Source organism: Henckelia pumila, chromosome 2, assembly GCF_033568475.1.
Source record: "Henckelia pumila isolate YLH828 chromosome 2, ASM3356847v2, whole genome shotgun sequence".
In the NCBI taxonomy this organism is placed as follows: Eukaryota; Viridiplantae; Streptophyta; class Magnoliopsida; order Lamiales; family Gesneriaceae; genus Henckelia; species Henckelia pumila.
In genome coordinates, this window is record NC_133121.1 from 176,834,822 (window position 1) to 176,906,910 (window position 72,089).

At 34.6% G+C, this 72,089-nt stretch overlaps 6 protein-coding genes, 1 long non-coding RNA gene and 1 pseudogene across 8 annotated transcripts; 2 read left to right on the top strand and 6 right to left on the bottom strand.

The window, feature by feature from the left end:
• The first annotated feature begins 8,154 nt into the window (after positions 1-8,154).
• Positions 8,155-13,538, top strand: LOC140879016 (CBL-interacting protein kinase 23-like; annotated as a pseudogene).
• Positions 13,539-17,416: 3,878 nt separating this feature from the next.
• LOC140885434 (kunitz trypsin inhibitor 4-like) lies at positions 17,417-18,290 on the bottom strand. Its single transcript, XM_073292390.1, has one exon. It carries the CDS (start codon positions 18,252-18,254, stop codon positions 17,571-17,573), a length of 684 nt encoding a protein of 227 aa, XP_073148491.1. The 5' UTR covers positions 18,255-18,290; the 3' UTR covers positions 17,417-17,570.
• A 5,685-nt stretch (positions 18,291-23,975) lies between these two features.
• Positions 23,976-27,047, bottom strand: LOC140885113 (uncharacterized). Of its 2 annotated transcripts, none has more exons than XR_012150811.1 (5): positions 26,855-27,047; positions 26,258-26,319; positions 26,053-26,121; positions 25,083-25,900; positions 23,976-24,101 (listed from the first exon to the last, which is right to left on the bottom strand). It is a non-coding gene; the product is annotated as an uncharacterized lncRNA (long non-coding RNA). The 2 variants fall into 2 exon arrangements; XR_012150810.1 differs by having other exon boundaries at positions 26,258-26,353.
• Positions 27,048-35,596: 8,549 nt separating this feature from the next.
• LOC140879017 (uncharacterized) lies at positions 35,597-36,082 on the bottom strand. Its single transcript, XM_073282647.1, has one exon. The coding sequence runs from the start codon at positions 36,080-36,082 to the stop codon at positions 35,597-35,599; it is 486 nt and encodes a 161-aa protein (XP_073138748.1).
• Positions 36,083-47,936: 11,854 nt separating this feature from the next.
• On the bottom strand, positions 47,937-53,390 carry LOC140879018 (kunitz trypsin inhibitor 5-like). Its single transcript, XM_073282649.1, has 2 exons — positions 53,251-53,390; positions 47,937-48,477 (listed from the first exon to the last, which is right to left on the bottom strand). Exons 1-2 carry the CDS (start codon positions 53,388-53,390, stop codon positions 47,937-47,939), a joined length of 681 nt encoding a protein of 226 aa, XP_073138750.1.
• Positions 53,391-57,641: 4,251 nt separating this feature from the next.
• LOC140879019 (glutathione S-transferase T3-like) lies at positions 57,642-58,388 on the bottom strand. Its single transcript, XM_073282650.1, has one exon. The coding sequence runs from the start codon at positions 58,386-58,388 to the stop codon at positions 57,642-57,644; it is 747 nt and encodes a 248-aa protein (XP_073138751.1).
• A 5,400-nt stretch (positions 58,389-63,788) lies between these two features.
• Positions 63,789-64,749, bottom strand: LOC140884397 (kunitz trypsin inhibitor 5-like). Its single transcript, XM_073291136.1, has one exon. The coding sequence runs from the start codon at positions 64,662-64,664 to the stop codon at positions 64,038-64,040; it is 627 nt and encodes a 208-aa protein (XP_073147237.1). The 5' UTR covers positions 64,665-64,749; the 3' UTR covers positions 63,789-64,037.
• Positions 64,750-67,482: 2,733 nt separating this feature from the next.
• LOC140881799 (RAP domain-containing protein, chloroplastic) lies at positions 67,483-70,265 on the top strand. Its single transcript, XM_073287388.1, has 3 exons — positions 67,483-69,507; positions 69,597-69,679; positions 69,969-70,265. The coding sequence occupies exons 1-3, from the start codon at positions 67,665-67,667 to the stop codon at positions 70,062-70,064; spliced, it is 2,022 nt and encodes a 673-aa protein (XP_073143489.1). The 5' UTR covers positions 67,483-67,664; the 3' UTR covers positions 70,065-70,265.
• Positions 70,266-72,089: the final 1,824 nt, after the last annotated feature.

A 72,089-nucleotide genomic window follows, 5' to 3' on the forward strand; every position in this document is an offset into this window, starting at 1 on the left:
TTTGATATACTATTTTTTGGCTATTCGTGATATTATTTGAAGCATGTTAGAGTTATTTGGAAATATTTGAGATGCACTGTTAAGAGCCGATTTAAAAATGGTTAAGGAATTCCGATAATTTGATTTGATTTGATATGGCCCTAATGCGGTGGGTTATAATAACCGTTCCTTTGGTCTCGCCCCTTAGAGGAGTAACATATAGGGGACTGATCAGTAAACCACAGAAAATGAGATAATTATCAGTGCAATGTTTGCTTCGTATTCGTATAAGATTTAGCATGCTTAAATTATTCCGAGATTATAATTTAGACCTTGGGTTTTCGAATTACGGTGTTGGCGAGCGGTTCACGACGGTGGTGGATGGCTGGAGATGCAAATCGGCGGCCTCTTGGTTGAAGGAGAAAGGGGATTGCGAGCAGATAGGTGATGGATTTCTTTTTTTTTTTTTTACCAAGTGTTAAAAGTGAAAGAAAGGTACATATAAAATCCCGGTTCAGGAAAGGGATCCGATTCATCTTTTTACTTCAGCACTTATAATTAAAAATTTTATTTTTTTACTTTTTACTTCGGCAAAACTAAAATGCCGAAGTAAAATGCTACAAAAAATTATTAGTGAAGCCCGAGTTTTTAAAGTACCGAAGTAAAATGTGAACTTTTACTTCGCTCGTGTTATTACCGAAGTTGATTGTTACATTTTACTTCGTAATTACTAATTGCCGAAGTAAAAGATAGAAATTCTACTAGTCAAATTTGTATATTTTGGTGTTTATCATGTCCGATCGGCCCCCATTTGCTGAGTGTTTCCCAAAACACCCACCCCCTTACTTTCCTTCCCAGATACCGAAGAACAGTTAGAAGAAGATGAGCAACATGCATTCTAGGTTTGGTGATCAAGTTGTTAAAATCTTATTAGTAGTTATTTTCTATTGTCGTATTTTCTAATTTGTAAAGACATATTTGATTATGTAAAAAACTTGTTGAAGGCTTTTTTCTATACTAGATGGCTTGTTGTTTTACGATTTGAAATGTTAAACAACGTCGATGACACGTCTCGATCGCGGGACGTGATAGTTGTGGGTTAGGCGGGCCGATCCACGGATTTTTTCATTACAAATATAAATAAATAAATAAAAATAAAAAATCATTATAAATTTTTATTTATAAAAATAATTATAATTAATTCTCCTCAACCCCGCGTGTCTTTTTAGCTTTTATGAAGTACTGCCCGGTAAGCGGGATTTTCTATTATCAACCGGGTAAAATTCACCTGGTGGATCTGGACCGTTCATGGGGCCCGAGCCCCATTAACGGTGGATGTACCGGGTGGCTTCGTCGTAGATTATTTATGAAGTGATTATAATAATTACTTTTCACTACCCTAAATCGGGCCCCATGAACGGTGGATGTACCGGGTGGCTTCGTCATAGATTATTTATGAAGTGATTATAATAATTACTTTTCACTACCCTAAATATATATGACATGACCAAATTGATCAATCTCAATAGTAATCATGATCATGACAACGAGGATGACAAATATACGTAAATACAAATAAAATAGCACAAAGAATTTTTATTTAAGAGATTGATCAATTAGCTGGTATGATGGTATTATTTATTTTTTATATATTATTATTGGTAACGGGGGAGTCCGCATATATATTTACTTGTAGGTTTATATTGGATTAATTTTCGGGCTAAATGCAATTACCTGCAATGCACATCAATTATGTAAACAATGCTAAGCAAATTCTCTGCTACATGTTTGTCCATTAATTAGGTGTTGGTAGGAAATTGAGTCTTTGACCAATTGGTTACAAGTACACATATTCCACCAACTTAGACACTACTTCTTGAAAACTAATTTGACATTTTTTTTTACATGGATTTTTTGTTGTCATATATATATATATATATATATATATATATATCTCAAAACGACGTGAGAAATATACATGTGATTCATATTCTAAATTATTGATTTCTACTCAATTATTTTTTCTGGAGCTGAAGTGGACCAGACAATAATGCTCACTTATAAGTGAAGATAGGGGAGCTGAATTGGACCATACAATTCACCGGTTTTAGTTTTTTTATTAATATAATATAATTATGTATTCAAGTCTCTATTTTCTGAACAATAGTTTGAATTTCTCACAAACTTCCAATTTCTCCTACAACAACGTTAACATATTAGTATCGATTCAGCAAACAAGGCATTGCGAATTCAAATCAATAGATAAAAATTAAAAATTTTATATGACAATTTAGTATAATAATAATAATAATAATAATAATAATAATAATAATAATTTAATAATACTTTTTATGACGTAAATATTATAATACTTTTCAATCCAAATTAAATTTAAGAAAAATTATTACTGAAATTTACATGCATGCATAAGGGAAAAAAATTAATTATATAAAAAAATTATGGATTATTTAAAATAATTTCAAAAGTCGTCCAACCATTATATATTAGTGTCACTCACTTGCCATAGCCACTATTTCCTCGCAGCGTTGATAAACACTGGCCTCATACGTACTAGTTATTTTTAAAATAATATATACAAATTTTTTTTTCCTATTTCTAAAATGTAATAAAATTTTTATCATTCATAATATTTCGAATTTTAATTACAAAACCTTACGATATTTAAAATCATATTTATTACTTTTTTTAATAAAAACTTATTATACTACACAACAAAAAAATTATAATATTTTATTTATTATATATTTAAAATAAAAATAATTATTTTTTATGAGTAATTAAATATTTATTATATAAAATTGAATGTTTTAATTTTTTTTATATATTTTTTAAATCTGTAACTTAATTTTTATTATAACTGAAAATTTACGATAGTGATTTATGTTAATGTATTTTTCTTATTAACACGAATGTGTGTGTATATATGTATATACATATATATATATATATATTATATAAATAAGGATACTATATAAAATTAAATAAATTCAAATTTTTTAGAATTATATTAATTTATTAATAACAATAAATTTAATACTACTTATCGATTTTTGTAAATCAAATTGATACGTAATTATTTACATTGATAGATAAAAATATTTTTAAAAAATATAATTATTTTAAATAAATATAAATAGAAGTTATTAACACTCGATTAATAATTTTATGAAATAAATAAAAATCACAATCATGTTACAAAATTCATAGGGTTCTAGAATTGATTTACAAATGTCAATAAAAGTTATGAAATACAATCTGCAAGTGAGAAATCGGTTATAAGTACACACTCTTTAAAAACTAGTTGGACATTATTTCTTTTTGACATGGATTTGTTGTTGTCACAAATGTAGACAAATTATAAAAAAAATAAAAAAAATTATCAAAACGACGTGAAAAATATATACATGTGATTCATATTCGAAATTAATGATTTTGACCCAAATCCAAAAAATATATGATCAATTTTTTCTGGAGCTGAATTGGACCAGACAATAATGCACACTTAAGTGAAGACAGGGGAGCTGATCAATGGCACCACACTGTTGTGACAACGGAATCCGGATATCTCCACAATGGTATGATATTGTCCACTTTGGGTTTAACCCTCATGGTTTTGTTTTTGGGAACCCACCCAAAAGGCCTCATACCAATGGAGATATCATTCCATTTATTAACCCATGATTATTTTCTTGATCAACCAATGTGGGACTTAGGTTGATATCCCAACAATCCTCCCCTCAAACGAAGTCACACCATTATTCACATGGTCCGGGCCTCCCCTCAATCCTTCTCTTATCGAGGCTACTCCACTACACTACATTGAGGCACACGTCTTACATGAATTCCCGGGAGCATAACCCCTCGAGAGCTTAACACGGATCTTACCGGAAGCCTCACCTCCTTCGTTTTTAATTCCGAGGATTCCACCCATATTGGTTCGATCAGACCATGGCTCTGATACTACTTGTTGTGACAACGGAATCCGGATATCTCCACAATGGTATGATATTGTCCACTTTGGGTTTAACCCTCATGGTTTTGTTTTTGGAAACCCACCCAAAAAGCCTCATACCAATGGAGATATCATTCCATTTATTAACTCATGATTATTTTCTTGATCTACCAATGTGGGACTTAGATTGATATCCCAACACACACAATAATGCCTCTATTTTCTGAACAATAGTTTGAATTGCTCACAAACATCCAATTTCTCCTACAACGTTGACATGTTAGTATCGACTCAGCATACACGGCATTGCGAATTCAAATCAATGGATAAAACTAAAAAAATTATATGATAATTTAGTATAATAATAATTTTTTGAAAATAAAATTATAATACTTTTTTTAATATAATTTTATAATACTTTTTTTGAAGCAAATATTATAATTCTTTTCAATCCAAATTAAATTGAAGAAAAATTATTACTGAAATGTATATGCATCCAAAAGGAAAAAAATTAAATATATAAAAAATGATGGATTATTTAAAATAATTTCAAAACTCTCCCAACCATTATATATTATTAGTTTCACTCACTTGCCGTAGCCACTATATTCTCGCAGTTTTGATAAACACTAGTCTCATACATATTAGTTATATTAAAAATAATATATATACAAAATATTTTTCTATTTCTAAAATAAAATAAAATTAAATTTAGCATTCATAATCTTTCGAATTTTAATTACAAAACCTCACGAGATTTAAAATAGTATTTATTATTTTTTTGTAATAAAAACTTATTATACTACACAACAAAAAAATTATAATATTTTAATGATCATAAATTGAAAATAACAATAATTATTTTTTATGAGTAAGTCATTATTTATTATATAAAATTTAATTTTTTAATTATTTTCTATAATTTTTTTTAATCTGTAGCTTAATTTTTATTATAATTCAAAATTTACGATAGTGATTTATATTGATGTATTTTTTATTAACATGAATGTGTGTGTATATATATATATATATTATATAAATAAGGGTACTATATAAAATTAAATATGTTCAAATTTTTTAGATTTTTTAGAGTTATATTAATTTCTAAATTGCAATAAATTTAATACTAGTTATCGATTTTTGTAAATCAAATCGATAAGTAAAAATTAGTTTCATTGATAGATAAAAATATTTTTAAAAAATATAATTATTTTAAATAAATATAAATAGAAATTATTGACATTCGATTAATAATTCTATGAAATAAATAAAAGCCACAATCATGTTACAAAACTCATAGGGTTCTAGAAAAAGTTTACAAATGTCAATAAAAGTCATGAAAAAAAAATTTGCAAGAGTCTGTGAAAATCTTTAAAAGTTTGTGAGATTCTAATAAAATCTGTAAAAATCTATCAACTCCACAAAATTCTTTCATTTAAAAAAAGTCAATAAAACTTTGCAACGAATACACTCCCCTGATTTTGAATGATATTATAGATTTATTTCTTTGAGTAACATGCAAATTCAACATTATGTTTTGCATTTATATGCTTAAAGTTTTGAAATGCAAATTCTATTGGAAAATATTTGGTCATTGCAATATTCACAGTGTGTTCATATTAAATTATAATTAAGTTATGTATAATTTTATATGAACAATTTATGTTAAAAATGTGAATAATAAAGTAATTGATGACAGTTTTGGCTTACAAAGATACACATTGTGAATATTAGAGTTGAATAATTACGAAGTGACATTAGAAAACATGATCTGAGTTCTTCACAGATCGATTTAATACAAATATTCTTATGTAATTAAAACTTTATCTCACATGCAATTTTTATGTCGCTAGATTTTTTATGACATGCTTTACATTTGTAAACATGATATTTTCCTCAAAAAGTTTTATAAGCATATATACTTTTATGCAGTTATGCAACCTACAAGTTTTTTATGATATGAAATGTGGCATTCCTGAACTAAAGGGCGATAAATATAAAATATAGATGGAGATAATTCTTCTTCAATTTGGGTCGATGAATAATGATTATGCTATTCGAAAAGATGAACAATCTGCTATTACTGAAAACAACATTACGGACGACGTTGATCTTTATATAAAAATGGGAGTGATCTAATCGACTCTAGGTAATGTTCATAAATATCGTGATCCGCTGGTATGAGTAGTTAGGTTTGGAAAAATTCTTGAAATTTGACCATTCCTGAATCTCATCTCATTCCCGTCCCGAAAAAATCTCAACCCGACGTTTTCTCGACCCGAATTTTAGGGATTTTTCCTGCCGCGATTAATATTGAAAGAGGGATTGTGATTAAAATCTTATCATGACGGGATTCTCAACCACTCTCGAAATAATATTATAATATATTTTATTAATATATTGTGCCAAATGTTATTGGTTTCAACCCATATATCAATTAATTATGTATTTAATTCCATAATTATTTATTATTGGAGCGATCGAATCGTAGAATCACGAATGAAATTTTATTCTCGTGTATATTTTAAAATTTTAATTAATTGATTTTTAAAATTATTTAATTAAAATAAATATGTAGAATAAGTGATGCAATTTGACCATCTATTTAACAAAATTTATCTAGTAATTTGTATCCGAACATTTTATTAATAATTATCCGATACATAATTTGATGTTTTTCTCTCAACAAAACCTTGAAGCATTATTCAGAATATTTTAATATTATACGTTTTAAGTTGAATATTTATTTTTTCTTTAGAAATATAATTAGTTTCTAAATAGTATTTTTTAAAAAATAAAAACACATTTTTTTATCTTTTAACGAAACCTTGAACATGAAAAAAAATTATCAGGATATCCTCTCTCTACCTGATAGATCCCGTGTCATGCCCCAAAACTAGGCCTAGTTCATCGGCGTTATTTAACGATTTCACATTAAACAACAAGCCTCAAATTTTCAAAATTTCCAGAAACCAGTTTACATATTCATAAAACTGAAATACATTGTCTTACACAAACTCAAAATTTAATTGTCTTTACAATCCTTAACTGGAAACAACTGAATTTAATACTCAGCGGCTTAAGACAATTAAATGAAAACAGAAACTAAGCATCATCAGTTTATTGGTTTTCTTCACCATTCCCAGAACTGTTTTTTCTCATCTTCTTCTAGCTCATCTTCGTTTTTATCTGAGATAGGTGGTTCGGGTGAGTGAGTATATGAGTGTCACTATTAAATGCGGGTAATATTCCAATTTTTTAAAAAAAATTCAGTTATGAGTCACAAAGTAACTTTGTTCTCGTAAATGCGTCGGCTAGTTTAGCAACAACTAGAAAACTTCAGACATATTGTAGATGCCAAATGTTTCAATTTTGTGATTATCAAGAATAGTGGTGAGCAGACACAATTTTTGGCCTATCTCTATTCCCGTGCTTTCTTGGGTCTTGAAAGTTAAAGAATGTGAATCAGGAGTTCAATCATAAACTACTAAAACAATAATAAAAATCTATAATGATATATACAAACCCCAAACATTACTGTGCTATTGGTTTTTCTTCGCTTTGTGATTGTTCTTCCATTTGATGTTTCAATTTTTCATATTCATGGTGAGTCACCGACAATATTAATCATTGAAAGACATGTGATAATAATATCAGGATCAAACGTGTATGAGACAAACATAAGCACACACCACAGGAAACACAGAGAGGTCTGTATGCATGAGAATTCATGCACAACCACTACAACAAAAATGCTCAAACACAACACTTAAAAGACAACGCTTTTGGTAAAAAAATGTTGTCTTTTTTTAAATTACAACGCTTTTAATGAAAAGCGTTGTTGTTATTTTTTAAAAATTCATAAAAGACAACGCTTTTTTTAAAAAGTGTTGTCTATAACCGTTTTTTTAGGTCTAAGACAATGCTCTAAAAAGCGTTATCTTTGAGCGTGTTTTTTTATATGTACTACAACACTTTTTAAAAAGTGTTGTAGATAAACCATTTTTTTAAATTTTAAATAATAAATAAAACTTGAAATACATATGTTTTTTTGACTTAACGTAAAAAACCCAAAAATCCCCAAACCCTTCATCGCGTCCCTTTTCTCTTTAAACTTCTGAAAAATTAACCCTAAATCCCCAAGCCCTTCCATTGCGATTCCCTTTTTTTCTCTCTTTCAATTCCAATTTGACAAATCGTTAATGGCGATTTCTCCCTCTTCTTTTGCTTTTCCATCATCATCGATTGTTTCTGTTCTTGTAGTTGACGAGCTTGCGAAGACTTTGGATCTACCTTGCTCTGTTTAAACTTGGGCGACGAGGGGGAGAAAGTGTCGGCTTGCTCGATCTGTCTAAACTCATGAGGAGCTGTAGGGGCTGGATTTACGCCTTGCAAATCATGGGGAGTTGACACGGCTCAATGTATGTATTTTTATTCTAAGCAATATGGACCCATTAGTTTATGCTAATCTTCTATTGTCATCATTCACCTGAAAACGAGTGCTCGAATTAGTTGAGCATGTGGTAGATATATGTTTCCAGTTCTAACGTTCAGCTGCATCTTTGTTTTTCCTGTCAAATTCCAAGCATCCTTCACGCATTTACTCTGTTTCTGTAAAATATTTGTGTGCTCTAAGCATTCTCGTCAAAGTTAGTTGAAAATTATTCACTGTATTATTTATTTAGTTGTGTATCAGTGTACCCTCATTAGGTTTAGCCTTAGTTCATTGGAGATTTCGTTAAAAGAAGATGGCAGGTGTTCTTTCTCATTTCCACTAGTTAATTTAAAAAGTGTCATTCGAAGTATTTGTTTACATTTTATTTCATTATTTGGAGTTGACTTTACTTTCAACCTTGTTTTGCCATTGCACTGGTCATTTTCTCTCATGGTGCTGATGGATAACCCTCTGGGCTTTTTCTAGTTTTTTTTTTATGCTTCGCTTCTTTTTTACTTCTATTTCTTTTTTATTTTTTCTTGTTTTGCCTGTTCTCGATCTTGATATATTTGTCTTTGTTTTATGGGTGTATGATCTTTTGCAGATTCTATTGCAATTATCCATTTGCAATAGGAGTTGGTTTGATTTTTTAAACTTATGTTAGAATCATGATTTCTCAAATTTTACTGGAATAGCTTTTGGGTCTTTCAACATCTCTGGACGTTAAAATTCTAAAACTACTTCAATGATGCATGCCAAATGGTTATGGATCAACATGCAGCAGTCTGAATATATAAAGCTAGACATGGCATGAATAAAGATGTAATGAATGTGAGAATTAGTAAATATATCTCTTTGTTATGTTTGCGTGTGGGAGGGAGCCGGTGTTGTTACTTTCTTTACAACAATTTGAACTGCATGCTTTTTCTTTATGGTCTTTGGCGTGCTTCATTGTCTTGTTGCCAGTAATTAAGTTTTGTTTCTATTTGTTTTGTTAAAATCTAATGCTCCTGCAGATTAAGCGCGAAATTTCAACCATGAAGTTAATAAGGCATCCAAATGTCATTCAAATGCATGAGGTAGCTATTTAACTTGTCATGCCAACTTTTTCCAAACCTGTTAATTTGATTCGATTTATTTGCCCTCCCTGCAGGTCATGGCTAGCAAGTCAAAGGTATTCATCGTGATGGAATTTTTCAGTGGTGGTGAACTCTTTGAAAAAATTGTAAGCTACGAGTATTATTCGATGTCAATGTGTAATCATGACAGATTGATTATGAGGATAGTAGCTGATGACAATACTTGTGACGACCCGAGTTCTAATCTCTCATTAATCACATCTTCATAAATAATAGACAAAGAATCAAAGTCTAAATAACGTAAATTTTTTTTTTTTTTAAATTAGTACCTCGCTCGATCGATGAAAACCCACCGATCGAGCGAGCACTTAAGCCCAACTCTCGGGTGGAACAATGTTGGCCTCGCTCGATCGGGTACTTTCTACCAATCGAGCGAGCACAAAATGCTCAAGGTTATGTTTCCAAATCAAGGGCCTCGCTCGATCGGTGATAATCACCCGATCGAGCGGGCTAAGTTTCCAGCAATTCCACAGAATTCTTTTGCTGTCAACACATGTTCATTTACTCATTTTTCATCTATCATCAACTCATACATAGCCTATACAAAATCATAAGCTAGCATGCATACTAACATGATATAAATTGATAGAAATAGATCATAACAAAGCCTTAAAATCAACTCAAGATAGGCTCACATATCAAACAAGAATCATTGTTATACCAAAAAGGATTAAACTACAACATGCTGTCTTAAGGATTTACAACATCAACTCAAATCCTAAATACATCAACAACACAATCACTTTATAACCAACAAGTCTTGGTACAAGTAGCTATAACATGATCATGTTTTGAGACTCCACACAAACATTGACAGCTCAAACCATCTAAATTCGGATCATCACTCTATTCTCTCATCTCTTTCATCCCTTGTTCTTCAAGATCGCTTTTGCCCTGTTCCACTCCCGCCTATCGCCATGACACATACAACACAACAATAGCCGGATAACTCCGGTGAGAAATATATTTCCCAGTAAAAGCAACTAAACATGCATAGCAAAGAACAAGTCTTACAAGATGAATGCATCATATATGTAAATCAGACGCTAGGCTAAGTCAACCACTCAGGCCATACATATATAATCCCTCAAATCGTCTAATCGAACGTTTCCGTTCATTTCAAAATCAAAGAACAAGTCTTACAAGATGAATGCATCATATATCAACAAAATAGCATTCATTAACATCAAGACTCATTCAACCATTCATAGAAAAGCATATAAAATCAAATAAGCAAATAAGTATGTGATTTAGGGAACTCGATACAAACCATCTCGAGTTATAATCCCATTCAAAATAGTAGTCCACTTTTACCTTTCAAATGTGAAGTTTAAGATGATTCCAAGGTGAGTTCAAGCTCTCCAAATCTGAACAACACAATCACAAGACTTGTATCAAAATCTGCACTTAGAACCATTCAAACTCCATTGGAGACTAACTTCAAACCTTACTTCAACACTCTATTGGTTCGAAGATGACGTTCTCAAGCTCAATGGTCTTTAACACAATCTGAAACAAAGTTGAGAAAGCTTACAACCATCAGCTAGGACTCACTATCCTCACAACTCAATACAAGATTGCAAAACAGTCTTGAATCATAACGTCGGCAGCATAACGGTTAAAGTCGGCAACCGAAACTCAACTACAACAATTCCAACATTCATATCAGTTGTATATGATTCAAAACCAGCATAATTCCTCAACATATCAACAAGTATACTATCGAATAATCAGCTGGAAATTCATAAGAACATAATCGATAGCCATCCTTCAACCCGAACTCGATAGAACAAAGAATACAAGCTCAACAACAACAATTCATAACCACATCTGATCTCTGTCATTTTCGACTTCATAATCCATAATGAACTAAGAGAAAACTTACATCAAATCAAAGGTCTTCTTGCAAGGATTCCAGAACATCTTTCGGAATCGAAATCGGATAACCGGATTAAAAGATACGGCGATTTGAAAATTACAATTCCAAAGAAATGAGAAGGAATCGATTTGCTCTGTTCTAAATCCTTTCAATTGTCTAAAATGTTAAGCATAACACACGTATACATGCTGATCAATCACTTAAAATTCTGAAAATTGCACTTTAGCCCTCCAAGTCTTGCCTAGTTGCAATTCAGTCCTCAATTTTTCATTTCATTCAATTTCAATCCTAAATAATTTAAGAATATTAGAATTTAAATCAAAACTCTAAATATTCCCAAATTAAATATTTTTGGATTAAAATTAAATAGTTCCGGGCGTTACAATACTCCTTGTGGTTTCTTGAGGCCAGGCTACTAAAGGTAGGCTTGGAAAAGATGAAGCTAGAAAATATTTTCAGCAGCTAGTTAATGCTGTAGATTACTGCCACAGTAGAGGCGTTTACCATAGAGACCTTAAGGTAAGATTCTAATTTTCTTTTTAATATTAGAAAATATCAAAAAAGTGTTGTGCGCAACAGTCTTGATAGTTGATGGTTGGAACTCAAATTCTATTTCATTTTTATTAATGTATAGCCGGATAACCTGTTGCTTACCACCAGTGGCGTCCTTAAAGTCTCGGACTTTGGATTAAGTGCACTATCTCAGCAAGCTTGGGTAAGAAATATTTTACTTTTACCTTTGCTGCATTTCTGAGACACCTTGTTGAGATCTTAATCTAGCCTAACTCAAGATGTTATATTGTGCTTGAAGTTCAATTTTTTTTAATCTTGCTTTCAGGAAGATGGGTTACTTCATACAGCATGTGGAACACCCAACTATGTTGCTCCAGAGGTATGCAATTAGATTTTCGTGCATTTTGTTTTCCAGTTCTTTTCTTTCTAAGATTTTTAATCATCTAACAAAATTATGCAGGTGATTAAAAGTAAGGGTTATGATGGAGCCAAAGAAGATATTTGGTCATGTGGTGTCGTACTTTTTGTTCTTATGGCTGGTTTTTCCCTTTTGAAGATCCAAATATTATGGCATTGTACAAAAAGGTAACAAAATCACATTTATCAATTCTATCGTGTTGTGTTGTGGAGTTATCCTCACAAATGTACGTCTCTCGAAATCACTGAACCTACCTGAATGGAATTTAAGGTATTAAAATACTAGAGATATCAGGTTAAAAGCGGTGCAAGTATCACATTACCCTGGATAAAATTTGTAATATATGCATGTTAATGCTCAAACAGCATTAATCTCCGTTTCAGATATTTGTAGCGCAGTTCATATGCCCTCCTTGGTTTTCTACCAGCACCAAGAATTTGATTACAAGATTATTGGATCCCAATCCATTGACAGTATGTTCACTTCTTTCATGCTATTTACATATGACCCTTCCAGCAGTGCCAGAGGAAGAGAACAACAAAACCAGAAGTGTTTTAGCTTTTTCAGTTAGAAAATTTGGTTTTTATTTAAGCTCTTTTACTAAATTCGCTGATCTATTTTTCATGCCGATTGTAACTTCTTCACATGATTTTGCCATGTGGAGCAGAGGATCACAATTTCTGAGGTTCTCGAAAATGGGTGGTTCAAGAAATGATACAAGAAACCTGTATTTGAATGTGAGGAAGTTGCTCTTGACGATGTTGATGCTCTTTTTAATGAATCAGCGGTGGGTGTTCTGATGCAGCTTATATTCTTTAAATGTTTAAGGATAGATGTACTAAACTATTCTTTCTTGAATTCAGGACTCACCGAACTTTGTTGTGGAAATGCAAGAGGAACAGCAACCTACCCCACCACTGATCATGACTGCCTTTGAGCTTATCTCCTTCTCGCAGGGTCTCAATCTCAATTATCTTTTTGAAAAGCAAGCAGCATGTACATGTATACACTAGAAATTATAGTTGTGATGGAGTGGTAGAATCACTCTATTTTAAGTAGCCGTGGAAAATGCCCAACCCTTTAGATGGCTATCGGGTTTTGTTAAGCGAGAAACGAGGTTTGCATCCAAATGTTTTGCGAATGAGATTGCTTCAAAAATTGATCAAGCAGCTGGTTCCTTAGGTTTCGGTATGCATGATTAATGCGTGGGATATCACACTATAACAAATATGATCAAGCACAACATTTAAAAACAACGCTTTTGTAAAAAAACATTGTATTTTATTAAATCTCATCTGAGTTTGCTGCAGCCATTGGAGCCAGCGATGGAGAATCAAGATTTCTTGCTTCTTGAGGGTTATCAGACAACATTTTTGCAGAGAAATTAATCTGCTCTATTCTCTTTTAAGCGCACGATCGAAGACACTTCAGCGCGGGATTCATCGATAGAAACTGTTGCAAGTAACTCTTGGCCTTGCATTGGATTTACTAGATTCAATTGTGTTATACGGTTATGCATTAGCAGATCATGAGATCCATTTTGCAACAACTTTCTTGCCTTGGTCTCGTAGAATTCACATCACCAAGGGATTTCATGAATTTCTTTAATTAGTGTCAAAAAATAATTTAGTTGAATTTCTGCTAATATACAAATCTTTTTGTGTGTTTTATTTTGTTCCCCATTGTTGAAAATTATAATGAGACGGTAGATAATTGATTTAGCACTGTCAAGTGTTTTCTCAAATATATGTGGAGTATGTGCTGGATCAATAAAAGCTGGTGGCTACAATCACGAAGCTTGAATAAGCATCAAAACTACAAGTTTCAAGAGATTTTAAGCTATGATTGGTATTAACGTGCTCTGCATATTTTTAAACTAAAGGTCACTCAAGATATAAATCAGTAGCAACCATGAAGATCCAATGTTTTTAGTCTAACTAGCGAGATACATTGTGATATTCTTATGCTGATATCTAGAGGACGCCAGGTTCTAGTCTTGTGATATTTATGTCAACTTTTTGTAGTTTCTACGTTGCCATGCTGGAGATCTAATTCCATGTTGGTTGTATTTTGGATTTATTTTTGTAGATTTGATAATTTCAATACATTAGTCTCTGATATGGAGTAAGGGAATTGAATGATGAAGATTATTGTTTGGTTTACTTTTGTTGGATATACATTAATAAGGCTGCCCTGTTGTAGCACCTTGAGTTGGGGCAGATGGTTGTCTCTGTGAATTACATCTTTTGATTTAGGGGCTTCTGGATTTGTTGCGTTTCTGGGCTGTTGGAGGCAGTGTTGTGCAGTGGATTTGGGATGTTTGGAGTGAATTTGGCACTGTTTTAGGCGCCACTGTTCTTTTGGACGTGATTCAAGTTTCTGCACACCAAGTATTTGAGATTTTGATTCTCTTAAATTACAACTTTCTTGCACGAGGTACTTGGCTGTTCATTTGCTATTTTATTACGCTCTGGTATTGATTTATTATTAGAAGATTCATGTTGTTTTTTATTGATAATTCTGATTTTTGGAGATTTTTGATGGTGTATTGTAATATGATCTTTAGCATTTTCTGTCTTGATGTTTGGGATGTTAGCTACTGTCATGAATGCAATATTTTTGCAATCAACGATGGAGAGCATTGGCATTTCAACATGAGTTCAGACTGCATTTCGCATGTCAAAATTGCTAAACCATACATAAGAAGAAGAGCCGTTCGGCATTTAGAGAAAGGAAGAGTTGTAATTTTTGCAGCTGGTACTGGGAAATCGCTTTTTCACAACTGATACTGCTGCAGAACTTCGTTGTACAGAGAGTGAGTCCATTTCTATGACTTAAATGCTTATATATATTAATATGATATTTGTTGAATGTTATTAAACCATAAATCCCACTTGCTTTTCCTTTGTATTGTATAAATATATTAAGTGCCATCCATTTTCTTTCTAGAGTCATGAATTATTTTGTTCCTTATATTGTATCATTTTATTGGAATGGTGCATGAGAAACTGATGTTGCATTTTGTGTAGTTAATGCGGAAGTGGTGCTGATCAAAGCTACAAATGTGGATGAAGTTTTTTATGAAGATCATAGGAATAATAAAAATGCAGGTCTACTAGTTTATTGAGTTAGAATTAGATTATTTTTTTATATTTGAATGACTTGTAATATTGAAATATTGTATATTAAATTTTATTTTACAAATTTTTGAATTTTGAGTGATTTATAATATTAAAAATTGTGAATTAATTTTTTTTTGTTTTTTATTTGATAAAAGACAACGCTTTTTAAATATTGTCTATAGGATTTAAAGCGTTGTTAAAGTCAGTGTTGTAAAAAAGTCAGCTCAACGACAACGCTTTTTATGTGTTGTCGTTGAAAAAAAAGCGTTGTCTTTTTGAAAAAAGACAACGCGGAAAAAGCGTTGTCGTTGAGAGGTTTTTTTTACAACACTGGCTTCAACAACGCTTTTTTAGCCACATAGACAACGCGAAAAAAGCGTTGTCTATGAAATTTTTTCTTGTAGTGAACAGCAAGTGAAGTACTATGCTTAGAAAGACTCATTACACTTCCAGGGTTCACCTTTTATACCCTTTTCAACAAATTTGACACTGGTGTTTGAGCATCTTTCTGGTAGGGGGAATCTTGCAAAAAAACAATTGAAAATTCAGTCTAATCATAATACCATTTTGTGAATCTTAACAATTTTCCTTCAAGTTCACCTTTTCATCATTTTTTGTTTTGTCCAGATCATGCTCAATTCAGCAATATCTTGTGTAAGCTCAGCAAAATAGGGCAAGCCATAGAAAAGGAGGATCTTACTATAGCAAGTCTGGTTCTTGGTCCCGGAATAGAGATGAATTGTGTCCAGAAATTCAATTTTTCGCTCAACCAGGTGCATTCATGATCGATGGATTTTGCAGAGAACTCTTTGTGTTTGTGGCTTTATATTATATTTCGCAGGTAATTTCTGAAATATCTTTTGGCCACATGGCAGTTGATCTGGTGAAGAGATCGTAGAGATGGATAATTTCAACTTTTTCGAGTCTTCTCTCCATCCTACCAAGATGAATGATGTTTATTATGTCACTTTTGAGTTTTCTCTTGATTTGAGATTGAATTAAGGAATTTTCTTGTTCTAATGTTTGTGACTTTAATTTATTTGCTAATGAATAGCAATATTTTTCTCTTTCATAAACACAACTTCTTTATGAATCTAGTAGGGACAACAAGCAAGCTCCTTGATTGTTATTTCCATTTTGATTCATGCCTGAAAAATTCATAGAAGCCATACGCCGAATCGAGGGCGAAAAATTTGAAGAAATATGGGATGTTCTATATCCAAGTTGGATGATGAAGAGGCTGTCAAGCTCTAAAGATAGGAAGAAGTTCATCAAACAAGCAGTTGAGCAAATTAAAGGTTGAAATTGACACGTTGGATGGTGGCATCTTGCAATAGAATAATCGTCGAATTACTATAGCGAATGAAATGTAGAATACATCGATATCAAGTCGTTAAAAATTTTATTATCATTAATTATATTTTTTTGCTTTCAACATTTTAAATGAGAATTTGTACGTTTTAATTTTATTATATAATTAATGCACTTATTATGTTTTTTTGGATTACTACATTTTAAATGAGAATTTGTATTTAAATTTTATATATTTAATTGTGAATTAAATGAAAGGAAAAATAAAATCAATCACAAAAATATAAAAAAAAAATTAAAAGAAAAATAAAAAAGGAGAACAAATTAATATTAAAAAAATTATAAAATAATGGTCCAAACACTTTTTTAATTATTTTTAACTTTTAAAATGTTTTTCTAAAATAGTTACCCAAACATATTTTTAAGTATAAAAACAGTTTTACAAAATAGTTGTCAAAAGACATATTTATTTTTTAAACAACACATGCAAGTTGTTTCTCAAATAATTTTAGAAAAAAATTTTAAAAATAATATATAATAACAACTATTACATATATTAACTATGCGTGTGCAAGTCTCTTTAGTAGTAATAATAATAAAGAGAGAACCAATTAAAAAAGAAACACATACAAATTCTGTCACACGACCAAATGGCGCATACCAACAGTTCGTACATAAAGTTGGGCTCACAGATTTTATTATGACAACCAGCAAATTAAACACCACAGTTATATTTATATTATAACACAACGGAATATTCTATGAACCAAGGAAGGCATGCTACACACCACGACGCCAACTTCAGTCCATCGCGTGTTCGGGCAGGTACTTGCGGAACGAAAAGGGGAAAAAGGCTTCACCAGTAGTACTCACAACCAAACGCCTCACTCCGCCTTGAACGACAATCCCGACCGCATGGCACTTACGGACACAAGAAAAACATGTCTGAGGGCAGAAGACAAACTCATAAGTACCGGGTATCCCAACCTTTCGAATCTGAAAAGCTTCGCCAATGATTCCAGGCGGATTCTTACGAGGTTCTGCACCTATCATAACGAAGTACTGCTCCGTGGCATTGTCGTAGTCGCTTTTCCACCTGTCCGACGGACCGCAACCGACTGAAGTAGAAAACGAGATGTCTAAATCGACGTTTTCAGGGACTGCGAACTCCGTAGGTGCAGTTTTCTTTCGACTAAGCAGATGATTATAAGGAGTGACGATCAAACTGAAATTCATTGAGACGCCCACTCCAGATAGTGTTTGAGAAACACCGTATCTGCAGTTTTCTTTCGACACGACGAATGGGAGGAGGCCGCTGGCTCGGACGTTTATAATCGGAACTATCGGCACCACGTAGTAACTCTCGCCTAACAGGAGCGCGTTCCCGTCCCAGTCGAGCACCGCGTCAGGCTCCTCCTGGGCTTGTGTGGCGGTGTGCAAGAAGATGAGGAGAGTGATGAAGGAGAAGATAAGATCATTCTTCATGGTGATCAATACTATAAATATAGTTTTATATATATGTGTGTATTTTTTCTTTCTGTGAGGAAAAATGGTTCGGGGATGGTGTGAATTTATAGCTCTCAATTTCATATGTTAAACCCTAACAATAATGATATAACAATACAAGTTGGCCAAGGTGAGAAAAAGCATGTTTAAAATTAGGCGAAACTATTGTTATCGGAATGTGTATAATTAACAAAAAAACAGCAAACTCATGCGTCAAGGAACTCTTGGTTAAATGCCAGGTATTCAATTTCTTCTGTGAACATTTTTTTGGACTAGACTGACACACATGATTTGAAGGTATAGTTTATCTGACATGAGAGTTACACATTGGATTACAAAATTTATTTAAAATTACAAATTAGTGCATAGTTTTATTCGATGATTTTTGCTGTTCTTCGATTCAAACTTACGCGAGTTGCATCTATTTATTTTGTACTCTGATTCTATAGGATGCAAGTGTGATTTTTCAACTTCTTGTGAAATTTAGGATTTAATGATTTTCATAAAATCACTAGTATTGGTTTGTAAGACAGACATTATCTTTTCTAGTGATATTTAGTCGTAAGGCACCTGCACGAGTATTCTTTACTCGTGCATAATTATTTGTTTGCGTTATTTATTTCACGCTTTTATTTTTCTTGCACTGTGTTGTCTCTGGTGTTGTAACACCAAATACAACACTAATTATTTTATTTACAAACTGCATATACCGTCTCTTTCACGTAGTATCAGAGCTACCACTTGACTTTACTAAGTGAGTTCCTGGTTACTGTTGCAGGTTTGTTATGGATACTCCGTACTCCAATGTTAAAGTAATTCATCCAACAATTTTGGGTGGAACAAATTACGGCCCATGGAAACTGAACAGATTATGAGAAATATTGAGGATGAAAATTAGGAGAGTGAGCAAGGAGATTAGATTCTTCATGATATATATGTGTAGTTATTTCGTAATGTTAATGTTGTGTGGTGTGAAGAAAATGGATTGGTGATGGTGTCAATTTATAGATTCCAACAATTTCATATCATAATAATAATAATAATAATAATAATAATAATAATAATAATAATAATAATAATAATAATATTCTTCAATATTTTTTTCAGGTTTCACATATTTAAACTGTAATAAATAACAAAATATGTGTAATTATATATATATATATATATATATATATATATATATATATATATATATATATATATATATTAATATTTTATATACACGTTGTGTGTTTGTATAGTTTTTTTTAACGAAAACAAAAAAAAGGTAAAATTTAAAAATTTAAAATTTTTTAGCATTTTCGCTAACAAATATATAGTCACCAAAGACAAATAGATGTACATCAATTTTACAAGGGTGTGTGGAGTATTGTAAAAAATATAATAAAATAAATAAGGGAAAAAATCTAAGTGTTAATTTGTTATAAGAAAACATTGGAGTGAACCGTACAAAATGACTAATTTATCTACGATTATATTAAAAACAACTTAACATGTAATCGTAAATTCATCTTAAAATTCACTAACTAGTTAAAAAATTCAATTAAAGGAACAATTTCTTTTATCGTAATTAAAGGAAATCTATTATATTGTTCTATATGTCCTTATTGTTGGTAACAATAATACAAACTAGTACTTGATCACATGATTGAAACATGGTGCAAAAAGCATCGAAAGACAAAGAAAAAACGTGTTATGGAATTCATTCATATATATCATGTGTACGTAGCTGATAATTATTGAATCGATAAGCATCGAAAGAAAAAAAAAAACCATCGGGGACGATATAATTAAATGCATGAACTGATATATTGTTAATGAAAAATAGGAGCATATATAAACGAATGAAAGACACTTAAAAATAGAGTGATCAAAACAGATGTATATAATAATTTCAAAATAGTTGAAATAATTACTTGGCATAAAAATTAGAGAATTAGGCGAAGATATGTCAATTCAAAACTAGTTAATAAACTTTAAGAAAAATTTCTTTCTGCAAGCGATAGATCTAGAAATTTTTATGAGGGGAGGCTAAAATATTTTCAAATAATTCATCATCAAAAAAGTTCGGAAATTTTTTTTATATGAAATTATGTAACTTTGTAATTTTGGTCCTCAATGTTAGAAAATTTCATTGTTAGTTTTGTAACATTTGAATTTTGAAAATATAATTTTTTTTCATTGGGTACACATCAACACTGTATTGGCTCTAGCTATGTAGCATCAATTCTGAAAAAGGATTAAAATGTAAAAAAACAATGAAGATAGCAGATTACAACTGAAATTTGATAACATAGATGACAAAATCGCAAGAAGAGAAAGACATAAAGATAAAAAAAAAAAACATTTTTTTTCCCAAAATACAATTAACCACGAAACGTAAAACCAAGATGAAATAAAATTTGCATACACTAAGGTAGTGTTTGCAACCTCTAAAAAAAGTGATTATGGAGATTCTCTTCATAAATTTGTGAAAAAAATTTCCATAATCACTTATTTTTAGATGTTGCAAATACTATCTAACTATCCTACTGCACTAGTGTAGAGAATTACCAAAATTACTTTAGAAAGGTGCCGGATAAGACAACTACCCATAAATCCAAAAAACTTGTGAAGAAACACCTGTACATATAAACTCATAGATCAAACTCAGAATTATTATTATTATTATTATTATTATTATTATTATTATTATTATTATTATATTTATATCGGATAACGATAAAGAAAGATTTGGATAAACATCAAAATAAACTGGACCATGAGCCAAACTAGATTGAATAATTCCCATAAGGTATTGTTTCCAATTCAAATTTCTACCATCACGTAAAGCTGCTAAGAAGCTTTCTGATAGTCCTTCTAAATAAGAGGTTTAAAAACAATTTGCACTAAACCAATATATAAAAACTTATGAGTTTTTTGAAAAGGTAAAATATCCTTTTTGTTTAACAAACCAATTACCATCTCATTTCTATGGAGAGAAATAGACTTTTCAGTAGTTTTTACTACTTGTTTTAAACCTAATCTTTCAAAAGTTCCTAATTTATAACCCAATTTAGGTTCTACTTTAGGAATAGTCAATTTATTCAATAAATCCAAATTATTTGGAATATCATATTATTTAATCATACTATTTTGAACAGTATCATTATTGATCATAGAAATATTCATTTCTATGAAACTTTTGTACTAAATCAATCACTAACAACACATTATCTAACCACCATGGCTCTGATACCATACTGGAACCAGGAAAACATAGAGATCGCATTATTATAGGATATTACAAATCAGTGTAGGATATTACAAAATCATACATATGATATTACCAAATATTTTGATTATCAGTTCTCAAAAAATCGCTCAAAAATGCCTAAACGCCTTCACACGGCTAAAACGGCTAAAGAGCTGAAAGAGAACTTTTAATCAAATATTTGAACCTGTGATTTAACCTAATGATTTAACTCCTAATAACTTGATATATGTTTTATGAATCCATAAACAACATAAGAACCAAGTTATAAATAATTATATTATCAGCTCATGATTTAGTATAAAATAGTTTAGCCTGCCATTCAGGTTAAATACACAAGTATTAAAAATTTAAATAACAAAACAAAAATTTAAAATCGAAACATGCCGGACTAAAAATGAAATATGAAAATATAAAGGACCGGAATCGTAAAGTGACAAACATAAAAAACTAAAATTGCAATTTTCCCATACGACTATTGTACCATTTAAAATATTTGGGTTCCACACCTACCATCTGTTAGGTAGCTATAAGGGTACTCGCATTGGTCCCAATTAATACATATTTATTTGATGCACCTTCCACATCTTCAAAAATAAAAAATTCAGTGGTCTACATGCTACATATTCATCGTATTAACAATTTCTCATTATTAATACATACTCACATCCATTTAATATCAATACTCATTATTTATGCGTCCCACAATCTGCTACATATTATTTTATATTAAAAAATACATTTTTAATTCCAAACAAAAGACTATAATTTCTTTGTTGTTTAATTTTTTATAATTAAAAAATTGATGGCACGTGCTTTCACGCCGTATGTTCCTCCATTTTTTTAAATTTATTATGTATAAGAACATCCACATTGGTGCATTATTTGATGTTATTAACACCAAATAATGTTAATATCAATTAATGCACCTATATAGATATACAAATTATTTCCCAACCAATTAATATGTTCATTCCTATTAACACGTTACTACACGTTTTTCTAAGAAAACGAAAAAAATCATTTATTTATTTGAATTAAAAGTAAAGATGAAAATGGGATATTGGGGTCCATAAATAATGAGACTTGATATTAAATGAATGTGAGTGTGTGTTAATAATTGAAAGATATTAATATAATAAGTGTGTATCATGTGAACCCCACGTTTTTTGAAGAGGTGGAAGGTGGATTAACGCGGAAGAACACGAACCAATGTGTATGCTAGGCACCGTTTGGCACGAAGGATAACACATTGATTGATTAATCATTCTTGCTATGTCCAATGCTTGGCTCAAGTTTTTTCAAGGATTGGTGTCATGCACCATTGTCTAATCCAAGTATATTGATTTAAAATCCTTAGATTATTTATCCATCATCGTCCAATCCATGAACCAAACGGTGCCAATTATGATAAATATGTATGAGTTTTTGGACTGACACATTAATAATTTATGCACCCACATTAGTGCATGGACATTAATTGGTGTTATTAATCACCATGCACCAATGTGGGTGCTCTATTATAACCTCACACCTACCATCTGTTAGCTATAAGTTATAACTTGGAAGACATCGGTACATCGGTTTCATAACTGGCATCATATATAGTCGGTTGAGATCACAAGTGTCCAATTTATATAGATTGCAACAAGTGAAATTATTGACTGCAACAATAACTCTCCATTAATTAATCTATGAAAATTATGAGTTTGACACGCTTGAAAAGTAGGATTTAAAATAATTGAAGTTACACCGCTATCACTAGTTGTAATTTGATAAGGAGACATTATACAGAATCCATGATCAAGTTAGAGAGTATTAGAGATCTGGCATTGTTTGGTTTGATGTATTATTAATCTATGTATAACCACTACAAGAAAAACGGGAAACGACAACGGATTATATCCGTTGTCGTAGGGGTCAAAAAACCGTTGTACTTTAAGGTGTTGTCGAAAGTATAACATACAACAACGGTTTATATCCGTTGTGGATTCTAACATACGACAACGGATATGCAACAGTAAATATCTGTTGTCGTACATAGTATTTGACCACGATTTATAACCGTTGTCTTAAGTTGCCTTTAACGACAGTTATAAACCGTTGTCTATGTTGATATACCAGAACAGATTTGCAACAGTTTATATCCCTTGTCGTAGACATTATTCAACCACATTTTAAAACCGATGTCTTATGTAGGTGTTTGCTTATTATTCAACCACGTTTTAAAACCGTTGTCGTATGTTGGTTTTTACAACAATTTTAAACCGTTGTCTTAATTTGATTTTCACAACAGTTATTATTCGTTGTCCTCAACATTACCAATGAACAAAAATTTAAATTTCTAAAATAAAATTTAATATACAATTTTTCAATATTACAAATCAATATTCTTATTCTAAATTCTAAATCAATCTACACTAGAAAATATACAGATCGAGTTATGAACTAATCTATATAAATTAACTCGGATCTTTCCAATAGATCGAGTTATGAACTAATCTATATAAATTAACTTGAAACACTCCTTCCAGAATAATATCCACTATTATCCTCTGCATCACGACTATCTGCACAAGTTGAATTCAAAGTAGCAGAAAAGATGTCAAAATTCTGGAATTCATATCCATAAAACAAATATGCTGGGAAGATCGACTTGATTGTAAATTTTCAATACAGTTATCCAAACAATCCGCATATGACTGAACCATCTTAGAAGATAAACAAAGAATCGAACTAAGCAACAAAGACTGCGTGACATCTCCCTGACAAAATAGTACTTAAAGAACACCAGCGTATAAATAAATTATAGACAACTATGTTTACCATTTAAATTGTAATGTTTCGAAGAGTATCAACAACAATATAATATCAACATTTTCTTTCACATCATTCTTATTTTCTTCTACAAAAACACAAGAAGTAAATTAAGTCGGTGCAGATCGATCATTAAAATTTCTAAAAGTTCCCATCAAGCTAATTTTATGGTCTGCCATTTGGAATGCCAATTGACGCATATATAGTAACATTGAGTATACATGTTTCCACATCTAAGCAGATTTCAAGAACACAAAACCCAGCAGTTTCTATCATCATCAATCCTGAACATAAGATATTCCAAGTGAAGTTTTATCTGTAATTTGTATCAACCACGTAAGTTTCACCTCCCATACCCTAAATGGTCGCAACATCAATGTCATTTCCAAACTGTTGCATTTCTTGACGCTCATCATGTAAGTAAACTCACTAGTACTTCAAAATTAATTAAAATGAAATCTGAAAACTAATATCCAATCCTGTGTTTTTCTTAGGTTCAGATACCTTAATTAAACAAGAAAAGTTAATATACTGAAACAAAATTTAAAAAAATTAATGTATAAAAAAAAAGACAGATTATTGAAGAAAAACAATTCCCATTAAGGAGAAGCAAACGGACGAGTGACCATAGAAAACCAAACTGGGAAATTGACCTGTGACATCCCTAGTCTACCCTATTATTACAAACTGCCTCTAAAAATTAATCATTAGTAAAATACAGCGGGATAATGTACCATTTTATCGCGATGATCATGGACGACGTGATAATGGTGGTGATATGGGCTGAGCCATCGCTCTTGGTGGCCGGAGATGGTTGAGCCTTCTTCTGTGGTTGCTGCATATGCCTCAGAGTCACTGGCTTGGCACTCTAAATTCACTCCAAGAGCCTCAGTTTCTTCAATTCACAATTGTGGTTTGCTCGAATAAAAGTATTTGTCACGTTGCTATTCATGAAAGAATCGAGCCATGTTCAAAAATTTATCCAAAAATACTTAGATGACTGATAACTACCCATCGTTCTTGATCAGTTTACTAAATAAAGCACCATTTCCCACAAGAAAAGGCCAAATTTACTATCATTATACAAGCACATTACCTTTAGGCCATACCTTAGAGACATAAATTTTCACCATTCCCAGCCTAACACCTAAATCTGAGGTGGACTCTGAATTTAATGGAGCAAAATGGATGGGACTTGGTGGATGGGATGGAATTAGATGAGAGATGAGCAGGCATCTTGCACTTGTACAAAACATGGAATTTCAACTTTTCCATATAATTTCAACTCAAGATTAGCTAAAAATAGATACTAGTTGTGCATCGAACAATTGACAAGAAAGATCCAAATATATTCCTTGTCGATAGTAATAAAAAAATAAAACTCACAGATCTCGGGATTCCCTTATGCTTGATGAAATATTTCTGGGGTATAATTGGAGTATCCTCATCTTCTGAAAAGATGAGTCATGCTCAAGGCCCACGGCAGAAGGGCCATTCCTTGAATCCTAGTCTGTGAAGATAGAATAGACCTGGCTTCAAATGATCTCTCACGCTGGAAATCAAAATCGTACAACTTAATAATAATAAAATCAAGCAATCCTTCACGATTTCAACATCATAATTTTTAAAAATTAAGATATAATTAAAAGCTCAAAGTCAATGTTTAAAAACAAGCTGAAATTCCATTAAAATATCTGTCTGGACCTTTTTGTTCTCTCAGTTTCTTTCACTAGGTCGGGCGAGCTTAGATTCATGATCGGCTGGACGCACGAGCTTAAATTCCATCCCAATTACAGCATAAGCCAGCCCAAAATTTATGGAAAATTTTAGCATTTAAACAAGAAAAAAAAATTGCCCACAGAATATGAAATATATATAAATCCAGCTATCAAATAAATTGCTATTTTACCTCGGCTTTCTCTATGGGATCAGCATGTTTTGGAATATATTTAAGAGCTTCAGCTATCTCACCTACATTAGTACATGCGGATAAATGGCCGGTAACCTAAAGATGACAATATAATAAAAGGTAAAAACATGGAAAAAGGAAAAAACAATGAAATCTCTCCGTGAACTATCAAAAGTATCTTATACTCCTGTTTAGTGGATTATCGCCGGTCCTTTCAAAACATTGAAGAAAAAAATATAAGAAGTAAAATAACCATAAACTGCCAAATTATACGATGAACAAACAAATGGAACTTCAGAGGGCATCTATCATGGTTTCACGGTAAGGTGCGCAAACAGTTCGCTGAACAGAGACATGGTTTACATGGTAACCCAAGTAAAAAGGTAAAAATCAAAGTCAAGGAAATATAGTGGATTATGTGCTCGTTGATATGTATACATCTCACTCGAATTCTTGGATCAGAAAAGGAAGTTTAAACAAATAAAAGTTTCATGTATTCCTGATTTCCTATGTCCATGTGGGCAACTGAAACATGTTACTGGAAACAACCTAGCAAGTACACAGAGAAACTTGTTCGCAAATATTGAATAGACTCACCAATAGGAGGCTTTTTTCTTTTGAAAATTTTTCAAGCGCCTCCCAATCATGGATTGTTTCCAGAGCAAAGACATTAAGCCAATACCATCTCTTCTCCAAAATCTACTCACTTTCACAATAATTTAAAATTGATCACGGAAAATGAAAATAGCATAAATCATTGAATAATAATAATAATAATTTAAAGACTAGTTCAGAGAGACGTCATTCTACATCTGTGAATATCTATCAAATAAAAGCATTACTGAAATTTTATGTACCTTACATTGCAAAAAAAAAAAAGTGAGTAGGGGCCGGGGGGAACCTTCTATTGCAAAAAAAATGGTGTGCCCCAAATGTAGGTAATTTAATTTTCAAAAAACAAAATTTAGGTAATTTAACTCCAGTATATTCCTATAAGTTGAGTTTCTGTTTGACTACTACTAGATTACAATTACTGAATCCCAATGAAAAATTAATTATTCTGCAATTTTCATCACATAAATAAACTGTGATTCAGGTAACAGATTACTAAATTTGGAGTAGATGGACTTTTTTGGGTTGAAAGGTTTGTTGAGTTTGTTTTTAAAATTGAGATGTATATAGTGTAATGTCCGTAATTTTTATAAAACAAATGCAGAATTTTTTTTCCTTGCACTCGTGTTGCATGGTTTTGGCCACGCACTGCATCCTTTTTTTTAAAAAAAAAATTACTGCATTTTCACTTAAAAGTTACGGGATTCATATATTGGGTAAGTGCTTTGCAGAAATTATATTTTGTATGAGTTATTTTTCTGTATTTTTTCGTAATTTGAAGACGTTAAATTATTAAACAAACTATATATAAAATTAAACTAGATGAAGAGTCTATTATTTTATTATTATTTTTGAATAAAGAGTCTATTATTTTGACAATGACAACCATCGGATGATTTCAGTAATAAATATATTATTTTATTTAGATTCTCAAAAAAATATATTGTTTTGTATATTTTTAACTTGATTATTATGTTTATTAATATATCTTAAATGTCTTTGCAAAATCAGAATCAAACATGATATTTGTCCAAGAGTATAATAAAAAATTTCATTTACATCATACTTATCATATGTATATCATGTGAACGGAGATGAATGTCTAATGCAACTTAGATATAATTTCTTCACGAACAATTGATCAAATTGAGATGACTAAACTCACATTATTAGAAAAAGTTGGGAAAGTGACAAAATTAATATATACTTTTCAAGTTTACCAAATCAAGAACCCAAAAAAGAGTAAAACATAAAGTCAAAAAATGAAACAAAACCACACACCTTCAAAACATTTGGTAGTGATCTTACAAGGTGCAAGCTTCCATGGTGTTCACAAGAATCTCCTCATTTAATGAACGACCTACACATGAGCATTAATCCATGTTTAAAATCTGCAAAATTTCCCCGATGTAAGGTCCCATTAAATATTTTGATGAAGAGATTTTTTAGGACTTGTTATATTTGTAAATCGAATTTGAAATATTTTTTTTAATTTGATATCTTACAGGTAATTAATCCTTTTTAGCATTACACTCGTCGGTGAAAAGATGTCATTTTATGTAAATTTATATATTTTTATTAATTATTAAAATTCTACCTAGTTTTAGCAGAAATTTCTTTGAACCTACATTTCGACTGAAATCAATACTTGCATAATCTGTAATCTGTTGGCATTGAGATTAGTTAGCTGAAAGGTTGCCTTACCCAAGAATGATACATTTAAATTTATAGATGAAATTCCTATTAACCAAAGAAACAGATAAAAAGTATTTCAAAAAATTGGGAATCCAATTAGAAAATGAAACAGGTAAGAACTGAAATACAGATACGAATACATAGAAAAACGACAGCCAGAAAGTAGAAAGAACTGTTGAAAAATGTGTTGGAAAGTGGTGAATGAGATAAATGCTCATTGTCCCACATTGGTAAAATAAGGGAAAGGATGACAATATATAATGCCCAAGTTTGAACAATGGGTTGGGGTCCCAAGGGATACCCATGTTTGTTAAAGGGAGCGGACCTAGTCTAGGCTAGGTTCGAACCATTAGCCACACGCGCCGCCGGCCGGCCGGCCGGCTCGGCTCGGCACGGGCTTGGGCTTGGCTTGGCACATGTTTAAATTTTTTAGACAAATAAATTAAATATTTATTTTGCATGTCAGAAACAGTGTGCATCTCTTCAGACCGAACCATTGCAACTTCTCGGCCATGCATGCATCGAAGGGATGCAACCATCCAATATCTATAAATAGATGACTCCTACATTCATTCCAACTCGCTCATTCAGTTCTTCTCTTCTCTCTTGCATACTCATATATCGAGTCTGAGTTTTCTTAAAGCACTTCTGTTCGAAGTTCTTTGAGTCTGCAGTGCTGCTACTCAAAGTTGGAAAGCGTTCTATCTTGGGAGACTTTTTGCACAATCCCGTTAGCACCTAGGCGGGGCAAAATTTGTCTTAAAGAAAAAAGAGTTCAACTCTTGGCTCGCTTTTAATTGTGTGGTGGAAATTGTGCTTACAAGTTTAAGACAAATTTTTGATCATGGCTGATGTTCCAACTCCTCCTGTTACGCCGCCCCCACCGCCACCCCCTGTTACGCCGCCACCGGCTGTTGTCACGGCCCCTGCTGCTTCCAATGCACATGCCGAGAGACCTGAGAAGTTCTCCGGTTCTGACTTCAAAACATGGCAGCAGAAGATGTTGTTTTACCTCACAACACTTCATCTTGCAAGATTTTTGAAGGAAACTGTTGCTGTTTCGGCACCGGATGCTGACACACAAACAAGGTCTGCCTTTGATGCATGGTGTCACAGCGACTTCTTGCGCCGAAATTACATACTGAATGGGTTGGACAATACGCTGTATAGTGTATATTCTACAACCAAGACTGCTAAGGAACTGTGGGAATCCTTAGAGAAAAAGTACAAGACAGAGGATGCTGGCACGAAGAAGTTCGTAGTCGGTAAGTTTCTCGAGTTTAAAATGGTTGATGCCAAGACGGTGATTAGCCAAGTGCAAGAGTTCCAAATCATCCTACATGACATAATGGCTGAAGGGATGATGATCAGCGAGTCCTTCCAAGTGGCTGCATTAATCGAGAAATTGCCACCTTTATGGAAGGAGTTTAAGAATTATTTGAAGCACAAACGCAAGGAAATGGGGCTCGAAGACTTGATTGTCAGACTGCGAATTGAAGAAGACAATCGAAAAGCGGAAATCAAAGCTGGTAAGATGCCGATGGAAGCAAAGGCAAACTTGGTAGAGCCGAATGCTATGAAGAAAAGGAAAAAGTTTGGGAAAGATGTGATGCAAGGGAAAAATAAGAAGTGGAAAGGCACATGCTGGAACTGTGGAAAGTCGAACCACAAAGCCAAGGATTGTCGCTTACCGAAGAAGGACAATCAATACCGGGCAAATGTGGTCCTACACAAATCTGTGCCTATTGATTTGTCCGAGATAGATTTGTCAGCAGTAATCTTTGAGGCTAACATGGTTGATCATCCCAAAGAATGGTTTATCGACACTGGAGCTACACGACATGTCTGTGCTGACAAGGATCTATTCTCGAAGTATACTCCTATAAGTGGACGAGAGCTCTATATGGGTAACAATGCTACTTCTAAGATCGTTGGACTAGGAAAAGTGGTGATCAAGATGACTTCGGGAAAAGAGCTTACTCTCATCGATGTCCTCCATGTTCCGGACATAAGAAAGAATCTTGTATCGGGGTCTAGACTGGTCAAGGCCGGATTTAGAATAGTGTTTGAAGCCGGCAAAGTTGTAATCATGAAAAATGGACAGTTCCTAGGAAAAGGATATATAGAAAAGGGACTGTTCAAAATGAATGTAATGACTGTAATTCGTGATCTTGAAAGTAATAAAGTTAATGCTTTGAATTACTTGATTGAATGTTCTAATTTATAGCATACTAGATTAGGACATGTTAACTTCAACACTTTGCGAAAACTTGGAAAACTAAATCTTATTCCAAGGACTAAGATTGATTCAAACTATAAATGTGAAGTATGTGTTGAAGCTAAATTAACTAAAGTACCTTTTCACACAGTGGAAAGAAGTACAGTACCTCTAGAACTAATTCACACCGATGTTTGTGATTTAAAGTTTGTACAAACTAGAGGTGGGAAAAAGTACTTTATTACATTCATAGATGATTGCACAAGATTCTGCTATGTGTTTCTTTTAAGAAGCAAAGATGAAGCTCTTGAAGCATTTAAGACCTATAAGACTGAAGTCGAAAATCAATTAGGCAAACAAATCAAGAAAATTCGCAGTGATAGAGGAGGTGAATATGTTGCTCCGTTTGAAGAATTTTGCAATGAATCTGGCATTATTCATCAAACAACTGCTCCTTATTCACCACAATCTAATGGCATTGCGGAAAGGAAAAACCGTACTTTGAAAGAAATGATGAATGTCATGCTAATAAGTTCTGGACTTCCCCAAAACTTGTGGGGGGAAGCAATACTTTCGGCAAATCATATACTTAACAAAATTCCACATAAAAAGAAGGATGAAACTCCTTACGAATTGTGGAAAGGACATAAGCCCTCATACAAATACTTGAAAGTGTGGGGGTGTTTGGCGAAAGTAGAAATATCAAAGCCAAAACAAGTGAAGATTGGACCTAAGACAGTAGATTGCATCTTCATTGGATATGCAAACAACAGTAGTGCATATAGATTCCTAGTGCACAAGTCAGTGATTCCTGATATACATGAAAATACAATTATTGAATCAAGGAATGCTGCATTTTTTGAGAACATCTTTCCTTCTAAGGAAGAGAAAGAAACGAGTTCTATTAAACGAACTCATGAATCTACAAATGAGGAAACTCATGAAAACGAAGAACCAAGGCGTAGTAAGAGAGCTAAGATAGCTAAAACTTTTGGTCCTGATTTTCTAAGTTATGCTATAGAAAATGATCCAAGGACTTTAAGTGAAGCGCTATCCAGTCCTGATGCTCCACTTTGGAAAGAGGCCATAAAAAGTGAAATAGATTCTATCATGCAAAATCATACTTGGGAGTTAGTAGATCTCCCACCGGGAAGCAAACCTTTAGGATGCAAATGGATCCTAAAAAGAAAATACAAAGCTGATGGATCTGTTGAAAAATACAAAGCAAGGTTAGTGGCCAAAGGATTTAGACAAAAAGAAGGGTTGGATTTCTTCGACACATACTCACCTGTTACAAGAATAACGTCTATTCGAGTACTTATAGCAATTGCTGCTTTAAATAATCTAGAAATACATCAAATGGATGTTAAAACGGCCTTTTTAAATGGTGAGTTAGAGGAAGAAATATATATGGCACAACCTGAAGGATTCATTGCTCCCGGTCAAGAAAGAAAAGTGTGTTGACTCATTAAATCGTTGTATGGGCTAAAACAAGCTCCTAAACAATGGCATGAAAAATTTGACAAAACAATGATGTCAAATGGATTCAAGATTAATGAGTGTGATAAATGTGTTTATATAAAAGGAACACATGACTCATATGTAATTGTTTGTCTATATGTAGACGACATGCTCATAATGGGTAGTAATCATGATATAATCATGAAAACTAAGAAAATGTTGACAAAACATTTTGATATGAAAGATATGGGAGAAGCAGACGTTATCTTAGGAATTAAGATTGTAAAAGCGCCTGAAAGAATTGTCCTAACACAATCTCATTATATTGAGAAAGTACTTAGGAAATTCAACGCATATGACGTCACACCGTTAAGATCGCCAGTGGATTTAAGTTTACATTTATCCAAAAATCGAGGTGAACCCGTATCTCAACAGCAATATGCAAGGATAATTGGGAGTCTAATGTATATTACAAATTGTACTCGTCCTGATATTGCATACTCAATAAATAAATTGAGTAGATTTACAAGTAATCCTAGTCATGATCATTGGAAAGCATTAGAAAGAGTGTTTAAATACTTAAAGTACTCAATGGACTATGGATTACATTATAGCACATATCCTTCCGTACTAGAAGGATACTGTGATGCAAATAGGATATCCGACACAAAATGAAACGACCCTAACTCTATAATAAATAAACATGCGGAAAATTTTTTTTTTATACTTACTAAATATAATATGTACATATATGCCCATACATATATGCACCGAATAAAGGTATTTAAAATGAATAACCAATTAAATACTTAAATAAAAATGCATTCTTAAAAATATAATAAATATCTGAGTCAAACATTAATTAAAAATATACTGCATAAATAAATAAAAGTTTGCATGCACTGAAAATATTAAATAAATATTCTAGAGCAACTGAAAATAATAAAAATGTATCATTCTGACAAAAACAATATCATGCATAGCGACTCAGAATATTTCACGGTCACGGGGCCACTGCATGCATGCTCATACGTCCTCGCCTCCGGTGGGTACAACGTCATCCTCAACGTACTCACCTGCACCATACCAGTGTAGTGAGCCTAGAGGCCCAACATGCTAACATAACAAGGGTTTAAAATAATTTAAACCAATTTAATACTAATACATACATATACATGAATGAGCATGCTTAAAATTTCATAACATACTTAACTTAAATAAACATACATAACTTAATACATAACATTATTGAGCAATTCATTTTCTAACATCGCATGGTTGTATCCGTAGTGTAACCTTAAATCATACATTAAATACTGATCAGCGTGGAAACCTACGTACGTGGCCGGTGACGAATCACCTCATTAAATTGGCAGTAAACTGCCCTTCAATCATATGGGGACGAATCCCCCTTAAATTGTCACACTACTTCAACTTCCAACATAAAATATTTTATTGCTCAATTTAACATTAAATCATGCATAAAATAATATTTCATGAATGCATGTACTTGAATAAAATATGTGTCCATCATATATATTTAATTTAATTTCTTACTAACGTATAAATATTAAAATAACTTAAATGCATAAAAATAATTAAATATATATTCAGGACACATGCAAATTTTCTCAGGGATGGTCCTGGACTGCTGGCCCTACACACAAGCCCATTAACTTAAATCTGGCCCATTAACATACTTAAGCCCATTATTTCAAACCTTAAGCCCAAATAATTATTCTAAGCCCAATTAAATTAATAAAGCCCATTAAAAATTTTACTAAGCCCAATAACACTTACACTGGCCCAATGGGCCCAAAAACTCATAGACTGGCCCAATAATTTTTATGGGCTCAAAAGCTCACAAAATTAATGGACTAACTTAATTAAAATTTTAAAAGTCCAAATAAAATTATTTGGGAGTCCAAATAATTTTATTTCAATTTATTAGTCTCAAAAACACATAATTTTGTAAAATACTTAAAAAAATAAAATACTCGAGCCCGGCCCACCAAACTCGGACCCGAACTCACTAACCCGACCCACTACCTAGCCGACCCGACCCGGACCACCCAGACCCGACCCGGACCCCTAGACTAGCCCAACCCGATCCCCCCTCTCCCACAGCCTCTCGGCCGTGAGCAGGCCCTCTGGGCCTGCTGCCGGCCGGCTCCGGCCGCCCCTGGTCGGAGCGCCGCCGCCCAGACGTAGCCCACGTCCGGGCGGACCTAACCCATGCCTAGCCCCAGCCCCATGCACGACTGCACGACGAACCCGAAGCCTCTGAACCCGTAACCCTTACCTGCGTCAACCCTAGCCGCCGACTGCACTAGCTCAAAACTTGGGCTCGTTTGGCTCGAACCACTCGAGCCACTCGAGCCCAAACCACCCTACCTCAACCTAGGAATCCCTGACCAGCACCCTAGCCGTCCGTAACCATGAAAACATGTGTATGTCCATGAACGAAAACAAAACAAGGCGCCATGAATGTGCAACCGAGAGGAAACCATATTTTCTGTAATTTCTTAAAGAATTTAGTACATACACCATACGCCTACAATAATTACTGAGATGGTACGAAAATTCAAGAAAGAAATCATGCCTTTCACCGTAGACGACGAGAAACGCGAGCGTGAGACGGTTCCGGGACGACGGGACGCAAATACGGGACGCTTGGAGCTTCACGATCCTTGGCTATGGCTTCCTGGGTTTGCTGGGGTCGAGAGGATGAAGAAAGTGAGTGGGGGTGACGGCTGAAGTTTGAGAGTGACGTGAGGTTTGGGTGGGGTTGGGTAGATTTAGGTTTCAATAATTAAGGAAATAGGTTTTTAAGTTAATAAATAGAATAATATAAAATTTAAACATTCTAATAAAAATTAAATCAGAAACTTTAAATTAAAATTTATAAAATCCCGAAATTAAGAATTAGGGGAATTTTAAAGATAATTAAAAATCATTATTTTGGCTAATTTTGGATAAAAATGACCCCTAAAATTAAATAAAATTAAATACTTAAAATTTTGAGATAATAAAACTTAAAATAATATTTTAAGGCTCTAAAAAGGCTCATAAAATAATTTGGGTGGAAAGTTGTCATCTCGTCCGTCCACGGTCCCGTCTACGCGATTAAATAATAAAAATACCAAAAATCATAAAAATCACTATTTATGGGTTAAATGCTTAAAAAATAAATTAAATCATGCATAAATAATTCACATAATTATTTAACCCATAAATCATAAATTTAAATAATTAAAAATCCTAATTATGCAGGCGGATTTACGAAATTAAAATACCGGGTGTTACAATTCTCCCCCCCCTTAAATTGAATTTCGTCCTCGAAATTAAAGTACTTACCCGAACATCTCCGGGTAGCGAGTCCTCATATCCTCCTCGGTCTCCCAAGTAGCTTCCTCCTCCGAGTGATTCAGCCACTGGACTCTGACCATCGGTATGACCCGCGTCCTAAGCCTCCGCTCCTCTCTATCCAAGATCCGCACTGGTCTCTCCTCATACACCAGATCTGGTGGCAACTGTAAGGGCTCAAAATCCAACACATGCGACGGATTGGAGACATATCTCCGAAGCATGGATACATGGAAAACGTTGTGCACTGCCGCTAGCCCTGGAGGTAGAGCTAAACGGTAGGCCAACGTGCCAACTCGCTCCAAGATCTCAAATGGCCCTATGTATCTCGGATTAAGCTTGCCTCTCCGCCCAAAACGCGCTACTCCCTTCATAGGTGACACCTTCAGGAATACGTGATCACCTACCGCGAACTCCAAATCGCGTCGTCTGGCATCTGCATAACTCTTCTGCCGACTCTGCGCAGTCCTCATCCTGTCTCGAATCTGCGTCACAATGTCAGCTGTCTGCTGCACAATCTCCGGACCCAACAAAATCCTCTCTCCAACCTCATCCCAATGCACCGGAGATCTGCATCTCCTCCCATAGAGTGCTGCATATGGAGCCATACCTATAGACGACTGAAAGCTGTTGTTATAGGTAAACTCCACTAATGGCAGTCTAGTCTCCCAAGATCCTCGAAAATCGATGACACAAGCTCTCAAAAGATCTTCGAGAACCTGGATCACTCTCTCGGACTGCCCATCTGTCTGGGGATGAAAAGCTGTACTGAACAAGAGTCTAGTCCCCAAAGCTGTGTGCAGACTCTTCCAAAACGCTGAGGTGAACCTCGGATCTCTGTCTGACACGATAGACACTGGTATGCCATGCAGTCTAACAATCTCTCTGATGTAAAGCTCTGCATACTGTGTCAAGGTGTAAGTAGTCCTTACCGGCAAGAAATGAGCTGACTTGGTGAGTCTATCCACAATCACCCAAATCGCTGTGCACCCTCTAGTACTCCTCGGTAAGCCAACTACAAAGTCCATCGTAATGTTCTCCCACTTCCATTCCGGAATGGGGAGAGGTCTAAGAAGTCCTGCTGGACGCTGATGCTCTGCCTTGACTTGCTGACAAGTCAAGCACTTTGACACCACTCTCCCGATGTCACTCTTCATCCCGGGCCACCAATACAATAGCTGCAAGTCCTTGTACATCTTCGTACTTCCGGGGTGAATGGAGTACGGAGATGCGTGAGCCTCTGTCAAAATCTCAGCTCGCAACTGATCGACGTTCGGTACCCACATCCTACCACGGTACTGAACGATGCCATCCTCCACTGTATACAAGAGATTTCCTCTAGCCTCATCTCTCTGTCTCCATCGCTGTAACTCCTCATCAGTGGTCTGCCCCTCTCTAATCCGATCTCGTAGAACTGGTTGCACCGTCAACACTGACAAGCTCGGTGCATGGCCACTCGGATAGCACTCCAAATCAAATCTCTGAATCTCGGTCTGTAGTGGTAACTGCACAGTCAAACATGATACCACTGACGACTTCCGACTCAAAGCATCTGCCACCACATTAGCCTTACCCGGATGGTAGCTAATGTCACAGTCATAGTCCTTCACCAACTCCAACCATCTGCGCTGTCTCATGTTTAACTCCTTCTGGGTGAAGAAGTACTTGAGGCTCTTGTGGTCTGTGAAAATCTTGCACTTCTCGCCATACAGATAGTGCCTCCAGATTTTCAAAGCGAAGACCACTGCTGCCAACTCCAAGTCATGCGTCGGGTAGTTCTGCTCATGAATCTTCAACTGTCTCGACGCATACGCAATAACCTTACCACACTGCATAAGCACTGCGCCTAAACCAAGTTTAGACGCGTCGGTGTAAACCACTAACTCCTCGTGTGGTACTGTCATCGCTAACACTGGTGCTGTAGTGAGTGCTTCCTTCAGCTGATCGAAGCTCCTCTGACAGTCTGAACTCCATATAAACTTCGCATTCTTCTTGGTCAAGGAAGTCAAGGGTACTGCAATAGAGGAAAAACTCTTGATGAACTTCCTGTAGTATCCGGCCAAACCCAAGAAACTGCGAATCTCTGAAGCATTCTTCGGAATGCCCCAATTCTGCACTGCCTCCACCTTAGACTGATCGACTGCAACTCCATCCCTCGAAATAATGTGGCCAAGAAATGCCACCTGCTCAAGCCAAAACTCGCACTTGCTGAACTTGGCATACAACCGATGCTCCCTCAAAGTCTGCAATGAGGTCTGAAGGTGCTGTCTATGCTCCTCGATGCTCCTAGAATAGATCAAAATATCATCAATAAAGACTATGATGAACTGATCCAGATATGGCTGAAAGACTCGGTTCATGAGATCCATGAAAACCGCTGGAGCATTGGTCAACCCAAATGGCATCACCAAGAACTCGTAATGCCCATATCGTGTCCGGAAAGCAGTCTTGGACACATCTGCATCCCTAACACGCAACTGATGGTAACCAGATCGCAGATCGATCTTGGAGAACACTGAAGCTCCCTGCAACTGGTCAAACAAGTCCTCTATCCTCGGCAGTGGATACTTGTTCTTCACTGTGACTCTGTTAAGCTCTCGGTAATCGATGCACAGTCTCATACTGCCATCCTTCTTCTTCACAAACAACACCGGAGCTCCCCAAGGAGAAAAGCTAGGTCGAACGAAGCCTTTCTCTAACAACTCCTGTATCTGCTCCTTCAACTCTTTCATCTCGGTAGGAGCAAGCCTGTACGGTGCCTTAGAGATAGGCACGGTGTCTGGCACTAAGTCAATACTGAACTCCACCTCTCTCACTGGTGGAATTCCGGCAACATCCTCCGGAAAGACATCCGGAAAGTCACGAACCACCTCTAACTCTGATAATGATCTGCTAGATGGTTCTGAAGTCGTGACAATACTCGCTAGAAACCTCTGGCAACCCCGTCCCAACAACTTCCTCGCCTGAATATAGGATATCACCTGAGGAATATCACTGCTCTGAGATGCATGAAAAGTGAACGGGTCGCCCCCTGTAGGTCTCACTGACACTGATCACCGACGAAAATCAATCGAAGCTCCATTGACTGTCAACCAGTCCATACCCAAAATAAGATCAAAACCACTCAAAGGCAAGACTACTACATCTGCTCGAATGGAGTGTCCCTGCAGCTCTAACTCCAGTCCTCGAATAACTTTCGAGGTAGACATAACCTGCCCTGACGGCATAGTAACATCATACCCACTGTCACTACTCTCAGGTGTGATGCCTACCCGCCGGATAAACTCCAGGGAGATAAACGAATGCGTAGCCCCTGAATCTAGCAACGCAAACGTGGAGTTGCCTCCAACTAGAATTCTCCCGGTGATCAAGGAGGTGTCTGGGTCGACCTCCTCAGCCTGCATCACGAACACCCTACCAGCGGTGTTCTTCTTCCTGGGGCAGTTAGCAATCTGATGCCCCGGCTCTCTGCAGTGGAAGCAAACTCCTGCTCCCAATAGGCAAGGTCCCGAATGCATCTTCTGGCACTTCGGGCAAGTGGGATGAGCTATGGCATTAGGGGCCCCGCCCCTCTGCTGCTGCTGCGGCCTCTGCTGCTGTGGCCTCTGCTGCTGATTCGGGCCCTTAGCCGGCCCTGTATACTGCTTCTTCGCAGGTGGCTGCGAAGATGGTCGCTGATACCCTGTCTGAACAAACTGCCTCTTACCCTGCTGCTGCTCTCTCTGGATCGCTCTCCGACCCTCCTCCGAACGCAAAGCCCTGCTGACTGCAGACTCATATGTAAACACGTCTGCCATGCGCACGTCATGCCTGATCTCAGCCTTCAGGCCCTCAACAAACTGCCGCATCTTCTCCTGCGGACTATCAGCAATCATGGGCACAAAACGACAGCCCCTCTCAAACTGGCTTATGTACTCCACCACAGATCGGTCCCCCTGCCGGAGACTCATGAACTCTCGGATCATGCGACTGCGCACATCCTCAGTGAAATATTTGGCGTAGAAGATACGCCTGAACTCAGCCCATGTCAGAGTAGGTAGATGGACTCCTCGTACTGCTCCCTCCCACCATGAGGCTGCATCGCCTCGCATCATGTATGTAGCACAGCTCACCCTGTCGGCGTCTGTGATACCCATATAGTCAAAGATGGACTCAAGTGAGCGAATCCATCCCTCAGCCACCAACGGATCGGTGGTCCCCAAAAACTCCTTAGGCCCCTTCTTCTGGAACCTCTCCGCGACGTCCTCCTCGTGGGACAGTCTGGGACGGCTGCCTGCTGCTCCAGCAAGGCAGTAATACCCGCCGTCATAGTGGCACTGGCCTGCTCCAGTGCTGTAATAGGGTGCTGCTGAGGTGGCGGTGGAGGTGGAGGTGGATGTGGAGGTCTCCCACGTCAGTTCACCTGTCTGGGAGGCATTCTGCACCACCACATATTTATTTACGTAAATCGCCATGCATAACTAAGTGTTTTGAAATTAATACTAACTTAAATTCTAGAAATTAAATCATGCTATAAACGTTTAAAACTTACAGACCGGTAGCGTGGATTTCTGAGCTCGCATAGCAGTGAGGCCCCTCCGAGGACCGTGCTCTGATACCAACTGAAACGACCCTAACTCTATAATAAATAAATATGCGGAAAATTTTTTTTTTATACTTACTAAATATAATATGTACATATATGCCCATACATATATGCACCGAATAAAGGTATTTAAAATGAATAACCAATTAAATACTTAAATAAAAATGCATTCTTAAAAATATAATAAATATCTGAGTCAAACATTAATTAAAAATATACTGCATAAATAAATAAAAGTTTGCATGCACTGAAAATATTAAATAAATATTCTAGAGCAACTGAAAATAATAAAAATGTATCATTCTGACAAAAACAATATCATGCATAGCGACTCAGAATATTTCACGGTCACGGGGCCACTGCATGCATGCTCATACGTCCTCGCCTCCGGTGGGTACAACGTCATCCTCAACGTACTCACCTGCACCATACCAGTGTAGTGAGCCTAGAGGCCCAACATGCTAACATAACAAGGGTTTAAAATAATTTAAACCAATTTAATACTAATACATACATATACATGAATGAGCATGCTTAAAATTTCATAACATACTTAACTTAAATAAACATACATAACGTAATACATAACATTATTGAGCAATTCATTTTCTAACATCGCATGGTTGTATCCGTAGTGTAACCTTAAATCATACATTAAATACTGATCAGCGTGGAAACCTACGTACGTGGCCGGTGACGAATCACCTCATTAAATTGGCAGTAAACTGCCCTTCAATCATATGGGGACGAATCCCCCTTAAATTGTCACACTACTTCAACTTCCAACATAAAATATTTTATTGCTCAATTTAACATTAAATCATGCATAAAATAATATTTCATGAATGCATGTACTTGAATAAAATATGTGTCCATCATATATATTTAATTTAATTTCTTACTAACGTATAAATATTAAAATAACTTAAATGCATAAAAATAATTAAATATATATTCAGGACACATGCAAATTTTCTCAGGGATGGTCCTGGACTGCTGGCCCTACACACAAGCCCATTAACTTAAATCTGGCCCATTAACATACTTAAGCCCATTATTTCAAACCTTAAGCCCAAATAATTATTCTAAGCCCAATTAAATTAATAAAGCCCATTAAAAATTTTACTAAGCCCAATAACACTTACACTGGCCCAATGGGCCCAAAAACTCATAGACTGGCCCAATAATTTTTATGGGCTCAAAAGCTCACAAAATTAATGGACTAACTTAATTAAAATTTTAAAAGTCCAAATAAAATTATTTGGGAGTCCAAATAATTTTATTTCAATTTATTAGTCTCAAAAACACATAATTTTGTAAAATACTTAAAAAAATAAAATACTCGAGCCCGGCCCACCAAACTCGGACCCGAACTCACTAACCCGACCCACTACCTAGCCGACCCGACCCGGACCACCCAGACCCGACCCGGACCCCTAGACTAGCCCAACCCGATCCCCCCTCTCCCACAGCCTCTCGGCCGTGAGCAGCAGGCCCTCTTGGCCTGCTGCCGGCCGGCTCCGGCCGCCCCTGGTCGGAGCGCCGCCGCCCGGACGTAGCCCACGTCCGGGCGGACCTAACCCATGCCTATCCCCAGCCCCATGCACGACTGCACGACGAACCCGAAGCCTCTGAACCCGTAACCCTTACCTGCGTCAACCCTAGCCGCCGACTGCACTAGCTCAAAACTTGGGCTCGTTTGGCTCGAACCACTCGAGCCACTCGAGCCCAAACCACCCTACCTCAACCTAGGAATCCCTGACCAGCACCCTAGCCGTCCGTAACCATGAAAACATGTGTATGTCCATGAACGAAAACAAAACAAGGCGCCATGAATGTGCAACCGAGAGGAAACCATATTTTCTGTAATTTCTTAAAGAATTTAGTACATACACCATACGCCTACAATAATTACTGAGATGGTACGAAAATTCAAGAAAGAAATCATGCCTTTCACCGTAGACGACGAGAAACGCGAGCGTGAGACGGTTCCGGGACGACGGGACGCAAATACGGGACGCTTGGAGCTTCACGATCCTTGGCTATGGCTTCCTGGGTTTGCTGGGGTCGAGAGGATGAAGAAAGTCAGTGGGGGTGACGGCTGAAGTTTGAGAGTGACGTGAGGTTTGGGTGGGGTTGGGTAGATTTAGGTTTCAATAATTAAGGAAATAGGTTTTTAAGTTAATAAATAGAATAATATAAAATTTAAACATTCTAATAAAAATTAAATCAGAAACTTTAAATTAAAATTTATAAAATCCCGAAATTAAGAATTAGGGGAATTTTAAAGATAATTAAAAATCATTATTTTGGCTAATTTTGGATAAAAATGACCCCTAAAATTAAATAAAATTAAATACTTAAAATTTTGAGATAATAAAACTTAAAATAATATTTTAAGGCTCTAAAAAGGCTCATAAAATAATTTGGGTGGAAAGTTGTCATCTCGTCCGTCCACGGTCCCGTCTACGCGATTAAATAATAAAAATACCAAAAATCATAAAAATCACTATTTATGGGTTAAATGCTTAAAAAATAAATTAAATCATGCATAAATAATTCACATAATTATTTAACCCATAAATCATAAATTTAAATAATTAAAAATCCTAATTATGCAGGCGGATTTACGAAATTAAAATACCGGGTGTTACACAAAAGACTCTAAGTCCACAAGTGGATATGTGTTCACCATCGGTGGAGGAGCTGTGTCATGGAAATCCTCTAAACAAACGTGTATAGCTCGTTCAACTATGGAATCGGAATTCATAGCTCTAGACAAAGCGGGAGAAGAAGCGGAATGGCTTCGTAATTTCCTAGAGGATATTCCGTGTTGGATGAAACCAGTGCCAGCAATTATGATACATTGCGATAGTCAAGCGGCTATTGGTAGGGCACAAAGTAGTATGTATAATGGTAAGTCAAGACACATACGTCGAAGACATAATACCATTAGGCAGTTGATCTCAAATGGAGTTATCGCAGTTGATTATGTAAAATCAAAAGATAACTTAGCCGATCCGTTGACAAAAGGTTTAGGACGAGATCAAGTTAACTGCTTATCAAGAGGAATGGGATTAAAACCTACAAAATTAAAGAATATTCATAGCGCAAACCCAACCTTGTAGATTGGAGATCCCAAGATCTTGGTTCAATGGGACAATTAAGTTATGAACGTTCACGTGCACTCAGAACTTTGTTCTATTCTCATTCCTAGGATAAAAGTGCAACCTGTGCAAGTAGTGAGGTTAAGTTTTAACAAAACTTTTAATAATTCCTATATTTCTTTATGAAATAGGGTATGACAGGATACTCATATACTAGGAGGTCACCTATTTAAGTGTGAAGACGGGCCGCTTCAACGAAACACTTAAGAATCCAAGATGTTGTCCAGGGCCAAAATGGACAAAACCATGAGAACAAATAAAGTGTGAGAAAAATTATTGTGTGAATACTGTTGTCTTGGTTTACATCAACGGCTGAATAGTTCAAGACATCACGTTCACTAGGCAGCCTAGTAAATCCGATAGTATTTCACTAAGGAAGGTTCAAAGCCGCAAGCTACCTCTCCCCATGCAATAATTTTTCGTAAGAAACTCTGTTTTAGCATCTGCATACATATTCGCATAAATCACATTCATGTGGGGGATTGTTGGAAAATGTGTTGGAAAGTGGTGAATGAGATAAATGCTCATTGTCCCACATTGGTAAAATAAGGAAAAGGATGACAATATATAATGCCCAAGTTTGAACAATGGGTTGGGGTCCCAAGGGATACCCATGTTTGTTAAAGGGAGCGGACCTAGTCTAGGCTAGGTTCGAACCATTAGCCACACACGCGCGCGCGCCGCCGCCGCCGTCCGTCCGACCGACCGGCCGACCGGCGCGGCTCGGCACGGTCACGGGCTTGGGCTTGGGCTTGGCTTGGCACATGTTTAAATTTTTTAGACAAATAAATTAAATATTTATTTTGCATGTCAGAACAGTGCACAGTGCATGCAGAAACAGTGTGTCCTTTCATCCGAATCAGTGCATCTTTCCTTGTGAACGGACGTGACTTTTGGGCTCGAACCAGTGCATCTCTTCAGACCGAACCATTGCAACTTTTCGGTCATGCATGCATCGAAGGGATGCAACCGTCCGAGGCAGCCATCCAACATCTATAAATAGATGACCCCTGCATTCATTCCAACTCGCTCATTCAGTTCTTCTCTTCTCTCTTGCATACTCATATATCGAGTCTGAGTTTTCTTAAAGCACTTATGTTCGAAGTTCTTTGAGTCTGCAGTGCTGCTACTCAAAGTTGGAAAGCGTTCTATCTTGGGAGACTTTTTGCACAATCCCATTAGCACCTAGGCGGGGCAAAATTTGTCTTAAAGAAAAAGAGTTCAACTCTTGGCTCGCTTTTAATTGTGTGGTGGAAATTGTGCTTACAAGAACGACAGCCAGAAATGAGCCAAACCCTAAAATCTTTAAGTTTAAGCGAGAGAGATTACTGAACTATAACACGAAACTAAAAAAAACATACCTCGTCTTCAATTTTGATGTCCAGAAGAGCAAAGATACTGCATAAAACCGAAATCCTAGCTGGGAGCAGAGGCGGAGCAAGCCAAAACAGGGCAGCCCCCTGCCTCGAAGGAATCCATTGAAACATGAAAAGTGTGGAGAGAGAAAAAAAAGGAGAAGAGTGTGCGATTTTCTTGGAGGAGTGGTCGGTTGGTGAGGATGAGAGACGGCGGCGTAAGGAAGGGAGCGGAAGAGAGAAAGGAGGCGAAGAAAAATCGAAACAAGAAGCTGGGTGGAAGGGGCGAGAGATTGAGGTTGGGCTAGGGCTTGTGCAGGTAAATTTGTACATATATATATAATATAATATAATATAATATAATATATTATATGTCTTTAAAAAAAACGACAACAGTTTAAGAAAAGTGTTGTCTTAAACTACATAAAATAATATAAAAAGACAACGGTTAAAAACAACCGTTGTCGTAGAACCCCAAAAACCCGCTAACAGACAACGGTTAATAAAAACCGTTGTCGTAGGCCATAAAAAACACGCTCATAGACAACGGTTTTAAAATACCGTTGTCTTTGACACATATACGACAACGGTTTTTAAAATACCGTTGTTTTTGTTCATTAAAAAAGGGCCAACTACAACGGTTTTAGTAAAAATCATTGTTAAAGACCAAACGACAACGGTTTTTCAAAGAAACCGTTGTCATTCAAGTGTTGTTGATACCATAATTTGGTGTAGTGAACTTATCCCAATTAATTTCATCTTATTTTCGTCATATTATTTATCTATTTATTAATTAATAATTTTACATCAATTAAATCAAATAAATTATAATCTATCCATCAAATCAAATATTAACTATTTTTTTATTTTTAATTTACATTATATTACTTATCTATGGATTACTTATCATATCACTCAAACCAACGGTGTCATTATCCTTATAATTACGAAACGATAAAGATAACAGTACTTGAGCTATATATTGCTTGTTTTAGTAAAACAACATGCACTAAATCCTATAGTATTTAGGGTCATATGTTCGATTAATGCATCTATGAGAACAAATTAATTATTATTCAGTCGTGAGTGTGCTTGACTTATGAAATACTATATTAATTTTTGAAGAATCGAGAACTTATTGAATCTCTCGTAAGTCCTTATATTAATTTTTTAAAAAAACAAAAACAAAAAAGATATTATTTTATCTGTTCCATTGCCTGTGATTTAATTAATTAATTCCACCAAAGATATTCTGTAAAGATCAAAAAATTTACATGCATGCAATTTCAAAAGCAATTACACCAAGAGTTATGTAAGATTAATTATCTCAATTAATCTTGGCATTAACTCAAGAAGTTGGAAAGCCAAAGGACAAACCATGAAACTCCCATCATCAATTATCATTATGGACATGATTAAGGACTTTTATGACCATTAAGAGTGTCCTTTCACCTTCTACTAAACCTCACCTATAAATAGAGCTCAAGGTTGAAGGAATTAGATACACCAAACCCAAGCTTTGCTCTCTCCATATCTCACAAAATTTAGTATCTATAGTGGTCGAGACTCTGCCTAATTTTCGAATCTGGAGTAGCTTGTGTTCAAAGCAAGTAGTCGAGCAAGAGTGCTGTTGAAAGTCCTGATCGAGGTGTCATCCAATTTCGAGTTAGAGTTCTGACCAAAGATCCAATATACTTCAATTTTTGTGGGAATCAGGTAAGTGGGTTTTTGTTTCTTTAAGCCATCTTTGTTTCAATTCGATGGAAATCATTGAGTCTTGTTTCTATTGGACTCTTTTTGTTAATTTTGATTCTCTAAGCATTATTCTAAGAAACCATCGAAATCTTTGTTTGGGCTTATTCTTGTTTGAAATCACCAAGTATCCGTTTCAAGTTTTGATCGTACACTGTTTGTTTATGTCCTTTGATTCCGTATATGTTTCGTTCCACATGAATCCTTTGTTATGCTTCATTTTGATGTACCTTATGATTCGTTATGCATTCCTTTGCTAAGCCTTTGTTCAGATCCATTCTGTCCTTTTCGTTCCAATTGATACCCATGTGATATGTTCGTTTGTGATGATTCTGATTTGAATAATGGCGCATTGGAAAAAGCCTGTGAGGGAAAAGGCCCCAGAGGGAGCCCATGCGTGGGAAAAGGCCCCAGAGGGAGCCCAAAACCAGTAAAAGCCCATGGTCATTATGATAAGATATGAATAAATATATTTTTAAAAGAATGATGTTCCTGTTTTGAAAACTCGATCGTACATTCCTCGTTTCATGTCCTTTGATTTCGTTTCATGTTTCTTTCTGTACGATTCCTCTGTTATGCAATGAGATCTTGAAATGCACTGTTAGGATTCAAATTAAGAAATGGTAAGGAAATTCCGAAAACATGATATGATAAGGCCCTGATGCGGTGGGTTATAATAACCGTTTAAGGCCTCGTCCCCTTAGAGGAGTAACAATTAGGGACTGATCAGTAGCCATGATTAACGAGATGAATAACAGTGCCATGTATAAGTTATGATTCGGTTATGATATGTCTTGATTCTTTGTTTCGTATTCTGTTTGTCTCCTGTCTTGACTCCTATTGAATTCGTATCATGTATATATATTCGATATTTGTGTGTACGATTGGCCCCCACTTGCTGAGTGTTTCCCAAAACACTCACCCATTTACTCTCTCTCCCCAGATAAGAATGAAGATGAGTTAGATGACAAAGAACAGATTATGTTATGGGGTTGGTGATGACGGATCAGTTCAAGTTGAAGAAATATTTTTTTTACTTTAAATTTTCAATTTCGCTTCCGCATTGTCGCACTTGTGTTTTTCTATGTAAAAACAGTTATAGTTTATGAAACAGACTGGTTTTTGGCAAGATTTGTACTACGAGGCTTGTTGTTTCAATGTTAAATTGTTAAACAACGCCGATGTCAACTAGGCCCGGTTCCGGGGCGTGACATATTCCAAATTCACAATAAATCCACAGTTTTATTTCAGAAGATAGAAGCTCACGTCCGTGTCTGTCGATTACATTACAACCAGCAAACACCTTTATTATTACACGTTATATTTTGAAAATACAAAACTATCCCAACAAAAGATTTTAACGATTGTTTATTTATTTATTATTAAAGACGATCATATACATAAAGAGAGAAGAGAGAAGCGCACTGCTTCCATCTCCTTGCTTCGAACCATTGCCATTTGTTCTGGATCAGCAGGCCGCCTTAAACATAAACGTAGAAGAAAAGAAATAATGTTCCAGAGCAAGCCGCCTGATTCCGTCGTCTTCAACGTAAATCCCGACGTCGGAGCAGTCCTTGGGGCAGAAAAAAAACCTGTAGTCACCGAGCGACGAGTTTTTCCGAATCTGGAACCGGTTGTTAACGGTAGACTCGTCCCCATCACTCTCCCCGGCCACGACGAAGTGGTTCTCGGCCGCTTCGTCGTACCCGACGACTTTCCATTCGGCCGGAGAAAACAACATGCCGGGAGCAAAGCTGATGGTCAGGTCAGTGGACTCACGGACCACCTCTCCCAGGTCGGTTCCGCCGTTGTCGAAGACTACCGGCAGCCCTTGTCCGAAGACCAGTTGGGCTACGGCGGAGGTGATGTTTTTGTTGGGTAAAGGGTATAAACTGAGGCCGCCGCCGGGCCGGAAAGTCGAAAGTACGTAGTAGTTGGTTCCTGTCTTAAGCTCGTTTCCGTCCACGTCCAGCACCGGATCAGGTGAGACTCCATCGTTAGCTTCTGCACTGAACAAATTATGAGAAATAATATTGAGGATGAAAAGCAGGAGAGTGAGGAAGGAGATGAGATTCTTCATGATATATATGTGTGTAGTTATTTGGTAAAGTTAATTGTGTGGTGCGATGCGAAATGGATTGGTGGTGGTGTCCATTTATAGATTCCAACAATCTCACATGTTCTTGTAATAACAATGACAATAAGCTTCAGTTTGGCACGAGTGATATGATAAATAATATATAGATAAGTAATGAAATTTAATAAAAAATAAATAAAAAAAATAGTGAATATTTAATTTGATTTGACTGATAGATTATAGTTTATTTGATTTGATTGATTAAATTTTATATTAAAATGGTAAATTACCATATTATCCTTTTAATAATAAAAAAAATATGAATAATATTATTTATAAAGGGTAATATAGTAATTTTAATTAAATGATTTGATTGATGTAAGATAAATAATTAATGATTTGATTGATGTAAAATTATAATTAATAGATGGATAAATAATAAGATGAAAAGAACGTGTGATTAGACAGAATAATTTTATACATAGATTATTAATAATGGTACAACAATGACAATAATTAATAGGCAAACACTTGTATGCAACCGTTGCACGGGTCATATTCGTGTGACGGGTCTCTTATATGGGTTATCCATTAAAAAGTATTACATTTTATGTCAAAAGTATTACTTATTATTATAAATATGGATAGGGTTGACCCGTCTCACGAATGAGACCGTTGCACAGGAGTGTTACTCTAATTAATAATTGTTGTGAAAAAGTAAAAATTTATGATAAAAAGTAAAAACTCCAAAACTCAAAATATATCAAACTCTACACTTCACAAATTTTTCTCTCAATTTAATTGTGTTTTTTCACACAAATGGAGAGACCTAGTTATAGATCTCATTTGAAGATTAATCCAAATATTAATACATCATCATCTACATCATCACACACTAATTTTCAAAATTTTACAACTCTTATTTTCAACATTCAACTCTAATATAATAATAATATATTTTCAACACTCCCCTTGTGATGATGATCGTCATATGATGATTGTCTTTATTACGTATTTTATGATGCCTCGTTAAAAACCTTACTAGGAAAAACCCTTGGGATAATTACCATAGTAAGGAAAAAAGAGTGCAGCCACGTAAACTCCCCCTCATGTTAACACGATCGATTCTTCACATATGTCGTAGATTGCGCATCCCAATGTTATATATATGCTTTCTGAATATTTTCGTATGAAGCATCTTTGTGAAGAGATCTGATGAGTTCTCACTTGATTGAATGTAACATATATAAATATATTTATTTTTCTCAAGCTCTTGAGTGTAGGCAAATAACTTTGGGGGGATATGTTTGGTTCTGTCACTTTTGATTTATCCTTCTTTCATTTGAGCAATACATGCAACATTATCTTCATATAGTATCATAGGCTTCTTGTATACTGACAATCCACACGATGTTTGGATATATTTGGTCATTGACTTTAACTATACACATTCACGACTTGCTTCATGTAATGCAATAATCTCGACGTGATTTGATGAAGTTGTTACGAGTGTTTGTTTCTGTGAACGCCAAGAAATTGCAGTGCCTCCACGATTAAATACATATCCGGTTTGAGAACGTGCCTTATGTGGATCAGATAAATATCCAGCATCAGCATAACCAATGATACTTTGATTGGTGTCTTTTGAGTACAAAAGTCTCAAATCTATCATTCCTCGTAGATAACGGAATATATGTTTAATTCCGTTCCAGTGCCTCTTTGTTGGATATGAGCTGAATCTTGCCAATAAATTTACAGCAAAAGATATATTAGTTCTAGTACAATTTGCAAGATACATAAGGGCATCAATGACATTTAGATATGATACTTCTGGACCAAGAATAACTTCATCATCTTCACATGGACGAAATGGATCCTTTTCTATGTTTAATGATCTTACAATCATTGGAGTACTTAATGGATTTGATTTATTCATATTAAAACGTTTAAGGACATTTTCTGTATAATTTGTCTGGTGAACAAAAAATCCACATTTTTTTGTTCGATTCGCAAACCCATACAATACTTGGTTTTTCCAAGATCCTTTATTTCGAATTCTTCCTTCAAGTACATCATAACTTCTTGAATTTTCTTATTCGTTCCAATGATGTTTGAATCATGAACATATACAACAATAATTACACATCCGGATGTTGTTTTCTTGATGAAAACACAAGGGCATATTGGATCATTTATATATCCATTTTTCATCAAGTGCTTACTTAGCCGATTATACCACATTCGGTCGGATTTCTTCAACCCATATAATGATCTTTTCAATTTAACAGAATAAAATTCTCTGGATTTTGAACTTTGTGCTTCAGGCATCTTAAATCCTTCAGGGATTTTCATGTATATATCACTATCAAGTGATCCGTATAAGTAAGCTGTAACAACATGCATAAGACACATTTTCAAATTTTCAGACACTAATCAAATGTCGAAACGTTATTGCATCCATAACAGGAGAATACGTTTCTTCATAATCAATTCCAGGCCTTTGAGAAAAACCTTGTGCAACTAGTCTAGCTTTATATCTTACTATTTCATTTTTCTCATTTCGCTTTTGAATAAAAACACATTTGTATCCAACAGGTTTTACACCTTCAGGTGTGAGGACTATAGGTCCAAAAACATTACGTTTATTTAGCGAATCCAATTCAACCTAAATGGCATCTTTTCATTTTTTCCAATCATGCCGAGTTTTACATTCACCAAAATATTTTGGTTCATGATCTTCATTCTCATTTATGATGTCACATGTCACATTATAAGAAAATATCTCATCAATATCTTCTATATCTTTTAGGTTCCATATTTTTCCAGTATTAATATAATTGATAAATATTTCATGATTCTCGTCAGTTTGTGGTTCTGACAGAACAGTTTCATCATCAGGTGCTTCTTCTAGAACACCATTTTCTATTTTGTCATCATCGTGTTTCTCTATTCATTTTCTTTTTCGAGGATTTTTATCCTTGGTACCGACTGGCCTTCCGCGCTTCAGGCGTTTTATGACATCATGAGTGTCTTTAATTTGTTTCTTTGGCATTTTAATTCGAGCAGGGGCATTTAGAATAGGTATATATGATTTTGTTACCCCTTTTGTGTCTGCAAATGCATCTGGCATTTGATTTGCTATTCTTTGAAAATGCACAATTTGTTGTACATTTTTTTCATATTTTTTGGTTCTTTGATCCAAATATAACAATGATGGTACATACCATGTGATTTTTTTTCGATGTGTTTCTTTTCTCCCCCTAACATTGGGAAGATTTATTCATTAAAATGACAATCAGCAAAACGTGTTGTAAATACATCGCCTGTCTGAGACTCAATATATCAAATGATTGATGGGCTATCATAACCAATATAAATATCGATATTTCTTTGAGGACCCATTTTTGATCATTGAGGTGGTGCAATAGGCACATACATCATACATTCAAAAATTCTCAGATGAGAAATGTCTGGTTCTTTATCTAATGCAAGCTGCAATGGAGAGTATTTATGATATGCACTTGGCCTGATGCGAATCAATGCATCAGCATGTAAAATTGCATGTCTCCACATAGAAATAGGAGTGGGCACGGGTCGAGTTTTTTGGGTTTCGGGTTATTCGGGTCGGGTAGTGTTTTGCACTACCCGAAACCGAACCGATCACCTTGGGTACCCAACTAGGTCGGGTTCTGTTTCGGGTTACATGTTTTAAAAAAAATGGCAGAAATGGATACGAACTACATATAATTGTAATAATAAAGAAATTCAAAAGCTGATCAAAATATTCTTGTCCAATGTCCGCAATAACAAAATAAACAAGGAAAATCATTATTCGTCAAAGTTCCAAGATAAAACATAACATATATAATAAATCAACATCCGGCATTTGGTCGAAACTCGAAATCAACCGTGAGTCCGCAACAATTCTTTAAACAAGCATGTGAGTATCAGCAAGTCAACAACCCAAACTGCAATTCAAATTTAAATAAATAAGATAATGAAATTACCATCAAGAAAGACTGTAAAAATTTAACATCATTCAAATACCTAGTCAATGTCTTTTCATTTATAAGGTTAGTAGCACAGTATTCCTCGAAATCAACCTTTCTACACACAATCAAGAAATTGATATTTGATAATACAATTGAACTTAGCAACAAAAAGTCACAATTGAACTTACAATTGTCTGATACAATGGAGTTTATATTTTATTTATCTAATTCCAATAAAAGGCTAGAATATCTATACTAATACAATAAAGTATAAATAATCAAATCTAAATGTGACAAAAATGAATTAAATGAATGTGAGTCAACATATATTTTCGAGCAGGCTTTGCTTTGGTACCTCAGTAAAGCTTGGAAACTTGAATTAAAGGCTCGAAATCAATCTTAAAATCATCCCAGCTCAAAGATAAAGTAAGCTAGAAACTGAACAGTGGCTTGAATTAAAGGCTGGAATTTACCTCTTGTTTTTCACTTGTAGTCTTGAATCGGTAGTCTTGAATTAGTCATGATCAAACATCAATAATAGATGAATCAACACCCATCTTCATCAACTCTAAAAAATAATTAAGAGAGTAAAATGTTAGTAAATCAAAATACTGAGATATAGAGTAGATTAAATTAAAATTAAATACCTTTGTCAATTGTTTCAACATCATACAAATCCTCTTCCACATTAATTGGTTTTGAATCATCGAAACCAGTCTTGAGCACAAATGAGAGATTGAACTATCTTGGCTGATAAAGAGCTCCTAAATGCATAAAGTACATGCCCTCCTGTGCTAAATGCAGCCTCTGAAGCAACGGTAGAAACTGGAACTGCCAATATATCTCGAGCCATTTGAGACATAATTGGAAACCTAGGGCTATTCTCTTTCCACCATTTCAGTATATCAAAGTTCTTTCTATCCTCCTCAACATCTTCAGTCAAATACTTTTCCTACTCAGATTTTACTACTTCACCTTTCCCTCCACTCTTATACTTCTTGAACTCTTGCTTCAATGACATTCCAATAACCATTTCTGACTCATCATCTGCCTCAGTCGAGAGTTTATTAGACATATGTTTGGAGCCATGTTTGGAACCACTTGATGAAGAACACAAACTTTCAAAAGTTTGTGGATGCTTATTGGAATACCTCAGATTATAATCATTAAACAACTCATTAAGTCCATCTCTTAGTTGATCTTTCATAATATCATTTCTCCCATCACGACCATATATTCTATCAAAAGAAAATTCGATGAACTCCAACTTATGACGCGGATCAAGTATCACAGTATAATATAAAATCATATTCATTTTCTCAACTGATCCCCAATACTTATCATACTTTTCTTTCATTTTTCTTTCCATCAAATTCAATTCAAAGTCAGCACTATCCAACCATTGCTTCAGAAGCATGTCAACCTCACTAATTTCATGAAACATAATGTTTGATGTGACATACAAAGAACCTGAAATACGCAGGGTAAGTTTATACAAATGCTTCAAAAATTTCAGCAAAAGCTTGCACCTATCCCAATCATGCTCATTTGGAACCCCTTCATATGGTTTCTTTGAAAGATCAATTCGAAAAGCAAGATCGGCATCATCATATGCATCAAAGGCCCTTTTTAAGAGTTGTTGTTGAATCCAACATTAGGTATGTTGAGTTCCATCTAGTAGGCACATCAAGAGTCAACAACTTATGTGTTTTTAATTTTTCAAGCTCAACACACTCTTGATATCTTTTGTACCTAGCCGGAGAACTTCGTATATACCTAACAGCTCCTCTAACACGAGAAATAGCTAAATGCTCATCATTTCCTTTCAATCCATCCTGCACAACAAGATTAATGATATGTGCAATACATCTTACATGAACATATTTCCCACCCATAATATTGTTTTCCCAATAATCAAACCTCTTTTTCAAATAACTAATTGCCCCATCATTTGAAGATGCATTGTCCACGGTGATTGAAATTTTTTTACCAATACCCCAATCAAGTAGACTTCTCTCAATACCTTTTCCAATTTATTCACCTTTATGACCAGATATTGGACAAAAAATCAAAATCCTCTTATGCAAGTTCCAGTTTTCATCAATAAAATGAGCAGTAAGACACATGTAGTTTACCTTCTGAATAGATGTCGAAGTATATGTGGTAATGCACATCCTTTGACAATTCTCTTTTATGAATTGTTTTAATTTGGACTTCTCATTCAAATATGACTTGTAAATTTATCTTGTTATTGTCCTTCGTGATGGAATATCAAACATTGGACATGCAACAGACAAAAAATGTCTAAAACCAGGATTCTCAACAGTCTTAAATGAGAGTTCATCAACAATCAACATGTAACACAGTGCATCCCTAACATTTTCTTTCTCAAATCTCCAATTAACAAGAGGGGCTTATTTATCACCTTTTAGAATTGATTGAAATGCGAGTCTATTTTGATTTGTTTCAACCTCATGTGGTTTCATCTTGCATGATTCATAATGGTTTCTAAGAGGTCCGGTCCCATGCGTTTTTGGATTTGCTTTGATCTCTCTACCACAATACTTACATCTAACTTTTTGAATCTTTTCAGTTTCACAAAAAAATTTATCAAAATGATCCCACCATGGTGACCTAGATGCCACATTCCGAGAACATTTTTTAGAACCATGTAAATTTTCTTTGCTATCCTCATCATCCTTATCATCAATGTCCACACTAACCTCTTTGCATGAGTCATTTTGGGGTTGTACGTTTGGCGAAGAGAGACTTTCAGAATTTCCTCCAAGCTCCATGGTATTGATTATTATCTACATTCAAAAAATATTAATAAATCTATTAGAACTCAATAATATTATTGAACATAAAAAAAATTCAGTGGATACTGCTCGTGGATGTTTACTGCTCCTCCAAGCATTAAAACTCAAAAATATTATAGCATATAAAGATCACCGAATTGGTAGACTTTTTCCTTTTTATTTAGATTAACAAATCCATTTTTTTAAAGACGAAAATTCACTTTCTTTTTTAGCTCAATATGCAAATGCATGCAGCATAAAATCATGTCATATAAATCATGCAGTCACATAATACATAATACTCAGTCAGGATATCTCGAACAGTACTTTCGTACCTCAAATACTAGGCAAGCTCTACCGGCTTTAAGTCCACGCCTAAACTCCGCACTACACTGCGAAATGATACTAATATCATTATAGTGCTCTAAATTCTTTATCTAACCTATTGCATACTCCTAAATATTTTTAGGAAGCAAAAGCTATACCTGCGTCCGTCGTCAGCCCGTTGTTGTCACTTGTCTCAAAACTAGGCTACAGCTCCGCTACGATGCCTGGATCGCTATGCCACTTCCGGGTTCCCAATGGGACGCCTAGAATTCTCTAGATCTAAGCTAGAAGACTAAGGAATTGAGATAATAGAGGTGATTGGTGAGTCTAAAAATGAATCTCGGCACCCCAATTTATAGACAGAGAACGGAACGTCCGTTCCTCCATCGTTGTGTTCATTCACCATCGTTGCGTCCGTTCGACAAACGTTAATTACGTCCGTTGGTCACTTCATGTGCGTAAGCAATGAAGTATTCTTGCTGGCACGAACGTTGCGTCCGATCCTAGGACGTTGTGTCCATTCCACCTGACCTTCCGGACCATTTATGATCATTTTGGGTCTATTTCTGGACTCCGTTATCCATTAAGAGTTCCCTTAATCTTGTTTAACTTAAACTAACATGATTTATTGGATTGATTAACACTTAATCACTAATTTCGGGTACAGGCTACTACATCTCATGACCGGCTTCATGATTTCTTTGGATGAACCTCCTCCTTCTGCGTGTTTCTCTCTTCTGATATGCTTCCATAACTTGTTGGTGTTGTTGAAGTACCATTAACATCAGTTCTTCTACCGGATCATCATCTTGCTCATCCATTTGAACATGTACTTCTTCTTTGTTTGTCAATCTGGAACTTGAGCTAGAGTGTCTGTAGAATGAGACATGTTCGGAGAAAATATGTTGTTGTATATGTGTTTGTGAAAGGTATCTTAGTGAAATACAAATCTCTTAGCACAACATGTCTATAAATAAAGGATATCTTGCAACGACTAGTTTCCAACGGCTATTTTGCAACGACTAGTTTCTAACGGCTAGTTTGCAATGGATAGTTTAATACATTCATCAACTTTTTCAAATTGTATACTTTAATGTATATTTTTTATTTTTATATTATTTTAATAAAAAACCTCGAAAATTGATTATAGTAGATACCTAACGTGGCTTGCATTCTTATAGAATCCACATAACTTGAGCAATCCAACAAATCTAATAATTATACCAATTCCACCATATTTTCTTTCCTTTTTCGTTCTATCTTTCTTTTATCAAACTCATTTGGATTCAAAGATAAGATTATTTTCTTAGAACCATCAATTTACATATCTTTGAAAACTAGTAATTAACTCAATATGTTTTAAAAATAAAATTTTGTTTATTTCGAAAAAATTTTAAGTTGATTTTATTTTTCTTCATTTAGTTCAATCTAATAAGTCAAGTCGTTGGATAATTAGAAATTTAATATTACTAGTTTGTAAAGACTAGTTTTCAAAGTTGATAAAAATTTTAAATCACAGTAATTGGAACCACAATAATTAAACATTATAATTATTCGAAAAACAAATAATTAAAAATTACAATCACTCGAAATCACAATAATTAAAAATTACAATCACTCGAAAATATAGTAATTCTACATTACAGTCACTTGAAAATACAATAACTAAACAATACAATCACTCCAAAATGCAATAATTAAACAATACAATCAATCAAAATACGCAAACAATTTAGATATTCCACCTCGACCTGATATCCTTGCACATACATTCATGTATGATAAGTTGCTCAATACTCATTTGCGAGGTGTCTTTGTTCAAGATCTCGTACTCCTTCAACTTCAATCGACGATTCTTAGCTTCTGCATTGGACAAGGAAGATTTTGCCTTAATCTCCTCTACTTCAAGTTGTTTCTGTTTCAGATCGACTTCAGACTTCTTTACATTTGTGTACTCATTGAACTTTGAAAAAATATTGTCATAGTTTACTGTCAGATCCTCCATGGTCGATTTTACTTTGTCTTTTCCCTTTCTTTTTTGTTGCCTTCTGACCCATTGGACGAGCATGTTCGTCATCAAGATCTATGCTCACATTTTGGTTGGAGGATGTGTTGCTTGCTCCTGACTCGAAGGTCCTCGTCTTCTTTGTGGCCACAAAGTGATCATCGGATTGTGGAGTAAACATGGGACGATCCTTGACAATTCTCCACACATGCTCGAGGTTGAATGCAACACCATTGTTTTTCTCGCGATATTTTTCGTATGCAAACCTCAATATATCTTCGTCACTATGACCACTGTGATATAAGATGTAAATACTATTGTAATTTGCATTGAATCGATTTACCTTCTTCTGAATTGTATTGTGCCAACGAGATCGTATAACATTTTCACTTCTGTTTTTTGAACCTGGAGGACGATTTTCATTGTAATAGCCAGCAACACGTCCCCAAAAAGCATCCGCCTTCTGATCGTTTCCGATTATTGGATCATCGCTGATTGTGACAAAACTTCGTGCCAAGACCTCGTCTTCAACCTTTGTCCAAGTTGAACGCTTTTTCGTACCCTCAGCATTTGAAATGGGTTTTTCTACATTGAACACCTCGATTGGGGACTCACGATCGGATAGTTGAGTCTCCGGGACAAAAGTCGGAGTTGTAGGTTCATTCGGAATCGGAGCTAAAAAATGCACACCAGTTGTGTGTGGGGTACCATAGCCTTGCATAACCAGCGGCGTGAACTATGGATGACTGATGTTTTGCCAATACTCGGCTGGAAGCGGATGATGTACACCTCGGGGGGCATAATTCGGATGATTCATAAAATTTCCAAATCCTTGGAAATTTTGTGGAGGAAACTTCATATTTGGAAATTGATTTGGATATTGAATTGGTGGAATTTGTGGATTTTGGGAAGATAAATTTTCTTGCGGGTTTTATGTAGAATTCAACCAATTTGAAAACAATGCCCTCATATTTTCATCCACTCCGGATGTAAAATAATATTGTATTGAAGAGAAGGGAGAAAATGAAGAGGAGAATTATTGAAGAGTGTAGAGAGATTGAATGCATTTTTGTGTCAACATTGGTAAGTATTTATAGATGAGTATTCATACTAGTCATTATCTAGCCGTTACAATTTTTTTTAATTTAATTACAATTTAATAAAAATTAAATATTAAAAAAAATTGAATGTTCAAAAATTAATCCGTTGGACTCATTTCAGATATTCCTACAAATAATACCGTTTATACATATTTAAATAAAAAAAAAAATCAGGTGCAGACGCGGGGCTTTATAGATGAGTATTCATACTAGTCGTTAACTAGCTGTTACAATTTTTTTTTAATTTAATAAAAATTAAATATTAAAAAAAATTTGAATATTCAAAAATTAATCTGTTGGACTCATTTCAGATATTCCTGCAAATAATACCGTTTATACATATTTAAATAATAAAAAAACAAAAAAATAAAATAAATAAAAATAATTCACGCCCCAAACACAAAAAGTTTGGGCATGCATGAACGCTCAACTTTCTTTAAAAAAAAGGGAAAATGGAGATGGGCGTTCATATCCTCTCTCCTTCATGTGGGTGTTAATAACAGCCACCCACAGCCCACAACGCCCAATAATGGGAATGAGCATTATTTGGGCATTAATACCACCCAAATAATGCCCATTGCAACCGTAGCCCCAATCCGAAACTGCTCACGCCGCCACCATCTCGGGCCACCCCATGGCCGACCAACGCCGACCCAACACCTTCATGGATCTGCTCGCGACGTTCAGGCCAGATTCTGGCCAATCGACGACCACACGCCGTCGAACACCGATACCATAATGTCTGGTTCCCTTATTCGACCACTTATCTCAATCACCGCCTCCTAAACGGCCTGAAATTGGACGAGTTTTGGCCAAAATATGGGCAGAAGTCGCATGAACTGAAGGCGCGACTTTCCGGCAAAAAATTCGACTCATCGTGATGCAAACTAAAAATAGTAGCCATATAAATTTTCACAATTTTGCCTGATTTTAAATCTCAAATATATCAAGGCGAAAGCAAAAATCGCTTTGATACCAACTATCAGAAATTTAACATACTGAAAACTAAATTCGATCTACCTACATATAAAAAACACATAATACGCATAGATCGATAAGTGGAAAAATAAAATCAGGAACGATCTAACATCTAGCCATATTTATAGATATTCTCTAACCATCATAGAGTCAAGATTTGGCAAAATATTGATGATATATATCCGGGATATGGTAATTCAAATCTTAAATATTTACCATCCTTATCCAAATAATATTCTTGATTAGTTTTATTCTAAGATGTCTCTCATATTTATTTGGATGAAATATGTTGACCATATTTAAATTATTTTAGTTTAGTTATTTTATGGACTAAACTAAAATAATTCAACAGTACATATATTAAACCAACTTAGACACTCCTCAAAAATTAGTTTGGCATTATTTCTTTTTGACATAGATTTGTTGTTCTCATATATGTAGACAAATTATTTAAAAAAAATTATCAAAATGACGTGAGAAATATACATGTGATTCATATTCGAAATTAATGATTTCAACCCAAATTCAAGCATATATGATCAATTTTTTATGGAGCTCAATTGGACCACACAATAATGCACACTTATAAGTCAAAAAAATTTATCAAAACGACGTGAGAAATATACATTTGATTCATATTCGAAATTAATGATTTCGACCCAAATTCAAACATATATGATCAATTTTTTTCTGGAGCTGAGTTGGACCACAGGATAACACACTTATAAGTGAAGATAGGGGAGCTGAATTGGACCACACAATAATGCACCCTCATTAAATAATTCATTGGCTTTAGTTTTTTTATTAAAATAATATAATTAGTTATTCAAGCCTCTATTTCTAGTTTGAATGGCTCAATTTCTCCTACAACAAAGTTAACATGTTAGTATCGATTCAGCATACAGGGCATTGCGAATTCAAAACCAAGGATAAAAATTAAAAATTTTATTTGACAATTTAGTATAATAATAATTTTTTGAAAATAAAATTATAATACTTCATTTTAATTTTATTTTATAATATTTTTTTGACGTAAATATTATAATACTTTTCAATCCAAATTAAATTGAAGAAAAATTAATACTGAAATGTATATGCATGCATAAGGAAAAAAAATTAATTATATAAAAAAATATGGATTATTTCAAATAATTTCAAAACTCGCCCAACCACTATATATTAGTTTCACTCATTTGCGGTAGCCACTATATCCTCGCAGTTCATAAACACTGGTTTCATACATACAATATAAAAAAATTTCTATTTCTAAAATAAAATAAAATTTTTATCATTCATAATATTTCGAATTTTAATTACAAAACCTCATGAGATTAAAAAATATATTTATTATTTTTTTAATAAAAACTTATTTTGAAACACAATAAAAAAAATTATAGTATTTTATTGATCATAAATTGAAAATAACAATAATTAGTTTTTATGAGTAATTCATTATTTATTATATAAAATTTAATATTTTAATTATTTTCTATAATTTTTTAATATATAGCTTAATTTTTATTATAATTCAAAGTTTACGATAGTGATTTATATTGACGTAGTTGTTATACTGCCCACCAATCATGCCCAACTTCATGTCCACCATGTACAAGTCAACTCACCTATTGTACTGGTCAACTCAATTATTGTACATGGTGGGCACGGAGTTGGGCATGGTTGGTGGGCACCATAACAAAACCCTATATATATATATATATATTATATAAATTAAGATACTACATAAAATTAAATAAATTCAAATTTTTTTAGAGTTATATTAATTTTTTATTGCAATAAATTTAATAATACTTATCAACTTTTGTAAATCAAATCGATAACTAAAAATATTTACATTGATAAATAAAAATATTTTTAAAAAATATAATTATTTTAAATAAATATAAATTGAAGTTATTGAAACTCGATTAATAACTTATAAAATAAATTAAAATCCTACTAGTGTAAAGAATTACCAAAATAACTTCAGAAAGGTGCCGGATGAGAGTACAACCACTCCCATAAATAAAAAAAACTTATGAAGAAACATCTGTACACATACTCATAGATCAAACTCCCACGTTTTATTATTATTATTATTATTATTATTATTATTATTATTATTATTATTATTATAATAACATATTAACCACGGTTATTATATATAAACCGTGGCTAAAATGAGCCATGCATAGTTTCAAAAACCATTGCAAAATTTCTTATCCACGGTTTTAGCCATAGTTTTGGCGTGGCTAAACTTGAAAATTTCATGCAGTGTCAAATCGAAGAAAAATTATTGCTGAAACGTATATGCATAAGGAAAAAAATTTAAATAATTATATAAAAATGATGGATTATTTAGAATAATTTCAAAACTCGCCCAGCCATTATATATACTAACGGCGGGATAGGCACACACGTGAGTTTTTTATAATTTATTTCTACTTTATCTCAAAAATCCAAAATTTTTTTCTTGGTGATAATTTTTTTACACTTTTTAAATAATTAAATTATCGAGCACGTGAACCGATAATTGCTAGTAATAATAAAGAGAGAATCAATTAAGAAATTAAAGGAAACTCGTACGTACACACAAATTCTTTCACACGATCGACTCACAAAGTGGGCTCACAGATTTTATTTATTTATCACAATTACGAGCAGCAAATTAAACACCACGTATGTACAGTTATTTTACATTACTTGATTGATTCCAGAATCTATGAGCCACAGCGCCAAAAGCGTGCTATATATACATACACATTCAGTATCTCGCGATTTTGGGTACGTACCTGGTGAAGAAAATGTAGAAAGTGGTTTTACCACCGATCACAGCCAAACGGCTCACTCCGTCTTGATAGAAAATCCCGACATCCTTTGAATCTGAAAAGCGCCGTCATCGCCAACTAGTCCAACGATTCTGATCACCTATCGTAACCAAATACTGCCCAGTGGCATTGTCGTAGTCCCCCCTTTTCCACAGGTTCGACGTCGGAGTACTTCAGTCGATCGAACTAGAAAAAGAGATGTCTAAATCGGTGTCTTCATGTATCTCGCATCCCTGATCCCCGACGCCGCTGAATTTCACTGGGATGCCCTTTCCATAATCTGGTGATTGAATAACACCGTATTCGCAGGTTACGTTAGACACGGCGTATGGTTCGAGGCCGACGTATGTCGGTATCGGAATTGCCGACCGCACGTAGTAAGCCTCGCCTGACATTAGCGTGTTCCGGTCCTCGTCGAGCACCGCGTCACCCTGGGCTTGTGTGGCGCTGTGCAAGAAGATGATCAGGAGAGTGATGAAGGAGAAGATAATTAGATCATTCTTCATGATATATGGTACTGATCAATAATATAATATATAGTTTAATTGATATAAAAAGGGTTGGAGATGGTGTGAATTTATAGCTCTTGATTTCATATGTGAAACCCTAATAATTAATAAAAATATAATAATACAAGTTGGCCTAGGTGAGCAGTACAATTGAGAAAATTAAGCATGTTTAAAATTATGCGAAACTATATTTTGCTATCAGAAAAATAATATATTTGTAACTCGATTAAAGGGAAATTTTTGACCTATTTTTTTAGAAGCCCAATTTGTTAAGTTTGGCTCATGTCTAAGAAATTTCAGGTACGACACTGTTTTTGTGTGGGATTAGTTAAGAAAATCCCCCAACTCCCATTGTATCAAAAAAATATTCACCTTTGTCGATGACTTATCCCTCATTTAATATAAAGACTTTGAATTTAAAATGAGATATCGAGTTCGAGATTCAATTATTAGATACATTTTGGGATATTAATACCCTGATGGAAACGTGCAATTTCCCAAAGTTTCTCTTGCCTAAATTGTATTGTCCGAAGCCCAGGCCTCGTTGTCACTGGTCTTTGTCAAAAAAATGGAGTTGTATTTTCAAATAGAGTTTTGTAATATGTCGAGGGTCGAGAGAAACCATGTGAGCGATTTATATGGGTTGAAAATCGAGGCCAGGCCCTTGATTGGGCTAGACCACTAAAAATCATTCACTGGCAATTTGGAATGCATGCAATTGGTGTATTTTTTTTTGCGATAAAATATAATGGCACATACGTACAGCACATTCCCTAAACCAAATTATATAAATATAAAGTTTCTCAGACACTGAAGGGAATGGAACAGGCATAATTAGATTTTCAAATTGATGATATTTAACTTTTTCCAATTTATTGTCCGTCAAGAAAAATCATATATGATCCATTGTACGGTATTGAATCGATTGTCCTAAGATCGTAAGATCGAATCAATCGGATCAAACTTTCTTAAACATGACAACGAAAGGGACATCACTAAGTGCCAAACGCCTCTTCCCATCTTGAAAGAAGATCCCCACGTCTCTGCATATAACTTTACAGTAATTGCACACCGTGGGGCAGAACACCAGCTTGTAATCACTTTGATACCTATCGATCTTGAACCAGTTGCTGATCGTCTCGCGCCCCGGGTTCCCTTCCACTCCGCCGGTGGTGACGAAGTATTGCTTGGCGGATTCGTCGTAGCCGTCCAGCTTCCACACCGTCGATCGAGCGCAGACGGATGCAGCAGAGAACTTGATGTTTAAGTCAGTAGATTCACGTATGAAGCCTCCCTTTTCGGATTTTACGGGCCTGAAGGTCAGCGGGAGCCCGTTCTTTAGTTCGAACGGGGCTTGGGCGACCGCAACGGGGCATGTCTTATTGCTGGTGCTGGATATAGTGACCCCACCGCCTCTGCCACGAGCGAGCGGCAGAATATAGTAACGGATGCCTTCGCGGAGGTTGTTTCCGTCCAAGTCCACCACCGGAGCGGGTAATTCCTCCGCCCCTTCGGCGATGAACGTATAATCATTAGTACTGTGGACGAAGATCGAGAGAACGATCAAATACATGAAACTATTCATGGTGATTGGATTAGGTCTATTTTTAGTTATTAAAGGTGTTGAAGCTAGCAAATGGGAAATGGGCACTGAAAAGTAAGAAAGATCTAAATTTATAATCTTAGCCACGAGAGAAAATCAAAGCAATATCATATTTTAGTATAGAAATTGATACAAAGTCAAAGACGAACATGATTGATGCCAACGTGTGAAATTGACTTAAAAATCAACGGTCAAAGTTGATGGAGTCGATCAATATCTGTCTAACCCCACAATGTGGATGGTCAATAAAGTACGGAAGTTGATATGATGTGAAAATTATACTTTAGTTTCTCCATTCCACACACATTGAGTTTGTACGTCTCATTAATGAATATAAAATTTATTAAAAAATAATTAATTATTTTTAGAGGTTTCAAATACTACTTTTAATAACCTTGACATTATAATTAACATGAGGGTTTAATAAAGATTTTAACTTAAAAAATTGACATTATAATTAACATGAGGGTTTAATAAACATTTTAACTTAAAAAATTCAAATTTTTTAGATGGATATTTCTTGCTCTAATTAATATCCATATTAACATCTAATACTTAAAACTATAGGGATGTAAATCTGTAAATGAGCCGAGCCGAATATTATCACGCTCGGGCTCGGCTCGAACTCGGTCCGAGCTTTTATCATAAGGCTCGGGCTCAGCTCGTTTAGTATATACAAAAACTTGGGCTCGGCTCGTTTATCATATTAAACGAAAACAAATCTGGCTCGAGTTCGGATCGTTTTCAAGCTCATTAAGAAAGCTCGTTAAGCGAGCTCATTTTCAGGATCATTAAGCGATCTCGATAATCAGGCTCGTTAGCAAACTCGTTTTCGGGCTCGTCGGGCATACAACGGAGCTCGAGTTTAAGTTTTTTTTATTATAATTTCTCAATAAAATTGACTATATTTGATTTACAATCTTATCATGATCAAAAACTGAACCTCCAACCCTGCCCAATTTCGAAAAAATCCACCAATTTATTTCATCAAAGTTTTCGATCTTTATTAATTTTACAACATCATTACTAATTATTTAAGTCATGATATATCCGAAATCTCCGAATTTATCAAAGATCCAATTCTAGATCAAATTTCAGCCACAAACCTTCTACTACTTCCAAGTTGTATAAGTTCAAGGTGCACTGTTATCTGCTGTATAGTACAAAATTGTATCCATCATCCCAAAAATTTCATCATACGATCAAATAATTAATAAACTCACAATGCAAGCTTCGGTTCTCTTTATATCTTTCAAATAAAATCTGAAGGTCCCAACTAAAATTGCTAAACCCAAGTTTCGAGCACTTACCTTTGAAAAAAATCAACAATATTGTCTATAATTAATTCACAAATATATAAAAATTTATTGTGTGGCTTAACTATTATAATATATATATATATATATATATATATATATATATATATATATATATATATATATATATATATTTCTTTTAAATTTAAATAAAATTACATTTATTTTAAAATATTTTTAAAACCCACTACACTCTTATTTTTTAAACGAGATATAAACATTACATGTGACACAATCCGCAAGTATACGAAATATTTTTTTAATGATATTCTATTAATTAATTAAAATATAAATGTACTGAGTTAACAAGTTTTAACTCAACAAATTTAATTTAAATAATTTCATAACTTTTTTAACTAAAAGTTTTGAATATTATTCATATATCATATATCATTTTAATTTTTGCAAGATATTTTAAATAAAATTGTTATTTCAGTTCGTTAGAAATTTATTGATTGAATTGTCATTCATTATTAATTGCACATATAAATATTTTATTTATTGTGTTTTTAAGAATATTTTAATACAATTATTTTCAAGTTAAAATAAAAAATAATACAAATTGTTGCTACATCCTAATTATTGTAAATGCATCTTTCTTTCAACATAGTATTGTGTTCCAATTATGTTATTTGTATTAGTATTAATATTTTTTTTATTTTTTCACTCAACATATGAGCCGAGCTTGAGCTTGCTCACAAGTCATATAGCATATTCAGAATATATATATATATATATATATATATATATATGAATCAAATTCAAACTAGATTAAAAAAAAAAAAGAATTCGGGCTTGCAAGCCATACAAATTAAATAAACATATTTTTTAGCCTCTAAACGAGTCGAGCCCGAGCTCGAGCTCGCAAGCCTCCTAAACAAGCCGAGTTCGAGCTTTGGCTCGAGTTCTCGAGCTTATTAACAAACATGTTTGTGATTTCACGAGTCGAACATCTTTAAGCTCAATCTTGACTCGTGAAAATTTTCGAGTTCGAAATCAAGCTCAAGCTCGGCTCGATAAGCTTTACAAATGAGCTCGAACGAGCTTTTTACCTAACCGAGCTCCAAATAACTTGCGAACCGTTCAGTTCTTTTACATTCATACTTAAATGAGAAGAGTAAAAAATCAACAGAAATAAGTATGGTGCATTATTTATTTGAGAGTTATTTAATGGGCAAGTTGCTCAAAAATCCCCAAATGCAAACATGTTTTGCTTTGGGGTCCCTAGTCAAAAAATGTGGTACAAAACAATATAAGATGTGGTACAAAACCATACAAGATGTGGTACAAATTAACAAAAAATGTGGTACAAAAAAGTGGCTAGGGAGTGCAGAGCAAAACATGTTTGCATTGGGGATTTTTGAGCAATTTGCATTTATTTAATTTATTAAAAGTAATTTTTTTTTAAAAAATTCATAAAATGATTCTTTTTTTCTTTTGAAAATAAATGGAATCTATTTTTGATTTAGGGGTTGTTCGGCTGATTCTTTTACGGCCAGTAATAAAAATTGAGTATATCTTATCCAGTCGACGACTCCAGAGGTAATTTGGCCAGGAGACGGCGGGGTGGTTCGCCGGTGGCCGCGGCGGAGAGAAGTAATTTCGGCCGAGTGATTTGTGGTGAGATCGAATCTTATTGCATCCATTTTCTCCTGGCTCAGAGTCCATGGAAGCATCAAATTTGTTGAGGCATGTCACAACTTTTCATTTCCCATATACAAAAGTAGTAGCCTTTAGAACTGCACTTCCTTCTGGAATTCATATAGGCTCCCTTTTCCAAAAGTGTTGCTGTATAAATTCTGGGAAAATCAATCCCAGAAATGGCACTTCTGTAGCCATTCATGCTTTGGATATCACTGATGATGATGATGGCGGTAATGGTATGGAAAAGGGAAAGGGCTTTGGTTCTTCTAGTGCTGCGGATTGGGAGGCGGAGTTTCTTGGGGAGGTAGACCCGTATGCATATTTGCCCCCTAAGAAGAGGAAAAATCAGCCCAAGTCTAGCTCTTTGCAAGAAAATGCTGAAATGGACTGGTGTGTGAGAGCTAGGAAGATTGCTTTGAAATCTATTGAATCCAGGGGACTGACTGCTAAAATGGAGAGCATGGTTACCGGTGAAAAGAAGAAAAAGAAAAAGAAGAAGCCAAAACAGCCCAAGAATGGCAGTATAAACCTACCGAATGACGAGGAAGAGGATCTTGATTTTGGTATTGATGATAAAGATTTGTTTAATGTGGAATCTTTGGATAAAACTAGCCATCTTAGGAGAACGGTGAGCATGATTTCTGGTGGAATGTTTGAAGAAAGGAAGGCACAGAACATGGAGACATTTGTTCAAAGGTTGTCACAGTTTTCAGGGCCTTCTGACCGTAGGAAAGAAATTAACTTGAATAAAGTCATTGTGGAAGCGCAGACTGCTGAGGAAGTTTTGGAGGCTACGGCTGATATGATCACAGCTGTTGCGAAAGGGCTCAGCCCTTCACCTCTTTCGCCATTGAATCTCGCCACAGCGTTGCATAGGATAGCCAAAAATATGGAGAAAGTTTCGATGATGAGGACGCGTAGATTGGCATTTGCTCGGCAGAAAGAGATGAGCATGCTTGTTGGGATGGCGATGGCTGCCTTACCAGAGTGCTCGGCACAGGGAATTTCGAATATTGCGTACGCCTTGTCCAAGATTGGAGGCGAGCTTCTTTATCTGTCTGAGATGGACAGGGTGGCAGAGGTGGCATTGACTAAGGTTGCTGAATTTAATTCTCAAAACGTGGCGAACCTTGCTGGAGCTTTTGCTTCTATGCAGCATTCTGCGCCGGTACTTTTTTCAGAATTGTCAAGTAGAGCTTCACATATCATCCACACTTTCAAGCCACAAGAAATTGCTCAAGTATTGTGGGCTTTTGCTTCTCTCAGTGAACCTGCAGACCCTTTACTGGATTCTCTTGATATAGTGTTCAAGGATGTCAAACAGCTTAAGTGCATCTCGGGGCATGAAACGTCTGATTTTGATGAAGACAGTGGAGCAAGTAGCATTGATGATGATGTTGTATCCGACCAATTTTCATGGACTGCAACACTTACATTTGTTAGAGACCAGCTCAGCAATATATCTTGGTCCTATGCGGTTCTTGGACAAATGAACCGTGTTTTCTTTTCCCATATCTGGAAAGCTCTGAGCCATTTTGAGGAGCAACATATTAACGAGCAGCTTCGAGAAGATATTGTGTTTGCTTCTCAGGTTCATTTGGTGAACCAGTGCTTAAAACTGGAATACCCTCAGTTATCTCTTCCAGATGAGGTGGAGGAGAAATTCCATCGCGCTGGAAAAACAAAGAGGTTTAATGAGAAAGTGACCTCTTCATTTCAAAAGGAAGTCGCCCGTCTTCTTGTTAGTACCGGCCTAGATTGGATCAAAGAATATGAAGTGAATGGCTACACTTTGGATGCAGCCTTGGTTGATAAGAAAGTTGCTCTGGAAATCGATGGGCCAACTCATTTCTCAAGAAATTCTGGTATGTATATGGAAGTATATTCGTGTGAACGATTTGATTTATATGTGCTTCTCTAATACTATGATCAATTATAATGCTCTTCTTTTCAGGGGTCCCTCTAGGACATACAATGTTGAAACGACGATATGTTACTGCGGCTGGGTGGAAGCTTATCTCTGTGCCTCATCAAGAAGTAATTTTGTGTTTTCTTTATTTCGTGTGCAAATCTAATGCATCTCTTGTCGAACTGGAATTTTACGTTTATGATCCCATGTCATAACAAGATTTTAGATTCGAGACTGGTTGGTGATAACCTTGTGAATTAATAATATGCTGCTATTAAATTTGTAGAAGTAAACATTTTTGCCTGAACAAACTGATCATTAATCCTTTCTTGCACTTGTATGAATAAAGAAGTGTTTGAACAAATTTACATGACGAATTTGCTAATCAATGCTTTTGTATATGTTGCATTCCTGCAGTGGGAAGAAGTTCAAGGCGAGTTTGAGCAGCTGGAGTATCTCCGGCGGATCCTCGAAGATCATCTAGACAGGGAAAGGATCAAGATTATAGCATAGTTTTCAAATGGTTGGTATAGTTGTTTCATGTCAAAACCATGATTGTGATCTTATCAATCTGTTTAGCTCTACTGGACAAGGGAATAACTTTTGGTGTGATTCTAATTATACGAGCAGAGGATTTAAATGATAGAATTTGGAATGTGAAACTATTTATATACTCTAATTTTGAGTTTGAATCGGTTGGACAACGGAAATTGAATGTATCAAATAAAATAAAATGAGAATAATAATTCAAAAAATTATAGATATATATACGTCTATCTTATTCTATAGTTTCGTTTGGACATTTTATAAAACTTTTTGATTTTTTAAATTTTTTTTTATAAAATGTTGTAAAAGTTGTTTTAATAATAAATATGTGTTTATACAACAATTATATACAAACATTTTAGCATTTCAAAGATAATGTTGTTTATCTTTGTCTTCTATATTTTCTCTCTAAAAACATTTCTTAAGTGTTTTTTAAAAATTATACTTGGAGAACACTTTTTAAAAAATATTTTTCAAAAACATTTTACAAATTTTTTTTATCTAAATACATATTTTAAGGTTTTTTTTTCACTAATAAAATATTAAAAACATTTTAAATTATATGTCCAGACAGAATCTTAGACTAACTATTTTTGGAGTCTTTTGTGTAACATTTTTTTAGTAACAAAAATATGTCATATTATAAAAATTAATTTTTATTTAATATAAAATATCAAAAAACTTCTGTTATAAGTTTGTAAATTATTTACATATAATTAACATATATTATCAACTTTCAAAGATATTTTTAAATTTCTAAAAATATTTGTTTACCTTTATCTATATCATTAAATTTTTATATTATAATTTTTTCTAGTGTTCTGAAAAAAGGATTAAACATTAATAAACGTAACGCGATTTAAGGGAAAACAAAAAATAACATTTAACTTTAAGTTGATCATATTAAACGTTATTAAACATGTGTAATCGAGATTACATGTGATTTTTTTAAAAATAAATTAATTTATTTATATCGATTAAAAACTCTTATAATAAAACCATTTTCTTCAAAATCAAATAAATACATCGGTTCATATCTATCTCAAAACATTTCTCTTAAAAATTCTTGTATTCTAGGTAACATTTAAAAAAAAAGTATGTGGTCTAGCTATAGACACTACAAATAATTATAATTTTGAAATTTTTGTACTTTTAAAAATTTGAGAAATTGTGTATTACTCTTAAATTTATTATATATGTGTTTTCTTTAGCCTATGTAAGTAATGGATAATTAAAATTTTAATAAAAATTAAAAATATTTTTCACGTTTAAACTTATATTAAACACGTTTAAATTAACTTATAGAACTTGAAACTTGTTCAAGATGTGATAATTTCGGGTTAGAACAATTGACATGTTGCATGCAAGTGCACCAGAACGATTCAATCAACTAGTTTATAAGTTTAAGAAGCCTTGGAAACTAATACGAGTCACTTGTGTGAAGGAGCATCAATTATGGAGTTAAATTGTGGAAGAAAATCTCGTTGTTCTGTTTAAAACACATTGTTGAATCAATTATGGAATTGTCTTCTAACAAAGATGATCATTCTTTAGACACCTTCTACATTCAAAATTCAGAATTGAAGGATAGTACATATACCCATTTTTTTTTTAAAAAAAAATTACTTGTATAAAATAGACCTGGCCACGGGCCGGATCATTTACCGACCCTTACCGGCCCACCGATGGCCGGATACATTTCGGGCCGGGCCGCAGAACCGGCGGTCTGGGACTCTGGGTCCAGGTCCAGTTAACCAATGGTTCTGGGTTCGAGTCGACCCTTTTAAAAAATATTAAAAAAATACTTGTACCATTGAACTTTTAAAAACTCTATCAAATATTTCATTGATCTATTACATTTATTCAATAAAAAATATATTACATTTTAACTTTTAACATTTTTAATATTATATTACATTTATTCAATAAAAAATATATGGCGTTTTAACTTTCAACATTATATTTTATATTAAAAACTCAATTTATCTCAAT

Coding starts and splice junctions, on each gene's coding strand:
- LOC140881799 (XM_073287388.1), top strand. CDS start 67,665: ATGGAAGCATCAAATTTGTTGAGGCATGTCACAACTTTTCATTTCCCA. Junction 69,508..69,596: donor TCATTTCTCAAGAAATTCTG/GTATGTATATGG, acceptor TCTTCTTTTCAG/GGGTCCCTCTAGGACATACA. Junction 69,680..69,968: donor TCTCTGTGCCTCATCAAGAA/GTAATTTTGTGT, acceptor GCATTCCTGCAG/TGGGAAGAAGTTCAAGGCGA.
- LOC140885434 (XM_073292390.1), bottom strand. CDS start 18,254: ATGAAGAATGATCTTATCTTCTCCTTCATCACTCTCCTCATCTTCTTG.
- LOC140879019 (XM_073282650.1), bottom strand. CDS start 58,388: ATGCAAGGCTATGGTACCCCACACACAACTGGTGTGCATTTTTTAGCT.
- LOC140884397 (XM_073291136.1), bottom strand. CDS start 64,664: ATGAATAGTTTCATGTATTTGATCGTTCTCTCGATCTTCGTCCACAGT.
- LOC140879017 (XM_073282647.1), bottom strand. CDS start 36,082: ATGAGGACTGCGCAGAGTCGGCAGAAGAGTTATGCAGATGCCAGACGA.
- LOC140879018 (XM_073282649.1), bottom strand. CDS start 53,390: ATGGCTCGAGATATATTGGCAGTTCCAGTTTCTACCGTTGCTTCAGAG. Junction 48,478..53,250: donor CTCATTTGTGCTCAAGACTG/GTTTCGATGATT, acceptor TAATTTGTTCAG/TGCAGAAGCTAACGATGGAG.